At 35.6% G+C, this 72089-nt stretch overlaps 1 protein-coding gene and 1 pseudogene across 1 annotated transcript; one reads left to right on the plus strand and one right to left on the minus strand.

Moving 5' to 3' along the window:
* Positions 1-25026: 25026 nt before the first annotated feature.
* LOC146888760 (uncharacterized) lies at positions 25027-26049 on the plus strand (annotated as a pseudogene).
* A 15179-nt stretch (positions 26050-41228) lies between these two features.
* LOC114178975 (cystinosin homolog) lies at positions 41229-43930 on the minus strand. Its single transcript, XM_028065147.2, has 8 exons — positions 43619-43930; positions 43387-43519; positions 42898-42987; positions 42688-42812; positions 42444-42486; positions 42059-42176; positions 41747-41796; positions 41229-41645 (listed from the first exon to the last, which is right to left on the minus strand). The coding sequence occupies exons 1-8, from the start codon at positions 43735-43737 to the stop codon at positions 41514-41516; spliced, it is 810 nt and encodes a 269-aa protein (XP_027920948.1). The 5' UTR covers positions 43738-43930; the 3' UTR covers positions 41229-41513.
* Positions 43931-72089: the final 28159 nt, after the last annotated feature.

The raw sequence follows: 72089 nt of genomic DNA on the forward strand, positions 1-72089 counted from the left end.
AAATTCTAAATTAATTGAATAGTTCCAAATATTCAAAGAGTATATTATGAGAGTGTACCTTCTTATTGGATTATTGGAAAGTAGGTGAAAGATTGGTACCTAAAGATCATCTCTCATTCTTAAACTAAGATCATCTCTTATTCTAAAACCTATCTTATAAAAAGTTTTTACGTCGTCTAATGAAACTAACTAATGAGGTACCAGTTTTATATCCTTAGCAACAAAGACAAGGACCTCCCAACAAGGTTACTGAATATTCAAGTTCATCATAAATCATTCACTGAACAATCCAACCCATCACGGATTGTTCATCAGAAAATCAAGATTACGTATTATCAATAAAATTAATAACCATGTACTATATAATTGATACTAACAAATAATATAACTTATTGATTAATATTAATTCACAATAATAACAAAATAGAGAATAATAATTTTATATAATATAATTTTATTGATGCAAAGGAGGAAGGGATCTAATGCCATGTGGCAATCACACTCTCCTTGCATACACAAAGGTGCACCAATCCTTGCCTCCAAGCACATTCTCGGCCAAAAGGTTTAATTGGGCTTGCATTAGCCCAATTTGAAGACTAAACAATAAAGTACTTTAGTATTTTTATTCTAGAACATGGCCTAACATGTGGCCTAAAATAAAAGCTACTCTAATGCTCCAATAATGTGTGCTCTCATATTTTGACGTCTTCTTTAGCCCATGAGAATAGCATTGGAAGCCCATGATGAATTTGATCCTCTTGAGGCAATCCCATTTGGATCCTTCTAAGCATGCCTCTTGTTATTGGGCTTCTTGGTGGGCTTTGGGCTTGAGATGCATGCAGGCCTAAGGATTTGTCCTCAAATCTTGATGTTCATCATCCATGGATCCTACAAAAGGAATTAAATCAGATATATTGAAAGTGGAATGAACACCATACTCATAAGGAAGATCTAATTGATAAGCAAGAATATATCTATAGTAGAGGACAAAAGAATAAGGTCTTGTTGTATTGTTGAAAGTTACTTGAAAATGAATAAGGCCTACTTCACCAAAATAATTTGGTGTACTTCGAGTTGTCTCAAACCTAGTAGGCAACATTAACTCAAAGTATGATTTTGCAAAATCTTTTGAGGAGTTTAAAACAATAGGAAGGGAAATTGGCTTAAAAAACTCAGTAAAAGTACAGATTGGGTTGAAAAAATGAGAATGATTGATGAAATGAGAAGAGTTAAAAGATTTGAGCACTCCCTTTAAAATTCTTGATTCAATGAGAATTGTGGGGGTGAGAGGTGCCTTTAGTAGCACTCCTTTCTTGAGTAGGATTTCTTCTTCCTCTTTCTCTATCTTCTCAAACTCTACTTTTTCTCTCTTTTTGTCAGATTCTTTCCTTTCCTCTTCTTCTCTATCTCTTCTTTCCTTCTCCTCTTTCTCTTTTTAGTCTCTTTCCCTATTGATTTTCATTTGTACTTGATTCGTAGCCACCTGAGTTGGGGTAAGAGGATGAAAGATAAATTATTTTTCTTTTGATAAAGGGTGATTTTGTTAGGAAGACCATTATGGATAGCTTGTCTTTCAAAATGCCACGGTCTTCCTAATAAAATATGACAATTATTCATGGGAACAATATCACATAAAACTTCATCTTTATAGTTCCCTATGGAAAATTGTATCTTCACTTGAGTTTTAACTATGATATCCCCATCTTCATTTAGGCAATGAAGTTTGTAAGGTTTAGGATGGGGTAACATAGCTACATTCAACTTTTCAACCACTCTAGTACTACAAAAATTAGAACAAGATTCATTGTCCATGATGAGAAAACATGTACTTTCCAAAATGTTACATCTTGTACAAAAGATGTTCTCTTTTAATAGATCATGGTCCTCTTTTTATGAGAGATGTCCACTATGGCGAGTAGCTCTCTTTCTTGGTGGAGATTTGGTACTCATGGTGATCTTGACAAGTTAAGAACATGGACAAAGAGTGGAGTAAGAAAAAACTTTCACAATTTCACCTCCAGGTAAGCGAGGTGAGTCACTTGGACTACTTAAGTACCAAAGCTTGTCCTTGCCAAGGTTACTTTTGCTACTTACTTAAATGCTCACTCAATTACACAAGCAATAAATGGAGAAGATAACTTGAGACTAGATCACTAACACACACAAACAAGCACAAAGCAAAACAAGAAAAAAATTACACTAAAACGGACCCTAAATTGGGAAAATTTTAGAGACTTGTGATGAAGCTTGGTGGAGACATGAAGCTCCAAGTGCAGCGGAGATGATGGAGGAAGCATGGAAGAGTGGAAGGCAAGTTTGTAGGCTCTTGCTTGCAATGGATAGGTGAAAGGATGAATGATTTAGAGGTGGTTCTAGTCTAGGAAGGGGGCTAGAGGTAAAAAGAGTAAGCTCTTTAAAAGATGACTCTCAAGTGGCAATAGTGAGGAGTGTTCTCAACTCAAAGTGTCTATTGCACAAAAATTCAAGAGTGAGTACAATGCTGAAAAATTAAGGCTTTTATACTCAAGCCAATTACACATGAGGAATCTTGACCCTTGGATGAGAAGGAGAAAGCATCTTGGCCTTTGATGCTAGCTTGGAGAAGAAGGCTTGATCTTGGCCATTGGATGATGCCTTGGAAAAGGAGGAAGCATTCCTAACCCTTGGATGCTTTGGATCCATGAGGTGTAAGAAGAAGTGTTGACTTCCACTTAGTCCACCTTGGCTCTTTTGATAGCTTATGGCCAAATCTCCTATTGGGCTTAGTCAAGCCCAATTTTATCAATTCAACTACTCATTGTTTGACTTATTATTCTAGAAAGCAAAGCCTAAAAAATGGGCCAATATTTTTGCTGTTCTATTGCTCTTTGAGACACCTCTTCAAATCTTCACATCTTCTTTGGCCCATGTGAAGAGTGTGAGAAGCCCATGTAGGTTTGGGCCATCTTGAATGAACCCCAATTGGATCTTTTTGAGCATGCTCTTTGTTATTGGGCCTCTTGATGGGCTTGGGCTTGAAGGTGCATGATGGCCATGGATTGGGCCTTGAGCATGATTTGGGCCTAGGCGTTGCCCAAGCTATAAGCCTTGTTGGGATCACATCATCCCCTCTGATGAAGGCATGACCACCTCCTTAGAAGCTCCCTCAAGAAGGATCACTAGAAGCATGTCTAGAGGGGAGTCTTCTATTCCATCACCTTTATCTTTGTTTTGCATTACTTTAGTTTGAATTCCCTAAGTTGGTTTCTAGTTGATTTATTTTGGTTGACTTGTTGACTTTGATCCAAAGTTGACCTTTGACCAAGATTAGATTAACTTAAGCCAACATGCTAATCCTTGTTTGTCTTGTTTTGTAGGTAATTAAGAGAAAGTAGAGCATGGCTAGGTGGCACTTGGTGATTGGAGCACTTAGATGAAGTGGAAGAGAGAGGAAAGCAAAAAACATAAAGCAAAAGCAAAAGTAGACATGTACCTTGTGTCCTTTTGCCTTTGTGGTTTATGCCTTAGAAGGTCACTTGGTCTCCTTCCTCTTTTGGCCTAGAATCCTCATGGGAATGCCTTTACCAATCATCTCCCTTCACTTGGCCAAGACTCACTCTCACATTAGGTTTAGGGTTTGCTAGTTAATCATCTTTCATGTTTTTGTATTTGCTAAAGGACCCCTATGAACTCCTATTTAAAGGGTGCTCCTTGTCTTGTAAAAGGGTTGATCATTTTGTTATACACTTTGTGCATTCAACCACCAATTTTTGTGAGCTCTCCTTCCTAGAAGTGAACTCACCTTTGCCTTATCTTGCTTGCAAGTGGCGGCACTATCACTCATCTCTAGGGCTTGGTTGGCTTAGATCCCCCTATGAGTGGCGTGCTTCTTCCATTCTTCATCTTCTATGCTTTCCATTTTTATTGTTTCTTCTTTCATTTTGCTCTTTAGTGTTGTTATTGCCGTGTGTGTTTAAGCTTGAATCCAACTCTCTTCTTCCTTTCATGAGCTTGAGAAATGAACCTTCACATCTAGATAACATTCTATCTTAATGTCTAGTGGGAATTTTTAAAAAGATTTCTTAAACAACTTCACCATATTCATAACTCTAAAAGGAAACAAGATAATCCTTCATCACCCTCCCTCTTGAAGAGGATCTGTCCTCAGATCAAGAGGGTTGTTTAAGGTTCACAACAACCAAATTTGAGGTTCCACCAGGATCAAACACATATATGCAATAGTCATCAAAGAAAATGGCATTAAAATCATGGAGACCATGCAACATACAAGAATGTGGAATTTGTGAAAATGGGCTTATAAAATGGAAAAAGGTTGATAATAGGCCCACTTCACACACAAAATGTCTTATACTTTGACTTAGATGATTTTTGAAAAGAGTTTTAAAGTCAAAGTGTGTTTTGGTACAATATGATGAGTAGTATGAAATAAGTGAATGAGATGGAGAACAAAATGTTTGAGATGGAAACAAAACAAAAGATTTAATGACAAAGTGAGAAGAGTTTAAAGATGGGAGAACTCCCTTTGTAAATTTGATCCTCATGGAAGGAATTGGTGAAGGATGGTACACCAAATCCCTAACAATGAGTTCCCCTTTTACTTTTGAAATGCTTTTTAACTCTACCACTTGTAATTGTATTTCAAGCTCACGCTCTTGTCTTATTTTCTCTCTTTCTTCTAATTCTTTTCTCTCATTCTCTTCTTTGGCTTTTCTAAGACTTTCCTTATCTCTTTTCTTCTTCTCATTTTTCTCATATTCCTCTTGCTCTCTTTTCTTTTTCTCAGCACGAAGCTTCTCAAGCTTTTCTTTTACTCTTTGCATATCAAGCTCTCGAAACTTTTCAAGCTTCTCTCGTGCTCGCTTTTATTTTTCTCTCTCTCTTTTTTCACTCAAGAGCAAGTCCAAATTGTTCTTAAAATCTTTTTCTAGTCTAGAAAACTTAGCAAGATTTTGGATGAATGCATCACCTATGTCAATAAAGTCTTCTATCATAGACTGTTGCTCTTTAGTGATCCTAAATGAAGGGGGAATGAAATGTTTCCACATGCATGCTTTTAATTCAGAAAATGTGTTAATGCATGATTTTCTCCCCTTTTTCACTCTATACTGCCTCTCTTGCCACCACTCGGATGCACATCCTATAAACTTAGAAATTATATGCCTAAGAATGTTAAGTTAACTATATTTACTAAACAATGGTTGCACCAACTTCTCTGTATCCCACATCCAATCTCTAAATGATATTGGTCCTATATCCTCTCCAAAGAATGGAATGTCACTATGAAATGTATGATGCAACTCATGACTACCATGCTTATGCAACCTAGGACTATATGTAGAATATGTACTCATGGTGATTGAATGAACTTATGCAACTTGAATAAAGTGTAGTAGAGGAAATCAATCACAAGTGGACCTCCAAGTTAGGCGAGGTGAGTCTTTAAGACTTCTTAAATACCAAGGCCAATCCTTGCCAAGATACACTTGTAAAAGGTTTCAAATATCACACAATTGCCTAAGTGCTAAGTAAATAGAATCACTTGAGTCACTAAGCACAAAACAAGCAAACAAGACTCAAAGAAATTTAATACTAAAAACGGACCCCTAAATGGAAAAAGATTAGAGACTTTGGTCGCACACTTAAGCCTCTATGCAACATGAAAACATGAATATAGCTATGCGGCCAAAAGTAAGGTGAAAAAGCACTTAGAACTTTCAACACACTTACAACTAAAAAAGAATCACTAATGGAGGGTGAAGGTTCTACTTAGGAGATGGGATTGGACACCTTGTGGTTCCCCAAGACACCTAAGTAGTCCAAATTACAAAGCAAAGAATAAGCTACAAAGTGGTAACAATTTGCATGCAATAATGTGCAGCAAAAGCACTCCAATTGTTGTTTCCAAGAGAGCAATCGAGAGCACCATTTTTTGTGAATTTGAAGGCCTTAGTTGATGGCCAAAGGTAAGCACCAATTAGGGACTTTGTGAGGCAGCAAACACCTCTTGAAATGGCTTTGAATTGGCACCAAATGACCACAATATAGTTGCAAAAAAAAAATACAATAAAACAATACACAAAAACTATGCCAAGGCAAATGTTAGTACTCAACACTCATGCCAAGAAAATTAAGGCTCAAACTCTCCAAATTTGGTGAAGGGAAGGGTAAAAAAAAAATGAGCACAACCTTTAGAGATTTACTCCTCAACCACCCCCTAAGATGCTACCTATGCTAGCAACCAAATCAAAATAAAACACTTAATTCATATCCATAAGCATTGGAACCAACATTACTTGCCAAATGAAAGAAAAAAATACACAAGAAAAGCGAATTAGGAAATGCTAAACCAAATGAAATTATAGTGACAAGACAAAATTGAAATGCCAAGAATGGACAACCAAAAAAATTAAAGGCACACAAGGAGGGAAGCACAACAAAGAGAATCCTAGAAGGGAACTAGAATGGATCTACAAAAACAAAATAGAAACTGCAGTACTTGTACGAAGACCTATAGTCCTTTATGCATTGATGCCAATGGGAGGGTGTACACCGCTCCAAATTAAAGGCATTTGATAGCAATAAAGGAGACACACTTAAGCCAAGACATTGATGGACAAAAAGCACTAAAAATAGAGCTGAAAACACACCAAAGCACATAAACAGAGAAAGCTGGAAAAAATACTGCACCATTAAAAATGTTGACAATTGCCTCAACTTTGAGGATATATCATATTTTTTGTATTGCACATTTTTTGTCACAATATTTTTTTTAAATTTTCGTCCAGATGTTCTTTAAGTCAGAGAAAATTAGCAAGGGAATTGGTGCAGTGGATCGTTCCAGTTAAATCAAACAAAAACAGTGTGCGTTTGGAAAACAAAGTGAAAAAAAAGGCACAACAAGCCTGAAAACGCTGATTGTTGGCCAAACTTTGATGAATTATTGCAAATTCATATCTCAATGGTTTTGAGTGATTCTTGTTGCAAAAATTTCGTTTATATCTTATATTTTAGGCACAACAAACAATTAAAATTAACAGGCACTGTATCACTCAAGAGAATTAACAAACAGAAGGTGTGCGCTCTGGAAAACAGAGAAACTGGAGCAGATTGCTCTCTAAAATTTTTTGGAGATGTTCAAACGAAAATCCAGTGGATTGGAACATGATTATGAACTAAAATCATACATGAATAAAAGATGAACATCTCAAGACCCTAAGGTACCACAACCAACGATGAAAATGGTTTAATCTTGGCAAGAAAACTGTCCAGCCATCCACACGCATAGTGTAAGCATCATTTGCGTAGTTGTGAAATGGTGGCACTGTTTCAAGCTAGTAAAATAGAAAAATGAAAGAAATAAACGGTGGAAATGAAACAAAAGTGAAAAAGAAGACCATAGACAAAACTTAAACGGTAAAAAAATGAAAAACAAGCAAGATTCACCAATTAAAATGCAAGAAACTCAATAGCAAGGAAGAAAAGAACAAGTGCTGGAAAACGAAAATGGAACCTAAAACAGATTTGCATCAATGAAGCAAGGAGTACTACAAGATGAATCAATGGAGATTCATGTAGCCTCAATGTCAAACGGTGGAGAGCAACAAGAGCATGAGAAAACAACAAAAAAATTAAAGAAAACTGTGGAGAAGAAGAGACAAAACGAAAATTGAAACAAGACACAAGTATGACCAAGAACCTTACCTAAACCAAGAGGATGGATGCACCAAAGGCTTAGATGGCTCTAGATACCACTATGATGGAGCTTGGTGGAGACATGAAGCTCCAAGTGCAGCGGAAATGATGGAGGAAGCATGGAAGAGTGGAAGGCAAGTTTGTAGGCTCTTGCTTGCAATGGATAGGTGAAAGGATGAATGATTTAGAGGTGGTTCTAGCCTAAGAAGGGGGCTATAGGTAAAGAGAGTAAGCTCTCTAAAAGATGACTCTCAAGTGGCAATAGTGAGGAGTGTTCTCAACTCAAAGTGTCTATTGCACAAAAATTCAAGAGTGAGTACAATGCTGAAAAATTAAGGCATCTTGGCCTTTGATGCTAGCTTGGAGAAGAAGGCTTGATCTTGGCCATTGGATGATGCCTTGGAAAAGGAGGAAGCATTCCTAACCCTTGGATGCTTTGGATCCATGAGGTGTAGGAAGAAGTGTTGACTTCCACTTAGTCCACCTTGGCTCTTTTGATAGCTCATGGCCAAATCTCCTATTGGGCTTAGTCAAGCCCAATTTTATCAATTCAACTACTCATTGTTTGACTTATTATTCTAGAAAGCAAAGCCTAAACAATGGGCCAATATTTTTTCTATTCTATTGCTCTTTGAGACACCTCTTCAAATCATCACATCTTCTTTGGCCTATGTGAAGAGTGTGAGAAGCCCATGTGGGTTTGGGCCATCTTGAATGAAGCCCAATTGGATCTTTTTGAGCATGCTCTTTGTTATTGGGCCTCTTGATGGGCTTGGGCTTGAAGGTTCATGATGACCATGGATTGGGCCTTGAGCATGATTTGGGCCTAGGCGTTGCCCAAGCTATAAGCCTTGTTGGGATCACATCACTTTGGTCTCATAAATTAAGCTACTATGCAAAGGAAAAACATGAATATAAACTATGCGGCCTAAGGCAAGGTGAAAAAGCACTTCGAACTTTCAGCACACTTACCACTAAAAGCGTTTGAACTATATGGGAGAAAGGTTCTACTTAGGAGATGAGATTGAACACCTTGTGGTTCCCCAAGACACCTAAGTAGGCCAAAATTACAAGGAACAACTTTTAAAGAAAGTTTGGTGCACTATTTTGGTACTCAAAATGAAGCTAACCAATACCATTTAATGTGTCAGATTTTTATGCCAAAAGAAGCAATTTTAGCAAACAAAGGGAGCTTAAAAAAGGTACCAAATATGGTGTCCAAAAGATACAAAAAGATAAACAAAAGAAAGCTAAACAAGAAACAATTAAATGTCCAAAAGGTGGTGCTAATGAGTTGCCAATAATGCACAATGCCGAGAGCAAAACTAGGCTCTTCTTTAATGCACAAAGTTCATCACTAAATAAGGCACTTGTAAAGCACCTTAAGACCACCAAATTGAAGTGCAAAACAACAACAAAATAGTCACGGTTGGAGGAAAAACAACCACACAAACCTGCACCAAAAAACAATAAAGAAAAACTATGCCAATCCAAAATATTAACACTCACACTCACAATATTTGGAAGCAAAAGGAGGAAGCACTCAAGAATCAAGTAAACTAATGTTTACCTTAAACTCCACCTCCTAAAATGCTACCACTAGAATAGAAATCATTCATAGAGTTTAATCCCCACAATACCATAGAAAGCATAAGGCCAACAAACTTGAATTTAGCCAAGAAAGAAAGCAAGAAAAGCTAATTAAAGAAGCTAACCAAATGAAAGTAAAATGAAACATGACTGAAAGGAAAGCCAAGAAATGACAAGCAAGAAATTAAGGCAAGAAATAAAGGCTAGCACAATAAATATGAACCTAGAATAACACTAGAATTGAAGAAGAAAGCTGAAAAATGGAGAAGGAAAAGTCCTCATAAAACAGCCACTGTACTCATTGCAAATTTGTGCCAAATTGAGGGAATAAAATCCACTTCTATTGAAGGAAAACTCAAAGCAATATGGAGTACACAATTAAGCAATCAATTATAACAACTAAGAGAACTTTAGAAGCTGCCAACACACTAGAAACTGCAAGAAATTTGGAAAATCCTAAAGTTGTAAGGCCAGAAAACGAGATTTTATGCCTCTAATTCAAAGATTTATCATATTTTTTGTACTCAACATTTTTGAGTGATTTTTTTTCGTCTATCTCTTAGCTTCAAGAGGCAAAAATCAGAAAAAATTTTGGTCAATCCATGCGTTCAGAATAAATCACAAACAGTAGGTGTGCGTGTAGTGAAAACTGAAAATCAGACTAGAGCAGACTTGCTCACGGAAATTTTAAGATGTTTTATGAAATTCAAGATAAATGAACTTGGTTATGATCTAGAATCAAACATGAATCACAAAAGAACATCTACGACACTAAAAAGCATAATCCAATCGGTGAAATGGAAGAAAAATAGTGAGACATTTGCCTTACACATCCACAAGCATCAATTAAAGTTCATAGCTCAAATGTGTGATATAGGACTTGGTTCTCATCAAGCAAATGCATAATTTAACAATATGAATGAAAATGAAGATGAAACAAAGGGCTTAAACATGACTTAAGACAAAATACAACATAATGAACTGAAAATTAAAAGATGCACCGATTAAAATGAAGAAAAACAACAACAATCAAAGAACACACTAACACAAAAAAGCCTTTTAACGTCTGATATTTTTGACCTTTGACGTCTGCCTAAACATCGACATCATACTGGGTGACATCAAAATAACATCGAAAAACAGAACAGACGTCACTTAACGTCGGGGCAGTAGGGGTCCGACGTTATCCAACGTTGGGGCGAAAAGCAACAAACGTCAGGTGCATAATGAGAGTTAGAGTTTTACATGACTTGTGACTAATTTCTTTGGAGGTGTGTGGTCTACGAGGCTTTGGGTGATACCTTAAGGATGAACTTTGTTGTGACATTCCTTTAGTTGTGGCTCAGAATGATATCCCTTGGGTTGTGGCTTGGGATAGAGGGTAAACACGTGACATTCCTTGACTTGTGGCTCAAAATGACATCCCTTAAGTTGTGGCTCGAGATGGTGAATGGACACGAGCATTTCTTGAGTTGTGGCTGAGATTGATGAGTGGATCCGGTGTGAGTGTGCGAGTTGTGGCTTGTACGGGTGGGTCCAAGGAGATTTCCCTCTTCGGTGTTAGCCAGTGAGTTTCGTAGTCTTGGGATAATTATGAACTATGGTTCGTATTGGGAACTCCACCTGGCGTTATGGAGTGTGGTCCATAGCAGGTTTCCCACACGTGTTCTTCTACAAGTTGTGGCTTGTAGGTGGAGGCAGCAAATGGTATCTTGAGGTTATCATCTAAAGACGTATAACATGGATAACATGATGGTCGTCGTGTGGTATGGAAACAAAGGATAGAGTTCCTTTGATGAGTGTATGCATATATATTTGAATTGTATATATAATTTGATATTATTAACTCACCCTATCTGCTTATGTTTGGCGATGATCGTGTAATGCGTTACACGGGAGCAGATGATGTTACAGGTGGTTCTGGTGAGGCATAACATCGAAGAGAGGGCTAGCTGGGAAAAGCTTTTACCGAGCTTTTATTATTTGTGGATTTACGATATTTTGTAAACATTTACTTTTATCAGACTTGGAACTTGTAGTTGATATTTAAATTCTCTGGATTTTAAATTAATAAAGATTTAATAAAGGTTTTCATTTTCCCTTGTTTTGAAAAAAGGCAGTTTAAATTAATGCGTATATATTATCAATTTTATTTATTTTATTTTAAATTAGTAATATTCGACCGAGATGTTACAACTACTAGCAAGAAGAATATTATCAACATAATATAAGAATGATGAATTGACTCTCACTAGTCTTCAAGTATATGCACTGATTTGAGACATTTTCCTTAACACTAAAAGAAGTGACCACCAAGTCAAATTTTAAATACCATTATCTAGAAGCTTGTGTTAGCCCATAAATAGATATTTTTCAACCTGCAAACCAAATGCTCTTTGCCTTACTACAAGAAATATCGTATTTAGCGACGGATTAATATCGAAAAATATATATATCCGTCGGTAATTGCCATTTACCGACGAAATTACCGACGGACACCCATGATTACCATTACCGACGGATTGATTCGTCGATAATGACTGTATGGAATTTTGAACTCAGTTTCTGACGGATTCATCCGTCGGTAATGTCTATGCGAAATTAGCCCCAACGGAGTCGCGTACTTACCGACGGATTATATCCTTTGGTAAAGTTCGCGGTATTATGAAATCACAGCTCACTTTCTTTTTCCCCAAATTGAGAAACTTCCTCTAAAATCACCACGCCACTGCCGCTCTCACCATCGCCATTGCTCTGCCATTACCTCGCCGGTGCCGTCGCCTCGCCGCTGTCGTCGCCTCGCCGCTGCCACCGTGGGTCGGAGTTCCACCATCACCTCTCTCCCCCAAATTCACCACGCCAATTGCGCTGCTACTGCTCACCAACGTCGCCATTGCGCTACCGTCGCCTCGCCGCTGCTGTCGCCTCTTTGCTGCCATCGTGGGTCTGAGTTCCACGTTCGAAGATCGGCTGGGTTCGACGTCGAAGTGGCTCTGTCTTCTCACCGGCCACCGCGTTCGTCGACCTTGACCTTGGTTTTGGTGAGTTTAATTCATTCTTCTTCTTGCCATTGTTATCGCTGCTAGGTTTTCTCATTGGTTTTTGATTGGTAAGGAATTGTATTCTGGATTGCCGGTGCTGTCACTCTCGCTGGCTAGCCACTGCACTGTTCCACAAAGCGCTGATTTTGGTCCCAGAGCACTGATCTTGTGGTGTGTTTGCGAGATAGGAGCCATTGTAAGGTGTGTTTGCCGATTAGTTCTGTTTTTGGTTTAATTATTGTTGATTGATGCTTAGTCCAAATTGAGATTGGTTGAATTGTTATATGCATTTGGATTGGTTCTGTTTTTGGTTTGATTGCTAATTGATGCTTAGTCTAAATTGAAATTGTCTGACTTGTTATTGGTTCTATTTTTGGTTTCATTTCAACAATCTATACCACCTCATTTATTTTGATAATAGCAGTGTAATTCTAAATGAAAAGCTTGTACCTGTAATGGGATTTGATTGCTAATTTTTTTAAACTCTTATATTGCATTGTGATGCCTCCATGAATAGATATCATGAATTTGATGATGGTATTTTGGTCTAGACACATTAACTTTTCACAATTTTGCATTGTTTCATTAACCCATATCCTTTTTACATTACTTTCATGTAACCCAAACTTTTGCTTAAAATTTCCCATATATTGATCTTGAGACTTCTTTTTTCTTTGGGTCAATTGAATATGAAAAAGTCAACTCATGGTCAACTTACCAAATTTTCAGCCAATTTAGTGCATCTTTTGCCATTCTTTTTGTAAGTTTTTTGCCCTTCGTTCACTATTTTTGCATCAATAAATGCCACATAAGTTAATCACTCTAAGTAGACTAGTTATGCATAAACTAAGTCACACAAGTTTGGGTCTCCACACATCAATTTTCGTGCAGCATGTTATTCCAGTCTTTTACATCAGTTTTCATCATTCATTTACCAATTAGAAGGTGTTTGTTCCATTGCTTCATATTTCCTTTGCTGATTTGGGATGTCTTAGCTCATTTTCACCATTTCTAGTTCATTTTTTCGGTTTTTACTAGGCAAATTCGAATTAGCTTTTTAATTCTGAGTTCTCATCTGTTCTCAGCCTTTCTTTTGGTAATTGGAAGTTGTCCAAGTAGTTCTATAAGAGTTATGTGCACTAGTTTACTTAATTTCTAAATTTTTGGAGTTTTAGCATAGTTTAGTGGTAGTTTTAGGTCTTAGGTAGCTAGATTTTGAGTTGTAGTCAGTTTTAGCAGTTTGAGCTGTTTTCTATTCATATTTTGCCATTAGAAACATGTTAGGATAGTTAGATTAGACTTCCATAGGTTAGCTTAGTACATGCATACACAAAAGGGTCAATTTTGTAGACTAGTCTTGGTTTTAGGTAGTGAATTTTGGTAAATCATTTAGGAGATAGTTTGTGACTTAGGATTAAGTTTTCTTACGTCATTTTAACCTTGTCTAGGTACTTTAGTGGTAGTTCTACCTATGCTTTAGCATAAACTTAGTTTTAGCCTACTTTTAGGGTGCTTTTAGAGGTTTTAGGTAGTGAAATTTTGAGTTTTAGGTAGGATTTGAGTTATGAGTTGTTCCTTAGGCTCCTTTAGTCATTTTAACTTTGTTGAGTAGGTGCTTGGTGCTGTTTATACCAATTTTATTGTAATGCTTGTTTGATGCACATTTTTTATGTGGAATTATTAAAGTTTGGGTCTCCACACATCAATTTTCGTGCAGCATGTTTTCCAGTCTTTTACATCAATTTTCATCATTCATTTACCAATGAGAAGGTGTTTGTTCCATTGCTTCATATTTCCTTTGCTGATTTGGGATGTCTTAGCTCATTTTCACCATTTCTAGTTCATTTTTTGGGTTTTTACTAGGCAAATTCGAATTAGCTTTTTAATTCTGAGTTCTCATATGTTCTCAGCCTTTCTTTTGGTAATTGGAAGTTGTCCAAGTAGTTCTATAAGAGTTATGTGCACTAGTTTACTTAATTTCTAAATTTTTGGAGTTTTAGCATAGTTTAGTGGTAGTTTTAGGTCTTAGGTAGCTAGATTTTGAGTTGTAGTCAGTTTTAGCAGTTTGAGCTGTTTTCTATTCATATTTTGCCATTAGAAACATGTTAGGATAGTTAGATTAGACTTCCATAGGTTAGCTTAGTACATGCATACACAAAAGGGTCAATTTTGTAGACTAGTCTTGGTTTTAGGCAATGAATTTTGGTAAATCATTTAGGAGATAGTTTGTGACTTAGGATTAAGTTTTCTTACGTCATTTTAACCTTGTCTAGGTACTTTAGTGGTAGTTCTACCCATGCTGTAGCATAAACTTAGTTTTAGCCTACTTTTAAGGTGTTTTTAGAGGTTTTAGGTAGTGAAATTTTGAGTTCTAGGTAGGATTTCCGTTATGAGTTGTTCCTTAGGCTCCTTTAGTCATTTTAACTTTGTTGAGTAGGTGCTCGGTGCTGTTTATATCAATTTTATTGTAATGCTTGTTTGATGCACATTTTTTATGTGGAATTATTAAAGTTTGGGTCTCCACACATCAATTTTCGTGCAACATGTTTTCCAGTCTTTTACATCAGTTTTCATCATTCATTTACCAATTAGAAGGTGTTTGTTCCATTGCTTCATATTTCCTTTGCTGATTTGGGATGTCTTAGCTCATTTTCACCATTTCTAGTTCATTTTTTCGGTTTTTACTAGGCAAATTCGAATTAGCTTTTTAATTATGAGTTCTCATCTGTTCTCAGCCTTTCTTTTGGTAATTGAAAGTTGTCCAAGTAGTTCTATAAGAGTTATGTGCACTAGTTTACTTAATTTCTAAATTTTTGGAGTTTTAGCATAGTTTAGTGGTAGTTTTAGGTCTTAGGTAGCTAGATTTTGAGTTGTAGTCAGTTTTAGCAATTTGAGCTGTTTTCTATTCATATTTTGCCATTAGAAACATGTTAGGATGGTTAGATTAGACTTCTATAGGTTAGCTTAGTACTGCATACACAAAAGGGTCAATTTTGAAGACTAGTACATGCATTCTTTCTTTGTGTTTGTTATTTTTTCTGTCCTTGGTTTACTTTTTCTGCATAAAAATAGGCCACACAATTTAGTCACACTAATTAAATGAAAAAATAATGAAGTTAGGTATTTAACTAGAGTAGAGATTCATAAACTAGCCATACAAGTTAGTCTCTACCTCAATTTTCGTTTTCCTTGATAATACAATGATGTTTATTTGAATTTCAGATTGTAAACTGTACTAAACCGAAGTTTATTTGCAAATTGTATAACAGATTCAACCAACCATTGCTTATGCTTGTTTATTTGGGTAGATGTTATGTTTGTTTTGATATATTCATTTGCATGAAGACTAATATTTATTTATGCACTATGATAGGGGAGGAAAGGGTGAGGGTGGATCTGGAGGTAAAGCACAGTAGCAAGGAAGGATTTCCCTAAAAGGTAGCCTAGTACCTTTTGTGAGGTATAATTTATTTTCACCTGATGTGATTCTTGCTAAGTATTATCATGCTGCTGGTTTAAGTAGTCAATGAACTATATTAATGTAGTCAATGAAAATGTAAAGTAAGTGTCTAACAAAGTTTTAAATGGTAAAATGTTCCTTAAAATAAAGTCAATTACTCAAAAAAACAAAGAAATCAAAATTTGACTGTAAAACTTAAAAATAGACTACTAAAGACAAGAATAAAGAGAATTTTAGCTAAATTGGTCTGCATAGTCATAGGACTTGCATTCCAATTAGGACATTGTATCTTGGTTAGTATTTGGATATCTTACTTAATCAGTGAGATATATCCCGATAATGTCATGATCTTAAGCAATACATGGGGACATATATGTCTCTACTTTATTTCAATTCTCCCCATTAGAATCTAATTTAAACCATTTATTGTGGTATAGAACATGGGTGAACCTCCTTTGAATCTTGCATGGATGTATGATCGTTGTTATAGTGGTAGAAGGGGATTGAAGGAGTCTTTTGTCTTAGGCGTTGAAGAGTTTGTTCAAGTAGCAAGACAGTCTAGATATTTTAAACTTGAAGGTGTGATTAGATGCCCTTGCATTAAGTGTGACTGTACAAGGATTTTGACATATGAGATTGTAAAAGTTCACCTTTATAAAAAAAGGTTCATACCAAATTACTGGATTTGGACATTACATGGTGAAGATATGCCAGTTGTTGATTTAAATGAAGGTGATAATTTTCTCCTTAGACAGGGTGTACATACTGCTGAAATGGAGCAATTGTGTGACATGGAAGAGATGGTCAATAACGCTTTATGTCAATTTCAATCAAACCAACAACCCAACGACACTAACTTAGAAGAGTGTCCTAATGAATCCACACAAAGGTTTTATAATTTGTTGGCGGAGGCAAATCAACCTTTATTTGAAGGGGCAAGAGACTCTAAATTGTCAGTATGTGTTAGACTTCTATCTTATAAGTCTAATTGGAATATTCCCAACCAATGCTTAGAGGCTTTCACCAAACTTTTGTTAGATCTCACACCACCAAATATGAGCTCGCCAAAGAGTTTTTATGACTCTAAGAGGTTAGTATCAAAGTTGGGATTGAAGGCTAAGAAGATTGATTGTTGTGTGAGTGGTTGTATGCTCTTTTATGACAATGATAGTGGAAAAAGAGATGCAGCATTACTTGAATGTAAATTTTGTCACAAACCAAGATATCATCCACTTCATCAGGGATTAAGGCGCAAAAAACCAATTGTAGTTAAGTCAATGTTCTATTTGCCTATAATCCCAAGATTACAAAGAATGTTTGCTTCTATGCAAACCGCACCACATATGACTTGACATCATGAAAACCAAAGCCAAGGCATGTTACGCCACCCATCTGATGGTGAAGCCTGGAAGCACTTTGATCGTAAACATCCTACCTTTGCGTCTGATCCACGCAATGCGCGACTTGGTCTATGTTCAGATGGATTTAACCCTTACATTCAGGCTTCATCTTCATCATATTCTTGTTGGCCCGTGATTGTTACTCCATACAATCTTCCTCCTGAAATGTGCATGTCAAAGCCTTATATGTTTTTGAATTGTCTTATACCAGGGCCATCCAATCCAAAGGCCTCTATTGATGTTTACTTGGAGCCTTTAATTGATGATTTGAAGAAGTTGTGGGTTGATATCTTGACCTATGATGTTTCAAGGAAACAAAATTTTATGATGAGGGCATGTTTGATGTGGACTATTAATGACTTCCCTGCTTATGGGATGTTATCTGGTTGGGGCACACATGGTAGATTAACTTGTCCGCATTGCATGGTGCACAATAAGTCATTCACGTTAAATTATGGTCGCAAAAGTTGTTGGTTTGACTCACATCGTAGGTTCTTACCTAATGACCATCCCTTTAGGAGAAATATTAAAGCCTTTCGAAAAGGGCAAGTTGAAACAGATGGGAAGTTGAAACAGATGGGTCACCTCCTAGGTTGACACCATTACAAGTTTGGAGAAAAGTGAAACATTTTCCAAAAGTCACTGAAAACGGTGTAATACGGATAGATGGATATGGAGAGTGGCATAATTGGACAAAAAGAAGCATTTTTTGGGATCTTCCATATTGGAAAGATAATGTTATGACAAGATGAAAAGAAACAGATTAAGAGAAAAAGAAGACACACAAATTTACGTGGTTCAGTCAATGTGACCTACGTCCACGGGGCAGTTCAAGAGTTTCTTATTTCTGAATAATGATAGAGAGATACATGATACAGATGCCTTCTAATCTTATAAAAGAGTAAAAAATAACAGCCCCTTTAAACCTCATTACAACCCATAACTATATCATAAATATATGAAGTAAGGAAGATGAAGGGACAACATAATATTCAGGGCATCTTAACAATTCTCCACCTTGACTTGAATTTTCCCAAGTCACCAGTAACCAAGAGCAACTCTCCTGCCTCTTCACCCCAAAGGGTCTCAAGCTATGCGAACATTCACCAAGTCCAAGCTATGCTTAAACTTGGCAGAAGACAAAGGCTTAGTTAACATATCTGCGGGATTGTCTACGGTGGATATCTTCTCTATCGAGAACGATTTGTTTTCAATTACATCGCGTATGAAATTCAACCTGACATCAATATGCTTTGATCTTTCGTGATAAACTGGATTTTTAGCCAAGCACAATGCACTTTGACTATCACAATAAAGTATACGCCTTTGCACATGCAAACCCAAGCTATCAATAAGACCTTGCAGCCATATACCTTCTTTGACTCCTTCTGTCAAAGACATGTATTCCGCTTCAGTGGTAGACAAAGCAACAGTAGGCTGAAGTGTTGCTTTCCAACTAATAGCACAACCATAAAGAGTGAAGATATAACATGTCAAAGATCTTCTTTTCACAAGATCTCCACCATAATCAGAATCTGCATAACCAATAAGACCACACTCAATATCATTGGAACCATAAACCAAGCATATATTACTAGTACCTTTTAAATATCGCATAATCCACTTCACAGCTTCCCAGTGAGCTTTCCCAGGATTACCCATAAATCTACTAACCACACTCACAGCATAAGCCAAATCTGGTCTTGTACAAACCATTGCATACATCAAGCTCCCAACAACACTCGAGTAAGGAACCTTATTCATATAATCCTTCTCTTCATCAGTACTAGGAAGAGTGCTAGCATCAAGTTTAAAATGTGATGCCAAAGGAGTACTAACAGGCTTAGAATTCTCCATTTGAAAAGACTGCAACAACTTTTCAATGTATTTCTTCTGAGATACATAAAGTAGACCTGCATTCCTGTCTCTCCAAATCTCCATTCCTAAAATCTTCTTGACTGCACCCAAATCCTTCATCTCAAACTCACTGTTTAACATAGCTTTAAGAGCATCAATATCAGTCTTGCTCTTAGCTGCAATTAACATGTCATCCACATATAGTAACAAATATATATAAGAACCATCTTGCAACTTCCTACTATAAACACAATTATCAAACTCATTTCCAACAAAATTATAGGAAACCATAAAAGCATCAAACCTCTTGTACCACTGCCTCGGGCTCTGTTTTAAACCATACAAGGACTTTTTTAGCAAACACACATGGTTCTCTTTTCCAGCCTCAAAGAATCCATCTGGCTGCGACATATAAATTTGCTCCTCTAAATTCCCATGCAAGAATGCAGTTTTCACATCAAGTTGCTCTAACTCCATATCCAAAGCGCTCACCATGGCCAACAAAACTCGAATAGTCTTATGTTTTACCACAGGTGAAAACACTTCATGGTAGTCAATTCCCTCTTTTTGTGAAAAACCTTTTGCCACAAGTCTTGCCTTGAATCTAGATGGTTCAACATCAAGAATCCCTTCTTTCTTCTTGAACACCCATTTGTATCCTACTGGCTTTACACCTTTAGGCAATGGTACTAACTCCCAGGTCTGATTTTTCTTAAGTGATTGCATCTCCTCATTCATGGCAATTAACCATTCTGATGCTTCTTTACTCTGGATTGCATTCTTATAGGATTTAGGCTCATCATAATAGAGATTTTCACCAACTGCCAAGGCATATGAAACAGAGTTAGTATCAGCAACACATGTAGCATCTGCATACCTTGCAGGTTTTCTGATTTCCCTTTTTGTTCTCCTTGTTGCTATACTTTGAGGTTCTTCTTGGACATTACTAGATTGATCTATCGAATCCAAATTTTCTTTATTTGAATCTTCAACCTCAAGCTCCACCTTTTGATGAACTCCCTTATTCCCTGCAATATTTTCAACCTCCTCTTTTTGGCCAAACATAGCAGACTCATTAAAGGTAACATCTCTGCTAATAATAAACCTTTTATTTCTATTATTTTCAGTACACCATAATCTATATCCTTTGACACCCGTAGGATACCCAAGAAATATACATTTCATTGCCCTAGGCTCTAATTTACCATCATTCACATGAGCATAAGCAGGACAACCAAATATACGTAAACCAGAATAATTAGAAGGTTTACCAGACCATACCTCTTGAGGAGTCTTTAAATCAATAGCAGTAGATGGAGACCTGTTCACCAAATAGACAACAATATTAACTGCTTCAGCCCAAAATTCTTTTGAGAGACCAGCATTTAAATGCATGCACCGAGCACGCTGAAGTAGTGTTTGATTCATCCGTTCAGCGACACCATTATGTTGTGGTGTATGTCGTACTGTAAGGTGCCTGACTATACCTACTTCTTTGTAGTAATCATCAAACTCTGTATTGCAGAACTCCAGTCCATTATCTGTTCTTAGAGTCTTGACTTGTTTCCCAGTCTGTTTCTCAACCATAGTCTTCCACTCCTTGAACCGTCCAAACACTTCATCCTTGGTCTTAAAAAAATACACCCAAACCTTTCTAGAGTAGTCATCAATAAAGGTCACAAAATACCTGCATCTTCCATGAGACAAGACAGGGGAAGGACCCCATAAATCAGAATGAACATATTGTAATTTTTCAGTTGAAGTGTGCTTACCGTGACAAAATTTCAGCCTGCGTTTTTTACCCATAACACAAGATTCACAAAATTTCAATTTCCCTGTCACCGCTCCACCCAACAATCCTTGTTTACTTAACACAACAAGACCATGTTCACTCATATGACCCAATCTACGATGCCATAATTCTGTATTATCAACATGTTGCTCTAAGGAATGGGATACAGACACCGTTCCCTGAAAGGAATGGCCAAGCATAACATAAATTACATGTTGTAGCTTTCCTTTCATGACAACTAGAACACCTTTGGAAACTGTAATTTGTCCATCTTTTCCTGAAAAATTGTACCCTTGTTTGTCTAAGGTACCAACAGAGATCAGGTTCTTTCGCAAGCCAGGAACATACCAAGCATCAAACGTTCTAACAATGCCATCATACATTTTTATCTGCACAACGCCACTTCCTTTCACACCAAGCTCCTTATCATCACCCAACTTTACACTGCCATTCTATTCTTTAAATGAACTAAACAACTCCTTGTTAAAAGTCATGTGATTAGAAGCACCGGTATCCATGACCCATGTATCAGTAGAACCAATAGTGCTGACCGTCAAAACATCTCCGCCATCTCCTTCATCTGAGCTCTCACCTGAGACAACTGCACTAGAACGGGCAACAATTGCTCTGACATTATTATTTCCTTCTTTCTTCAGTTGTGGAAAATTCTTCCTTATGTGCCCCACCTCTTTGCACTTGTAACATCTCACTTTCTTTGACTTTGAAAGTGAATTACTGCGCGTATGACCCTTGCTACTATTTCCTCTTTCCATGCTTCTGCCTCTGCTAACTATCAAGCCTGCATCATCCCCATTAGAACTAGAGACTCTTCTCTTCAGTTCTTTAGATTGCAAACTGTCTTTCACGTTGTTGACAGTAATACTATCCCTGCCATACAACATAGTATCAATAAAATTTTCATATGATTTCGGCAGAGAACATAACAAAATAATAGCTTGATCCTCATCATCAATTTTAACTCCAATACTCTGTAGATCCAAGATAACTCGATTAAAGTTATCAAGATGATCTCTCACAGATATATTCTCAGACATCTGCAACGTATAGAGACGTTGTTTCTGATACAACCGATTGGTTAGAGATTTTTTCTGGAATTTATCTTCCAACATCGTCCACATCCCTGCAGCTGTTGTCTCTTCACCCACCTCTCTTAGAACTTCATCAGTCAAACTCAAGAGAATCAAACTGTGTGCTTTTTCCAACATCAAGTTCTTCGCATCATCTGTCATAGTCGCTGGTAATTGATATGCACCCTCTAGTGCTGCAACGCACCCCTAATGCACCAGAACCGCCTTCATCTTCAATTTCCACAAAGTGAAATCATTCGATCCATTGAATTTATCAATATCGAATTTGTACGAAGACATTGCGTTTCTCCAGAGTAGGTCCCTACTGTAACCTAGAGCTCTTGATACCACTTGTTATGACAAGATGAAAAGAAACAGATTAAGAGAAAAAGAAGACACACAAATTTACGTGGTTCAGTCAATGTGACCTACGTCCACGGGGCAGTTCAAGAGTTTCTTATCTTATAAAAGAGTAAAAAATAACAGCCCCTTTAAACCTCATTACAACCCATAACTATATCATAAATATATGAAGTAAGGAAGATGAAGGGACAACATAATATTCAAGGCATCTTAACAGATAATTTGTTAAGACATAATCTTGATGTAATGCACATAGAAAAAAAATTTCTTTGAGAACATATTCAATACTGTTATGAAAGTGACGGGAAAAACAAAAGACAATGAGAAGGCAAGCGAAAAGACTTGGAGTTGAAGGTTCAAGATAATGGGAAAATATTAAAGCCTAAAGCGAATTACACTTTAACTCCAGATGAAGCTAAATCGGTTTGTCGGTGGATAAAGGAACTTAAGATGCCAGATGGTTATTGTTCCAACTTGGCTAGATGTGCTGATGTTGAAAAGGGAAGAATCTATGGAATGAAAAGTCATGATTGCCATGTATTCATGGAGTCATTACTTCCTATTGCATTTAGTGCTTTGCCCATTCATGTTTTAAATCCTCTTACTGAAATTAGCCACTTTTTCAAAGATTTGTGCTCTGCAACATTAAAAGAGGAATCCCTAAGAAGAATGGAGGAAAATATTCCAATTATTCTCTGAAAATTAGAGAGAATATTCCCTCCTGGATTATTTGATTCCATGGAACATCTCCCTGTTCATCTCCCCCATGAAGCATTGTTGGGTGGACCAGTGCAATACAGATGGATGTATCCTTTTGAAAGGTACTAAAGGACCTCCCTATTCATATTTATAATTAATTTTGTCACCAATTTTTTTCATCATGATGTATTTTTTTATTTGTATAGATTCATGGGTGATTCAAAATGATCAATAAAAAATAAAGCAAGAGTTGAAGGTTCTATTTGTGCATCTTATTTACACCGTGAGACAACATACTTTTGTTCTCATTACTTCAACAACTTCATGTTGTCACCACGCAATTGGAGGAATGAAGTTGAATGTTAAAGAGATGTGTCAACGTTGTCTGTTTTTCAGCAACAAAGTCGATATGCAGGGAGAGAATCGATTCATTGGCTAACTGATGCCGAGTTAAAATCTGCTCATGTTCATGTGTTAATCAATTGCACTGAAGTCAAACCATATCTTGAGTAAGTTATATCCTCCTTTGTTAACAAATTTGTGGTCAATTATATGTAAGCCTATAATTAATTTACCATTGCAATCTATTTTCACCAACTCATTCCTTACGGGCTTGCAAATACCTGAGACCTAAGGGATTTGTCAAATTGGCCAATGAAATGTGTCAAAGAATGGCACACGTACTTCGTGAATAGGTACAAGTTCCATACTAACACATGGAGCAAAGGGAAAAAGACTATAAATAGCGGTGTTCATGTGAAGGGCCTTACCGAAGGAGGTGAAAATGATTTTTATGGGATCATTCATAGAATATATGAACTAGAGTACAATACTTCTAATAAACCGAATAAAGTTGCACTTTTTTTTTGTGAATGGTTTGATCCCTCAAGAAAAGGTACAAGAGTAGATCCTAAATATAACATTGTGGACATTCACATGACTTCAAGGTACCAACCATTTTATCCATTTATTTTAGCATACAATGTTAGACAAGTATATTATGTACAATATCCACCATCTCGAAAAGACAATCGTGGTTGGTGTGTTGCAATTAAAACAAAGCTGAGAGGTCGCATTGAATCAAATGAGGTGGAAGATGATGTCCCTTACCAAGTTGATGAAATGTCCCATGTGAACGAAGTAATTGAAGTAGAACGTGTATCGGGATTTCATCACATAGAAGGTCATGATGAAGAGTTGGAACAACAAGAGGAGGAAGAAGAAGATGATGAAGAAGAAGAAGAAGAAGAACAAGAAGAAGAACAAGAAGAAGAAGAAGAAGAAAAGGAGGAGGAATATCTAGATGAAGAGAAGATGAAACTGAAAAAGAAGAAGTGGAGGAAGAGGAGGATGACGATGAGGGTGAAAGTGATGATAATGACTAACTTTGTCTTTTTTGTTTTAGTACTTAACTTTTTAATATGTTTGTTTTTTTTTTTCATTTCATTAGAACTTTTTGTTGTTGTACTTCAAGTTGTGTAATATGTCTAATGAATAGTTATTAAGTTGGTATATTTGTTTGTTATTATACACCATCTTAATTTGTTTGACACTTAGATCCTATACTCCATACACCATGTCATCGGGAGATCCACCTCGACCACCCCCAGTTGACAAGGGGAAAGGTATTGCAAAAACAAGAAAGAGACGTAATAATTATGTGCTTCGGATTCCAGTCAGACCCATCACCCCTACCCCGGGCTTACATATGCCATCCTTATCTTCCCCACCTCCACCCACAGGGTTACATAACCCAACATCTATCCCGACGATTCATATGCCGTCCTCCTCTTCTCAACCTCCACCCACAAGGTTGCATACCCCTATTGTTGCTCCCAGGCCCCCTTCTGTACCACCCTCCCATATACCATCCTCATCTTCCTCAGCTCCACACACTGGGTTACATACCCCTTCTACAAACATTGGAGCATCCCCATCACCTCATATTGTACCATCCCCAGTCTCCATTGGTGGCCCATCTTCTGCCGTTGGTCAGCAGTCTGCACCATCCCAATTGCAGGTGATATAGTTGCCCCCACAGCCTATGGTTGATGCTGATTTAGATGTAGAACCTGAGCTGTTTAGAGATGCTAGAACGGCTAGAGAAAGGCCATAATGGATTCCTAATGATGTGTGGACAAGGCTGCTAGAACATTGGAATTCTCCAAGTTATCGGAGCAAATGTATTGCAGCAAAAAAGAATAGGGCTTCTGAAACAGGTGGGACCCTACACACAGGTGGATCCATTACCACTTACGAGCATGCCCTTCGTATGGTAAACACATTAACTGTTTGTATTTGTCACATTTTCACTACATTTTTAAAGTTTGAAATCAAATCAAATCTAACTCTATAACATTTTGTTGCAGGCACGTGAGTTGGGACGCCATGTCTTTCTTGATGAAGTCTTTCAGCAGACACATATCCGAAAGGGTATTGGCGAGTATGTGGATGAGAGGTCTAGGAAGACAAATGTAAGTCTCTTTTACTGTTCAATATTATTTACTCTTAAATGTATCCCACCACAGAATAATAATTGTTCATTGTTTACTTACAGGAAGAATTTCAGACTAGGCTTTCTCAAGTTAGATCTGAGGTTTCCTCATGTGCTGATGGAACACAAGAGCAGTCCTCTGTTGATCCTACACAGGACGAGAATATCAGGACTAGGTGTTGGATTGAGACAGTAGGAGGGAAAAAGAAAGGAATACTTTATGGGGCTGGTCAACTTGTTTCAAAATATACAGGTCTAAATGAAAGCTTGAACCAAGTACCAGCTTCTTCCTCTTCTAATACTGAGGACCTCACTAATATTAGGCAGCAACTATCACGCAGCCTAGAGGAAAATGAGCATTTGAGGTCTGAGTTTCGATCCTTTCAGTCACTAGTCCTGCAATATCTCCCTCCTGATGCTAAGGCTCGTCTTCAGCAGCCACAGCCACAGCCACAACAACCAAACCCTACTCAACCAAACTCTGAAATCCCTCCACCCCATTCTCAGCAACAAAATAATGAAGAGGACGATAACCTAAATGAAGAATCTTCTCCTAATTATGAAGATTATTAGCTTTTCATGTTCTTAAAATAAAATTTGTTCAAAATTTACTTAATAAACTTATGTACTATTAGTCCTTCTTGGTATTGGTCGTGCTTATGTAATATTTGACAAACTTTCCTGTGATACATATTATTTTCTCTGTTTTATGAACAATTTAGTGTGTCATTTGATATATATTGTCATAGAGTTTGATAATGATACAATATTTGATATACTAGAATGCTGGACTGCTGGATTTGTCTGTATTGAAATTTTCTATATGCAGGTATTTTGGAATGTCTAAAAAACAAACCAACCCAGACCAAATTTTTTATCTTACCGACGAAATTATCGACGGACATATCCTCGGTAATTACCGACGGACATATCCATCAGTAATGACATGGACTCCATGAATGGATTTACTGACGGATATGTCCGTCGGTAATTCCTGATGGACATATCCGTCGGAAATAACCGACGGAAAGGACAACGAATATTTCTGTCGGTAATTACCGGCGGATTTCAATAATCCGTCGGTAAATGATTACCGACGAGCAGTTTATCGACAAATATTTTGCCGTCGAAAGTCCGTCGGTAAAACATCATTACCGACGAATTATGGCTATTACCGACAGATTCTGACCGTCGATAATTAACGTTTTTCTGGTAGTTATTTAGCAAAAGCCATAAGGTTGAACCATATAGCATTCCTCATAGTATATTTCAACTAGTGTGTTTCAACACCATCAGACACATTCTATTTGAGTGTTTGAATTTCTTACAAGAAGCTCTCTAGACAGCAATGGACTCAAGAGTAAGAGTTGGAGGCTCTTCTTCTCTCAAAGAAGAGTCCTTATTGATAAGTGTCAGATACAAGTCCAAAGATTCTTTCTAGTCCTCAAAATTTGTCTCATTCAAAGTTTTGACCGAAGTCAATTACATAATCAAAGAAGCTGATATCAAAACGACAAAGAAACATCTAATATGCACAATTATTGTGCATTAAAAGTTTAATGTTTCTAAATACACAGTCAAACAAGCATGCCTATAATACCAAATTTCTCATCCAATATCTTGCCTAAGGGTACCGAATCATAATAAATAAGAAATATAATTAAGAAATAAAAGACGATGCACAACTCATGTAACAAAAAATCTAGTACCGATAGGGTACAAGACAAATAATTGGCAAAAGATAAAATTCAAAGTACATTACATAAAAAAATAAAATAAAACACATTAACAACCACATACCAATAGGACATGATTAACATTAATGTAATATAAAATTGATTAATGAGATAATTAAATTATCTTATTCACACCAAATTTCGTATAATTATACTCACGATAAGTGAGTTCACAATCATATAAAATTATATCACTCATGCTTAACAAAATATAATAAAATTATATTATGCATGAACAACCCCTTAAATAATTACATAAACATTTACAAATAAAGGTAAAAAAATTTAATGGGTTAAAAAATTTAATTCAGATATAAACATGCTAACCGAGAAAGCACAATGTGCTAACAAGTTACCAAACTAACAAAAACGTGTACAAAAATATTTCAGATCCAAAAGTCAAGAATACATTATATAAAATTAAATTTTATTCTTGAAAATAATTAAATTACTTCAGTTACACAAAATTTCATATAATTACACCCACAATCGATGAGATAAAAATCATCTGAAATTATATTACTCATCTAATTCTAATTAAACTTGAAGGCTTAATTAATTCAACGTCACTACAACATTGGTTTCTCAATATATGGCTGTGGCTTCAAATGCATAAATCAATTAGCAATTCTTTTTAAAGCTATGTAACTTGATAATTACAGCTGACAAGGTTTACATTTCATCTTTGATGCCATTCATTATTCAATATTCAATTTAAGGCAATGCAATCGCTTAACCTTTCTTGTAACTTTTCATGAATCAAATTGTGTCCCACCTTATGGGATTCGTCACAAAAGTAAGAAAAACCATTGGCACTTCTTTCATTCATAAAAGTTGGTGTTCATGTTCGTGTTGAGCGAGGCTTACGAGTTTCAAAATATTAAACCACAAATGACTTCACTAGTGGTAGTGGTTTAGGCCCTAATATGCCCTTATTCTTGTTGAATTGCCACAAACATTCCAATGACAGAGATGTATTAGCCACTTCATACATCCCAGCTAACACAAAAGTTTTTTTCACTGTCATGGACTGAAACATACACACCAACAATTAAATTCCTTTCTTTAATCAAGAAGAAAATAACTAACATATATTGTTCAAAAAGGTTTAAGCTATTAATAATTGCTTCAAAAGATTCATGACATTCAATCACTGATGTTGTCTGCCCAAGCATCACCTTTTCAAATTGCTTCATTATGCGCATACACATTCACTAAAACCAATCTTATGGCAAACACAAATCGCGAAAACAAATATTCTTCTCAACCCCATATCGTGAACCATCACCCCGAAACAACACAGCAACGCGAACAGATCCACCGCCAGTCCCCACCGTGATAGAGAAGGAGGCCATCGCAACGAACCAAACGAAGACCGCCACTGCTGCAGAACGCGCCTCATCAGGGAAGCCCTTTCAACGTCGTAAAAACAGATAAGGGAAACCATCTTCTTGCTGTTGCTGAAGAACTAGATCAGTGCTTGCAAAATCTGCAAACCAAAAACCAGATCTACAAGAGCGCCTCTCAGTAGCCATTGTAAATCGTACATCACCTATGATGACGAACTAAAACGCCGTTGTCGTGAATTAGCGCACCATCGCGAACCTTGGACAATGAAGTCAGCGGATCAACGTCGCGAGTTGTAGATCTTTCGCGCGCCACCATTGCAAGAGATTGAACCACCACTGGTGATAGGATGACAATACACTATTTTTTTTGCAGTAAATTGGTATGAGTAGAAACAGTTTGGCATCATGCAGACCAGATCTTGTCTCCTACGGTGACAGTAGCAACCTGCAATGAAAGCTACGTGTTTGGCTAGCTAGAATTTTATTTGGAGGCCTGACAGAACGTCCAAAGCTGGTTTATTGCAAGTGCATTGGTCCATTTGAGTTAGTTGCCACGTGAAGGAGTGAGAGCAGGTTGGGTAGTTGTAGTAACTGGTTCATTCCTCAAACGTGCCATTTGTACAATGGTAATAACTTCAAGTTTGATATGTGGTTATTGAATTGGTGCATTTTGTGGCCAAGTGTAGTGATATGAATTAATTTAGTCATTCCTAAAATGTTCCAACGGCGAAACTCATCTTATGGTCTCAAGCCTTCAACTAGTGATTTTTCTCATTCATCTTTATATAAGGACTCGGTCACTAGAAATCTTGAAAGTGTCAAGAGATTGGAAAATAGGGATACACCTAGTGCTTATCTAGCTATAGTGGAAGATGCCAATGGCATGGTGTCACGCATAATACTTAATAATGGTCGGATAGGTAAGCTTAGATGAAGGCACACCCATGACTGCGACTCAATGTCAGGAAATAGAACAAGTACTCTTCGATGTGCCAAAATGTGAAGGTTATGGTGAACACAAATTTTATAGGGTGAAATTGTATTTGTTATGTATAAATTATTTTTTCTAATTAATTTTTTTTTCTTCATATCATTTTTTTTACTCAAAACAAGCACTCATAATAATATATTAAAAAAAACAAAAGTTACCTTTAGTCAGAGTGCTCCTCTACGCTATTTCAATGACTTAAAATATTCATTAATTGAATCAGAACTGAAACTAGTTGTAATATCCCTTTCAATGAAAATTAACTCAATTACATGTAACATTGAAAACATCCAAGTCGGGCCGTCCACTTGGTTTTTTACAAAAAAAGATAGCATAGTAAGCAATATGCAGTATCTTTTAGTGACGAATATCCAAAGAAGAGTTTGATCAATAATTAGAGCATGATTTTATGATCTCTAATAGATAGAGATATGTTTAGAGCGTAGGAAAACCACATACAAGAGGAAAACATATTGCTTCAAAAAAAGGATAAAAAGTGAACTTACTCAAGAATAAATTATTTGGGCCAAAATGTTTCTTAACTCCTCAATTTTGTCATAGTACAATTTGATTTTGAAAATAATAAGGAATTGATCGTGAAAATTAAAATGTAAATAAGAGGAGAGAAAGAGATGGAGGCACGAAAGAGAGATAAACCAAATAAAGAAGTATAAGAAATTATAATAGAGAGGGAAAACATGATTTTTAAATTTTAAAAAAACTTTTTCAAACTAAATAAATATAAATAAAGAAATAATATATAAATATATAAAAAAATAAAATAAAAAATCGTTGAAATTAATATAAATAAAATAATAATATATAAATATTCTTTTTTAAAATATAGGTTAAATTACCCTTTTGGTCTCTCTATTTGTCATGAAATTTCATTTTGGTCCTTACGTTTTTCGTTGTGTCAATTTGGTCATCATTTTCTTAAAAATGACTCAATTTGGTCCTCACCGTTAACTTTGACCAGACGATGTTGAAGTCAATGCCACGTGTCAATTTTTGGTTTTTTTTAATTTTTATAACATTTTTTGAATTTTTTTTTTATTTTTTTTGTAATTTTTTCTTTTTGACACTTGTCACTTCACAGTTGTGCCATGTGTCAAAGTGACTCAATTTGGTCCCTATATTTGTTTTTAGTTTCAATTTAGTCCCAATTTTTGTAAAAATGAAGCAATATTGTCCTTCCTCAAATTGACACTAAATTTACTTTTTTATAAATTTTATGGTGATATTCTTACTAAAATTAACGTTTTTATTAAATATTTCTACAAATATTTTAAATTAACTTTAAATTCTACACAAAACATTAGACTTTGATTTTGTTTTGAACTTGAAATTTAGTTCCTAAATTTATGTGTGACAAGTTATTTGATTTTTAATCTTTACCAAGTTTGTATAATATGATACACTTGATGTCTTTATATATGATGACAAAATTGTTAATTTTTGAAATTAAGTTTGGGGTTTAACTTTGTTTAATAATGAAACTAAAAAAAAAGTATTTAAATTTTTTTTATAAATATTTAATAAAAATGTCAATTTTATTAAGAATATCATCATAAGTTGTATACAAAGATTAAATTGAGTCTCAATCTAAGGAGGGACAATATTGCTTCATTTTTACAAAAAATGAGACTAAATTGAAACTAAAAACAAATATAGGGACCAAATTGAGTCACTTTGACACGTGGTACAACGGCGAAATGACAAGTGTCAAAAATAAATAAAAAATTCAAAAAATAAAAATAAAAAAATTCAAAAAAAATCAAAAAATATTAAAAAAATTCAAAAAACCAGAAATTGACACGTGGCATTGACTTTAACACCGTTTGGTCAAAGTTAACGGTGAGGAACAAATTGAGTCATTTTTAAGAAAATGAGGACCAAATTGAGACAACAAAAAACGTGAGGACCAAAATGAAATTTCATGACAAATAGAGAGACCAAAAGGGTAATTTAACCTAAAATATATATAAAAAAGAAAAAGAAAAAATCGTTGAGGGAGCTGTGCTCCCCCTTGTCACACTTATGGTCCACCGTTGGTTATGGATACGAACTTCGTCAATGTCCCAATTGGGAAACAAGTCCCATCACTCATGGAGCTCTCAAGGAATACATTATATGCTTGAAAGAGGTGGAGAGGAATGCTATGTAAAAGCTAAAAGTGCTAAAAACGAGGAAAAGAGAAAAACAAGAATGAAATCTAAAGCAAAAACGAAAGAAGAAAGCCCTAGAGGAAATGAGAGAAAGGGAAGAAAAAGATAGGAAGGAGAGAGGGGAAGAAGAAAATAGAGCGAGAGAGAAATATATTAAGCCATATCTTCTTGTTTTATTTCCCAGGAAAGACTTGTACATCAGGAAGCAATGGCAGAAATAAAGAGGTGAAGAAAGGATGATAGCGAAGGAAGAAACTAACATGGAAGAACATGAACATGTTCCCAATAATCTACTTGTGTGGCTGTGTTTTTAAGAGAGCACTTAGAACATTCATAGGCACTTTTTTCTTTTGTGATTTATATGGATGTTCTTCTTTCTTATCCCAATATGGATCTTCTTCTTTCTTGTCCCAATTTGCATGGAATATTGGTGATGGAATCTTTGATGTGTTTTTCAAGTTAGTCTTTGATCCATAAGGACGATCTTCCCACACCTTGATAATAAGAGACTGGCCTATCACAGAATCCAAATCTCAATTTAGATAGCATTTTGTTTATATATTTTTTGGTTTTGTGTACTTCAACACTTATGTTTGTATGTTTGTTTATAAGTACTCAAGCGCCAGAATTCGAGGTCGAATTCTCTCCAAGAAGGGGAGGATGATGGATGCACAATAAGTCGCAAAGAACCGAGACCAGCGCAGCCCAAGCTAGGGGCTTCCTTCAAGATGCCCAACTGCCAATATAATACCTAGCAGGCGACCTAGTCACATGATTTTAGAAGACCTACACGTGTTGAAGTTTTGCTTTAATTAATGTCTTGTAATTATAAGTTGACTTTGTTTAAGTGTGAATTAATCTTTTTAGGTCAAATTACCCTCAAACTATAAATATGAGGGTACCTTATTTGTAAAGACAAATTTGATGAATTTGAGAGTTTCTCTACACCTTCGAGTGTGTCAAAAGCACGACATTGTGCGCTGCTCCTTTATTGATGGGTATAGTTCATTTCCTCGTAATGTCTCACAACGTTCTTTATCCCTTTTTGTCTTACTTTATTCTGACATTTAGGGACCCAATTGTTCAGAGTTGTTTTGTATACTTCAATCCTTTTCCAACGAAGTTAAAAATCAATTTGGGATTTCTATTCGAACTTTGGACAGTGGTAAGGGCAATGAATACCTTTCATATTATTTAAACATTTTATGGCTTAACATTCTTCATCAAACCTCATGTGCTTATACACCTCAACTATGCGGTGGTTGAGAGCAAGAATAGACATCTTATTGAAATCACTCAGTTTTAATTCATCGTGAGCTTCCTTAGTATTTTTGGGGTGATGTTCTCATTACATGTTATCTTATTAATCATATGCCATCTTTAGTTTTAGATACCAAAATCCCTCATTTTATTTTGTTTCCCCACGAACCTCTTCATCCCTTATCCCATAAATATTTTGGGTTTACATGTTTTTTTTTTCATAATTTTAGTCATTGTCTCGATAAATGTTCTCCTACGACACACATATGTGTCTTTTTAGGATTCACTAGATCACAAAAAGGATATAATTGCTTCTCTCATTCTCTTAACCATTATTTTTTTTTCAACTGATGTCACATTCGGTGAGTCTTCTCTTTGCTTTAAGTCTCATTCTTCATTATGCATGTCTCCATTTACTATAATCAATATTCTTGTTATTTATTATACTCTTGTTGTGTCTACTGCACCTCTGGATTCTCCATCTCAACCAACCCTTCACGTGCATAGTTGACAACAGTGTTCTCATCATTAACCACTAACCCTCAGGCTCCGACAATAAAATCAAAATTTCCAATTGCCCTCCATAAAGGTATACATTTTACCTATAATCCATCTCCTCATTACACTACTTTGAGTTACCATAAATTATCTCCATCTTTTCATACCTTCCTTTCGAGAATTTCTACTATGTCAATTCCAAAAATTTGTGAGTGATGCCTTAGCCTATCTTGGTTGGTGTCAAGCCATTTTCGATGAAATCAATGCTCTTCAAAATAGTGGAACTTGGGAGCTCATCCCATTATCGTATAGGAAATCCATTGTTGGTTGTAGGTGGGTCTTTACTATAAAAGTTGGTCTTGATTGTGGCAAAATATTACAGTTTTTTTTATTTGGATTATGGTGGTACTTTTTCTTTGGTGGTAAAGATGGCTTTTGTTCGCTTATTTATAGCCATGACTACTTTTCAACAATTGGATGTTAAAGATGATTTTCTTAATGGAGATGTGAAAGAAGAAATTTATATGGAGGAAGCTTCAAATTTTTTTGCTCAAGGGGAGTCTTTTGGATTAGTATGTCATCTTCGCAAATCTTTATATGGTTTGAAACAGTCTTATAGGGCTTAGTTTGGAAAATTAATAGTGTTGTTCAACAATTTGGCATGACTCATTGTGAGACAGATCGTCCATTCTTTTATCATCACTCAAGTGTTGAGTTAATCTATTTAATAGTATATGTTGATTATATTGTTCTTACAAGTAGTGATCACGATCACATATCCCAGATGAAAAAACACTTTTGTAACCACTTTCAGACCAAAGATCTTGGCAAACTCAGATATTACTTGAGGATTGAAGTAGGACAAACCAACAATGGTATTCTTAGATCTCAAAGGAAGTATGAATTAGATATTTTTGGAGGAATCTTGGTTGATGAACTCAAAACTTATTGGCACGCCCATGATCCTAACACCAAACTCCTACCTAATTTAGAGGAGCCTTTCTCAGATCCTGAGAAGTACAGAAGATTAGTTGGAAAATTGAATTATCTTATTGTTACTCATCCTGACATTTTCTTTACTATCAATGTAGTTAGTCAATTTCACAATTCCCCATGTGCAGATCATTTGATGGCATACCCCCTAGCCATGACCAAGCACATTCAAAAAGAGCTAGAGGCATCTATGCAAGTTGAAGCAAAGTTCTTTTGGTTTAGGCCATTTAGGATTATCTCTAGTAGGTTAGGAATATTTAGACCTTATATTAAGGGTTATGTAGTGTAGGATTTATTTTAGGCCTTGTATTAAGGGCCAAGGAGTGTAGAGTTTTTAAACAATCTTTCTTAAGTTGTAAGGCAATGTTTGCATCTAACTTAAGTTAATATAGGGTGATTAGTTTTGTAACCCTAGCTTTATGGAGAGGAATGGTGTCCACATGGCAAGCTCTTAGTATAGAGTTTTCTTACAAAGGTAGTGACCATGTTTCATTTTCCTAATGGATAACTTTTGCTGAAATGGCTTTCCACATGACACTCTAGGAGCAGAGAGTTTTTCAAAAATTTAGAGTGCTACACGTCATGCTTTCCATTACTAATATGAGATTTTTAGGATTTGGTGCAAGGTTGCATTTTTAGGTTTTTTGGTCTACTTTGGAGACACCTTACTCTATAAATAGAGGTGTCTCACCCATGTTTTTTTCACCTATGAATTGAGTAAAGTTATACTACCAAAATTTTGTCATACTACTCATTTAGGTCACCAAAAGGCTAGAGCATCCCATGTGGTCTCCTCTAGTCACCCTTCTCTTGAGTTAGCCCAACCTCTCTTGAGAATACATTAAACACCACCATAGCCTCTCCCTTTGCTTAAGTCATATAGCTTGGAGAAGGATCCACCATCTCTCCATTCCAAACACCATTAAACTGAGACACCCACCACCATTTTCCATAGCTTCCGGATGACCATCTTCCTTAGAGGTTGATGAAGGATTATCTTGTTTCCTTTTAAGATTATGAATATGGTGAAGAGTTGTTTAAGGAAAACTCAAGGAAATCCCCACTGGACATTAAGATAGCAAGCTATCTAGATGTGAAGGTTCCTTTCCAAGAGTTCAATAGGAGAAGAGATAGTTTAAGGTGCTTAGAAACGAAAATAGCAAGAACATAACCAAAAACGAAAATGCATTGAAAGAAGAAGAACAAATAAAATGGAAGACAAGATAATAATGGTGATGGAAGTGGAGCACGCCACTCATAGAGGGGGCAAAGCCAAACCAAGCTCTAGAGATGAGTGTATGGTGCCGCCACTTGCATAGCAAGATAAGGCAAGAGTTTTTCCTCTCCTTGGGAGGAGGGATAGCTCATAAAAAAAGAGGTTGAAAACAAGAGTGTTTAGATTCAAAGTATTCAACCCTTTTACATGTTTAGGAGCACCCCTTATATAGAAGAGTTTAGGGGTCTCTAAGCAAATAAAAGATACCTAAGGATGTCTCTACAAAAACCTAACCCTAGCTTCTAGAAACTAGGTCAAATAAGGTTACAAAAATGAGAGACAAAAGAGCCAACTATGGTGTGTGCAAGGCTAATTTCGTTCTAGCACAAAAGGAGACAAAGAATGTGTCTCATATGTCTCCAGAAAGTAGCCAAAGTGTGCTAAAAACAAAGGAGATCAAAGGTACATAGGTACACTATCTTCATGCCTTTTACTTTATGCTTTATGCCTTTGCTTTACTCTCTCCTCCACATCATTTATGCTCCCCAATCACCATGTACCACCTAGCATTGCTTTCTTACTCCTAATTAACCTACAAAGCAAATAAACATAGATTAGCATGTTGGCTTAAGTCAAGTCACTATAGTCAACAAGTCAAACCTAGTCAAAGGTCAACAAGTCAACTAAAGTTGATTCAACTAAGTCAACTTTGGGAATCAAAAATAACAAACACAAATGAAAGGGATGAAGGATTAGTGAACTTCCTTTCTAAACATTCCTAGTCTTCTTAAGTATGTGCCTCCATCCTTGGTTGGGGTCAATCCTTCATCAGAGGTCTCCATCTTAGCTTGAGCCATATAACTTGGAAGGAGCCCCTACATCATTTGGTAATCAAAGCTTAGGTTATTTTTCTTTTTCTTTTTGTTTCCCTAACCTTGGCTTGTTATAGCTATCTTGGAATAGTTCAAATCAACCTCCTTTACACACAAAACCGAGTTGGCAGTAAACATTTACGATTTTCACAATCAAACTACATCTAGCTTGGAGCTCCAAAAAATATGTTCTTATAGTCAAAAGATAGTCCTTTGAGTCTAGTTTCCAACAAAAAATAAGCAACACATTTGGAGTTTTATGGAGAGAGTTATAGGAAAAATAGTTAGCAAAGGTCAGAGCTGCCATAATCAACATTTTTCATGGTTCTATTTTCTACTACGTATTGAACCATTCAGTTTTTGTGCTTAGGATTCCATATTTTGTTTTGTTTGTGTGCTTTTATTTTTGTTGAGTCTTGTTTCATGTTACCATTTGGTCATATCATATTTGTTGGGTCATTTTTATTTTGAAATTCATCCTTATTCTCTAGATTCATGTTAGTCCTTTACCTGTAATTTTCTCTTAATGTATCTTGAAAAAAAATCATAAAAGTATATGCTCAACTTGGTTTTCAAAACCGCACTATATAAATCCATTTGAGTGCTTTTACTTTGCATTTTTAAGTTCATACTTGTCATTAGACTCTTAGCAAGTTCTTAAAGTTAAGTTTCCATTATTTCTTGCTGATTTTCATGCTTAATTTGATTCTAGTAGCTATATTTCTTCCATTTTTGTGTGTCTTGAACTTTTGAGCTTTCAAAAGAGTTTCTCAAATCAAATTTGTAGTGTGTAATGGTGTTTATGTGTGCTGAAAAGAAAAGAGAAGAGACAAAAGGTACAAAAGAAAAAACATGACATCTAAGACACTTCAAAGCTCAACCAATCGGTGAAAATGGCTTGGAATGGCTTCAAGATAGATTGCATTTCCAACAATGTTAATTCTATCACATTTTTCTTTTATGCCAAACTTCAATCCATAATAGCAAAAATTAAACGGCAAAACTCATGGAATTTGACATGAAAGGACGCACATGACTTAAGACAACAAGTATATGATGCTCAAATGAAAAATTAAACCCAAATAACAAAAGATCGCCAAAAGTAAATGAGAACTCACTTAACAAAACATAAAAATGTTGCACCATAATATTTTTAAATTCCTAATGAAAAGCACCAAATGATTCAAGGAGAAAGTGAGTTTGAATCATCATACAACCATGTGAACACAAGATAAACAATGGAAATAAGCAAGACAAGCAAAAATTAAGTGAACACAACACGAAAATAATGAAGAAACCAAGAACTTAGCTTAAACCGTGAGGTTGTGGCTTGAGTTGGCTCTAGATACCACTTGATGAGTTTCCTTGGGCATGTGGGCTGGAATGAAAAGACTCCATGGAGGATTTGTGTTGAAGCAATTGAGAGAAAAAAGGTTGAAGTGTGGCGGATTGGGTGGTGGTGGGTAAACCCTAAAGAGGTTGGACCAACTTTAAAGGAAGAGGGCTAGAGGAGCTTTTAGAAGAATGCTCCAGCTAGGTGAATATCAAAGGAATTTTTTATTGGGCCTAGGGCTAGGCCCAAGTCATCATTAAGTTAAAACTCCTTTTGTGAAGCCTTGTTTCATTTAATACCTTTTCTTGCTTTTCCCTAGGACTCTTCTCGATTTTGGCTTGTTTTTTGTGTAGAGACTTCTCTTTTGAGGTGCACCAGAAGCCTTGAGGAAGAGACAAGAAGAGAAGGAGTGAAACACCTTGGAGACAAACAAGCACCATTTTGATTGTCTTTTAATTTTGAGTTGTAAAATTGTGTTGTTTTAAAACTTGTATTCATGGAATTGTTAGGTATCTTGAGGGAGTCTTTGGTGCTCAACATCATCTCCTAACTTGAACCTTTAAACCATATCTTTGGGGGAGTCTTTGGTGAGGTTTTGAAGGTCTAAGTGCCTTTAAACTTTACCATTAGGCTGTAAAGATAGTGTAATTGTTTTCCTTAATTGCTTTCTTTTTTTGCTTATAGTTTAGTGTGTATCTACTTGTGTCTCATACCTAATTCCATTTGAGAAGTTAGGTGCAACAAGGCTTGAGGTAACTTTGGCTAGGAAAGACTTAGATTTTAAGTAATCCTTTCCTAGAAGTAAACTTGAGATCCTTAAAATCTCTTAAGGAATTTATTTTTTAAATACAAGTTTGTTTGTGCATTGCATATTTTGAAAACTTTAAGGATGTATAAGCCCACTTCTAAGGTTCCTTCTTTTCAAATTGGTAGTAATTCTAGAGAAGAGGCATAACCAAGTTTACAACATTTGGCCAAAGAACTAACTAAAAATTTGGCAAAGGCAAGAAACTCTTTTGAAAGAAAAAGAAAGAGTTGAAAGAGATCAATACTTTGCCACCTTAGAAGAGGAACTTAAAGTTCTTAATAAAAAAACAAGTAAAGGTCCAAGAAGATTTAAGAAAAAGTAGGAGTAGGAGTTCAAAAACTCCCACACAAATAACACAATTTGAGGAGAATAGTAGAATTGTTAATCGACACTATCAACCTCCTCCACCTAGAGTACTAGAAGGGAGCGTGAAAGAGAGCAACCACCATGAGAGATTAGGGTAGACTTTCCTTATTTCCATTGGAAAGAAGATGTTGAGGCATACCTAGATTGGGAGATGAAGGTAGAACAAATTTTTGAGTGCCATCAAATCATGGAAGATAGGAAAGTTTCCCTAGCCACTCTAAGCTTCCAAGGGAATGCCATGTATTGGTGGACTTACCTAGTGAGAGAAAGAAGACTCTCCAATTGCCCCCAAGTCCAATATTGGAATGACTTGAAAAGTGCTTTAAGAAGAAGACACATACCTTCCTACTACCATAGAAAGCTTATGGACAAACTCCACAGGCTCCAACAAATAAACATGAGTGTGGAAAAGTATAAACAAAAGAGGGAACTCAATATGATGAGGGCGGGAATTAGAGAGGACGAAGAGACAATTTTCTCTAGGTTTCTTAGTGGTCTCATTCTTGAAATTAGAGATAGAGTGGAATTGTTGCCCTAGCAAGACTTAAATGATTTGGTACAAATTTGTATTAAGGTAGAGTAGCAACTTTTGAGAAAATGTTTGAAAATTCTCCAGTCTAACTCTTATGTTAAGAAAGACTACAAAAGGGAGTGTAAGTAAATGGTAGAAGAAGACCCCTCTAAGAACCTAGAGAAGGAAAAGGAGAAAGAAAGACCAAGGGTGGGAACATCATTGAACACTCACACTAGAGACATTAAGTGTTTCAAGTGTCTTCGTAGAGGTTATGTTGCATCACAATGCCCCACCAAAAGAATAGTGATCTTAAGGGATGTTGACATGTATAGTAGCCAAAATGAAAAGTGTGATGGTGAGAGTGAGGATGAATGTAAGAACAAGAGTGAGGATGCCTACCCTTGCAATGGGGATCTTCTTATGATAAAAAAAAACTCTCCATAATCAACCTAGTCCCCAGAAACTAACAAAGAAAAAACATCTTTCATATAAGATGTAAACTTTTAGAAAATACATGTTATCTCATTGTGGATAGTGGTTATGTTGCAATTGTTGTAGCACTAGGATGGTTGAAAAGATAATATTAACTATCTTGTCCCATCCACAACCTTACAAACTTTGATGGATTAATAATGATGAGGACATAGTAGTATCAACAAGTGGAGGTTATGTTTTCCATAGGGAATTTTGAGGATAGGGTGCTATGTTATGAAAGTTTGTCACATCTTGTTGGGAAGGCCTTGGCTTTTTGAAAGAGAACCATATGTAGGTTTAAAATGTCTTTCTTAGCCAAGAAGAGGGATTGAATTGGTTGAATACTAAAAATTATGTTCAATTAAAACTTGTAAAAAACTTTTTAATTTGAATTCAATTAACCAACAAATCAGAGTTGTATTGCTGTAGAACCAAACATTTCAAATGATTGAAAACAAAAATAGCAGATTAATTTGTTCATGCAGTATGATTCAACAAATTCAAAAATAAAATCAACTGACTGATATTTTGGAAAATTATGCAGAAACGCGAAGCTCCTATTGCATCATAGTTGATTTGCGCAATACACCACTGATAAATCCTTAAGAACAATGGATATACAAGTGTTAGGAAGTCTTGTTTATCCGGGTTTTCATCAACTTGTACAACAAGGTTGGCATAAGTTGGTTGGGCTGAATGCCTAGATGAGCTAGCATAGGCTAAAGGTTGAGCTGAGTCAGCATAGTCGAAGGTCGAGTCAAGTTGTCATAATGTTAAGGTTGAGTCGAGTCAGTCATAACCAAAGGTCAAGACAAGTCATTCAAGGTCGAATATTGAACTAAGTCATCTTTTGCTAAAGGATTGAGTGAGTTATCCAAACATTTTTAAAAACAAAATTGAATTGCTTTATCCAAAAGAAAAATTAAAATCTAAAATATTTCAATTGCTTCATCTAAATAAATTATTTAAGATATAAAAAGAATTCAATTGTAAGTAATTTAAATATGTGTATTTCAACTTTTTTAAATTGTTGAATCCAAACACAAAGTAAATATGACCCTCTTTTTATACATAAAATTCACCCTCTGAACACCGAAAAAAGAACGCATAGTAGATTTTAATATTTAGCACGATCACATAAATACAGTTAAAGTTTTGTTGGGATAGTAGAGCAAGCTAAAGAAAATAAAGTTTATTTAGGATCTCATTTACCCGAATCAGCAACTGTAGTCAAACAAACCAGCGCTCTCATGCTAAATCTTGCAAAACAAGATCAGCTCACATAGAAGGGTGGATAATTTGGTTGGAAATTAAAGAAGAAAATGATAAGGACACTAACAACTTTTTGTTTGATACTTCTATGTTTATACACTAATAGCATTTACGGTTATTGAATTTTCCACGCAAAAGGATCAATTAGGATTGAGTTCATTACAAGAGAGATCATGAAACAAGTTCCATCTTAGATATTCTCGCATGGTCTATCAGAAGACTTGGCATTATCATGTTCAGGGGATGCCTCTAATTTGCGTTTCTTCACAGGATATAACAGATAATGTTGACACATGAAGAGGATGTCAAAGAAAATAGACACCTGCAATGGTTCATTTTATCAATAGCAATGTTAGTTAGAAATTCAATTGGGTCAGAACAACAATCTAACAAGAAAAATCTCTTGCAGAAAGAAATAAACACCAGGGATAGCAGCAGTTTCCCTATATTTCCATAGAAGTTCACCCAAGAATCTGGAAATCAAAGTTGGATATCAATTTAAACTTTAAAGAAGATAATAGCAACATACTCTCGTAATATATTATTGATTTTTAAAACTTATTAAACATTGCAGAATCATGACTGAGACTTGTTAATAAAAACTTCAGCAGCCACAATGATATGATTTTAATTGTCTTGCAAAGTAGAGTGTTTAAAAGGGTGTTGTAGAGTATGTTACTAGCATTTTTTTAACTATAAATGGAACAAAACCCTTTGGTAAAGAAGATGACTTACGTTGATCGATTGATTGCATAGACATTTGCACATAGTTAGCTACGGAGCCAGAAAAGTCAAGTAGAATGTTAACAATGCTCCAGCCGTCTGTACTTTTTCTCATAAAGTTCATCACAGCCTATATTCACATCACAACCACTACTTAAGATAAAATGGCTATCATGTTTCAACAAACAATAGTTTCACTTTATGACCAAAGAAATATGCAGCAGATTGTGTATGTTTGCATTCCAAAATATGCTTCATTGAAGACAAGACTAGCATAATCTTACTGGCTATTGTTCCGAGAGCTAAATTTTCTCACCAGCCAAATTGAATTTTCCAGGAAATAATATAAACACGAGAAAATAGAAGTAAAAGGAAATCATAATCGAATAGACCTGACCTGGGGAATGTATTTTATAACCGTCATACAAACTTGAATGTCACTGCAAGTTTATCAGTTTCAAGAAAAGTGAGAAAGAAATTTGGTAACACATTCATCATTCATGATGCATGTTATATGTAACAATGGCATGGGAAAAAACTTGGTCTTATTATGATTCTCCTATGCAAATTTGTTAATAATCCACAATAGGAAGTCAAATTAATGCCAATTGTCATGTAACGAATTAAAATAGAAAACATACGAGAAGATTGAGATTAGCCAGAGCCAGTGATGATTATGCAATGCTACAAAGAAACAGACTGCTGCCGAGGTCCATGTAACAAGGAGAATTCCATATGCGATTTTAGAGACTTTCTGACTTCCCCGCTACATGAAAACGTAACCTCTTTTAGGATAATCATAAATTCATAACAAGAACAATAAGATCAATTAGAGGGAGCATAATACTAACATCATATAGTGCAATCTGGAACAAGTTAATTGCTGTCAGCAAAACAGCATGGACTGAAAAAGCAACATCATTTGCTGCCACAGGTATCATCTGAAATAAATCAAAAAATGCTGAAGCATGACAGAATACCAACCTTAAATTTGTTTGTTTGTCATCATATTTAAAGTACTACTCAACACTTTATATATCATAAGTCTGCACAATATTTTCTATAATAGGCATTTTCATGGATTAGTGGCTTGTTGGCCCATGTGTAGCTTGGGCTTGGGTCCTCCTAATATTAAAGGTCAAAGCCCAAGCAGTTATACAAGGACAAAACTGTGCTATCCACGATAACCTAACAATGCAGTGCGAGAATTTTAAGTTGGAAGACAAGCTTATCAGATTATCAAAATATCGTGATAGGGAACTTTCCCCTTTCAATTTAGCACAAACTGAGATTAATGAATTTAACTTCAATAACAATAAAAAAAAGTGATATGAACAAACCTCTTTCTGACCATATTTGTCTCTGTACTGTTTCTGAACAGTAGAGCTGATGTACAGAGATGCATTGTATATGAGATAGGAAGAGTGTTTCGTCAAATTCAGCAACACGAAATCAAAGTTCAAGCCCACCACACTATACAACAAAAGCAAACCAGAACACTAAAATAGAAGCAAAAAGTCATAAGATAAGGAACTGGAAAAAAATTACACAAAAACCAGTAACAAATGGTACCTTTTTCTGCGAAAGTTCAAGATGACTTGCGGGTAGAAACTGATAGACCAGGAAGCAAAAGCAAACCAACCCAGAACTTCATAGGAGACATGGAGTGGAACTGAATTCCAAGCAGCCATGATTCTTTCCTCCACTTGTTCAGAAGAACAAACCACAAATCTTGCTTATAGAAATACACACTTTTCTTATGTTACAGTGTCGATTATTATTATAATTACTTTTTATATATATTTGATAATTGGTTTTAACTTATATTAAGTGTGGTTGAGTTACTCTTGAACTGAATGTTATAAATGTGGTGTTTTCCAAACAGTTGAGATAGCTTACACCACTACGTCTTCGTACATTCTTGGGGCATCATTCGTTGGCCTTTTATATATGAGGGGACTCTAATGTGCTGGCAAAAATAGTATACTTTCATGCACACACTTCAAAATGTCCATACATTAGTTAGAGATGTACACGGAACGGAACAAAAAGGAGTTTCATCCTCTCATTTCTATTATTGAAATAAAAGTTCGTTATCATACATACATATGTAACTTCTTTATTATATTCATTTTCACTGGATAATAGGTGCAAAATAGGTATATTTCTCCCGTCCTCGTTTTTTTCCTATTCTGACTAGTTTTGGACCTTGCGTACGCTCGGATTTTTTCTTTTCTTTTTCTTTTATGTTTTTTATATTATTTTATTAAATTAAAATAATATTTAAGTTTATAACATTATTAATAATTTTTTTATAATTTATCTTATATATTATTTTTATTTTATATATAAAAATATGTATATATTTATTATACAATTTTATATACATAAGAATAATTAATGTACATTAAATATGTATATATATATATATATATAATATACTAATTGTATGTTAATAATAAAAATAGTGTATATGTATATATTAATTATGCAATTAATATTATATGAAAAAGTAATATGTATAATTATCATTAATATATAAATTCTTTTATTAAAACTATTAATTGTAATGTACAATAAATCATAGGTATAATTTTATAAAATTTAACTGTACATTTTAAAAAGATAATTAAAAGTTTGATTAAAAAATTAATTTTATATATTATTTTTAAATTACATAGATATCATAGTTACATCTTTTAGAAAATTTTAATTAGTTTTTATATTTCAGTATTTCATTTACTAAATTAGTATGTGTACTGTTTGTTTATATGATATTTTAAAAGTGTATTAATGTTGTTCAGAAGTTTACCATCCGGGATCATCTCCTCAATGGTTTGATTCTATTAGGGTTAAATATGTTATTGATTTTTCAAGTTTCAGTGAATTTTGGAAGTTTAAGTGAATTTTGAAATTAATTCCTCTTCGAAACTTTATACCAATTTAGTCCTTCATTTTTAGAATTGCATGGATTTAATCCTTCTTACCAAATTTTGTTAAGTTTATTTGACATTTTAAACGCATTTTATGATAATATTTGAGTTAACGGTGTAAACATTCAAATACTATCATGAAATGCGCTTGAAACGTCAGATAAACTTAACAAAATTTGGTTAAAATGACTAAATTCATTCATTTTTAAAGATGAAGGACTAAATTGGTCAAAAGTTTTGAAAAGTGACTAATTCCAAATTTTACTAAAACTTGAGGGACCAAAAACATATTTAACTCATTCTATTATAAGTCGGATGTTTGTTCTAAGACACGAGGATGGGAGAACAAGAAGAGAAGAGACAAGTAGGTTATTTGACTAAATTAAGAATGATGGTGCCCCAATGTTGACGTCCTAGTTCAAGTAAAGATAGGTCATTATTTCTCAACATATTTATCTTGTTTCTGACCCGCCGAAAGCTGAACCTACATTCATGCATGGAGACTATAAGGAAGGGCAAATGCCATTTGGGCCTTGCTACTTGAATTATAATCCTCTATGGGTCAAGTTAGTGTTTCTAGGCGCATAAGACATCTAAAGCCCGACCTAGAAGATTGGTCCAAAAATTGAGCCTTTGTTGTTCAATAGTTAGGTTAAATTTTATAAAAAAATATTCTTGGATAGGAGGTCTAATATGTGGTTATTATCTTTGTAGCCTTCATATATTGTTATTACTTTTTGTAACTTAAATATTCTCTTATTTTTCGGAGAATAGACGACTTGTAACTATTTTGGTTATAAATAAAATTCCCAACTTTTTAAGGGGACAAAAAAATGTGCCTACCGTGGGGCTCAATAATACTCGATCCTAACCCTATTGATGAGTCATTATTTTCCATTATTCCATTGCCTTTTTGTGTCATTCTTGAGGGTTGTTTAGTGCTTAATTGTCTTTTGTTAGTGCGTTTTCCTCAATTGGGCTCCATTGTGCCATTATTCCAAATTTTGCGTAATTTGGCATTAATTGGTCTAATTATTGTTCCAAATTTTAGAGCTTCGACATTTATGATAAGGTCAAGAAAGAGTTGCCACGTGATTTCCACATCATTGCCACGTCTGCGCCATGTTAGTTAGTCTGTCCACGTCATTAGGCCAGCATTTTCAGCCCATAGTGGCTTTTTTGGAATTCTGAGTGGTAGAATGACAGTTTTGTAATTATGTAGAAATGTGGTGATGTGACCACGAGTTTTTAGGTCATCTTCTTCATGGGCAGCCACTATTCAGGAACCCAGAAATAAGCAAAAAGGGATGTGTCGCCTGGCGGCAATTCATCGTCTGCTAACCTAGAATTCCTTTGCTTAACAATTGAAAATATGATTGTTAATCACCAATGGCATCCCTTCCCCCAAGGTGCAGTACAGTGGTATCCTTCAACCAAGGTTGAACCCACAACCATGCTAATGTTAAATCAATGTTCAACCACTCAACCAATTTATATTTTATGTTGACTAATATAATTCAATGATTATATTATCCCTCAACATGATCAACATATATTTAAAAATAGTAACAAATAAATAACACATAATTGGCATACATAGGACTTGAACCCAAGTCCTCTCACACAATCAAGTACTCTCAACCATTTGAGCTAGTACTATTCCACATCATACAATTTAGAATTTAATGCCATAAAGGCTCCCACTATCCGCATTTATTAATTATTTATTTATTTAATTAATTAAATTCCACGGGTCTTACATCATCCTTATAGGCACAAAAGAATAGTGGTAACCCTAGCTTGCTCTTAGATCTAGCGCACCAAACTAGGGTTTAAACCTTAGAAAAGCATCTTTTTTTATAAAGCCCAACTCCTTCTAGGCCCAAACACCCATTCTAAGCCCAAAACCCACCAACGTCTAATTACATGGTCCAAAGAAAACCCTATACTATTAGGCCCAAAATACAAAGCCCAAAATTAAACCCTAGTCTAATATTTACAAATTATAGATTCCTAGGCTAGGTCTTCACATCATCCTTAGCCTAAATGAACTTTAACTTGAGACTCCAACTTAATTATATCCAGCACAATTCCATTACCAATTTACCATAAAGATACATGAATCATAAAAAACCCCCAATTTACCAACCCTAAAATTTGTTCATATCAAATTTTATCCAATTCATTTATAATCGCAGGTCCATTCAACTATTTTAACCTCCAATAGCCAACAACTGAACCTCTCACTCATTTCACTATTAAAAATCACTCAGAACCAACACAAATACAAGAATTGAGATATACCGCTCACGTCGCCTGGTGGTTAGATCATCCCCGCCAGGCCCTTCATGTGTCGCCGGGCGATCAGGCTCGTACCGCCAGGCGGTTCCTTGTCTAGAACTTAGAAACAAACAAACAGGGTATGAGTCGCCTGGCAGTTTTGAAGGCCCGCCAAGCAGTTTTTGGAAAATTTCCAGAAACGTGAATTTGCACAGTTTTATCACAATTCATGCATCCAATTACTCAATCAATCATGCAATATTAAAAACACAAGTAAAAATAACGGAGTCCAGCTCCCTTAACCTAGGTTCGTTGCTAAAAAGTTGAGAATTCCAAGGTTCTTCTTGATCAACAATGGTTTCCTTTAACACCTTCCGCAACAGCCCTCAATCCTCTCTAGACGCAACTCTAATGCTCTCAAAACCAATTCAAATGTTTCTCACTCTGAATTAATTTTAAAACTAAAGAAAATATATCTGAGGTACATTTAATGTAAAATGAAGGTGGTAAGGGCAATTTATCAAAAGAAAAAAGAGAAATATATATATATATATATATATATATGTATATATATATACATATATATATATATATATATATATATATATATATATATATGGCCTGTGTTGTTTTTCTGTTGTAATACAAAAACGGTCTGGTTTTTGTTGAATAGGAAATTCTTGGATGATGAGTGTAAATCTTTTACACGTGAGAGTAAACTATGCACATTGAATGTTCCATTCAACAGAGAATCTAACCTTGTGTTTGGATCAAGCATTTCAACAATGATGAGAAATTGAAATGTATTGTATTTGAATTGCTTGCAATTAAATTCCCTTCATTCTTTAAATAACTTGTTTGGATAAAGAAATTAAAATACCTTACATTTCAATTTCCTGTGAGATAAAATTTCATTTTATCAATATTTATTCTAGGCTTAATTATGTTTTGGGTTCATGATAAATTTGGAAACAGGTCGGTCATGCTTGTCGGGTCAATAGGTCGGTCGGGTCATTGGGCCTGCCCGACACGTCTGGGTCGTCAGGCCTGCCTGACACCTCTAGGTCCTCTAGTCCGCCAAACCCGTGTGGGTCGCTAAGCTCGCCTGTCCTACTTGGGCCATCAGATCCGCTGACCCGTCTTGGTTGCCAAGTCGGTTAAGCTCATCTCTGTCTTCGAGCCCACCTGGCTCGTTTGGGTCATTAGTCCTATTTGGGTCGTTGGGCCCGCCCGACCCGTTTATGTCGTAGGGCCAGTCCGGTCTGTCTGGGCCATTGGGCCAGCACGACACACCTTGGTCGTCGGGCCTACCTGGGCGGTGTGGGTTGTCGGGCCCACTCGACCCGTCTGCATCGTCGGGTCCGCTCAACCTGTCTAGGTCGTCGGGCCTGCTCGACCTATTTGTGTCGTTAGGTCAGTCCAATCCGTCTAGATCGTCTGGTCAGCCCAACCTGTCATGGTTGTCGGGTTTTGCTAGGTCTGTTTGGGGTTAAGTCTAGAGTGTGAGATTCAGTGAGAAGAATTTCAAATTTCACCTTTTTTTAGGGTATTTAAATTTCTTCTAATTTAGCTAATTGAAATACTTCAAGAAAATGCATGCATTTTAAATGCTTTTTAATTTTTCTATCCAAACAAAGCATTTCATTGCAAAGAATTTTGAATTCTTCAAATAAATGAATCACCCTCTTGAATTGCTCATCCAAACACATCTAAATTCCAAACTGAAGGAGTCATTTGTGTGCATCTTGCTTCTTGAATTGCCTCATCCAAACACACCTAAATTCCAAACTGAAGGAGTCATTTGTGCGCGTCGTGCTTATTTAGAGGATTACCTGTTTGTTTTTTTCTCTGATGTGCTATTAATCGATAGATGCGGAACCCAATAAGTATTTTTTTTATTATCTTATTTTATATTAATTTTAATTTTATATACTTATTTAAATAAAGATATATGTATTATTTAATCAAATGATTTAGATTGCACTTTCTGCTTGAAAGAAGAAAAAAAAAGCGCAATTATATTACATAACAGTTGTACGTACCATTAAATAAATAGGTGACTTATTCTTTATATTTTTATTGTTGTAAAATTATAATTTTGAAGTGTAAAATATTAAAAATTTTAAATATAATTGAAGTTCAATAATAACATAAGATTCTATAAAATAAATATATTTCATCATACATTATTGTTTATATATTATTATAGAGATCTAAATGTACGCAATAGAAAGTTACGTGAAGAATGGACATTCTAATGCGTGGAGGATGAGCATTATTTTTGTCCTGCTTTAAATTTTGGTAAACTAGAACTAAGTTTAGGATATATGGTATCGATATTTGCTTGTGTTTTTATTGTGTCACATTAGTTATTTATGGTAAAAATCTCATAATTTTCTAATATCAGTATTAGGGAATTTTGTGAACATGAGAATACTAGAAAATTGAAAAATCCGTGGATATCTTAAGGTATTCCTCCTAGTTCTTTGAAGATTTGTTTGATGAATGAAGTCTCCATGGAAGTAATGAAATGGAGAAGAAGAAGTGTTTTGGTTCGGTTTAGGTGAGGTTTCTTAGAAAGAGGTAAGGTGAACTCCTAGGGAAGGAAACTAGAGTAGTCTATAATTTAGAAAATGGAACCAAAAGAGAACATGCTTTTAGTGCAACTTGCCACCTAAGCAAGTCACACTTTCCACACCATGTAGCACACATGGAGGAGACTTGCAAGGCAAGTCTGCACTCCTCTAGGTTTAAGAAACCCTAATTTTAGTGCCTTTCCTCAAGACCCCAACCTAGGCCCATCTCCTCCTAGGCCCAAACTATAATACTAGGTCCACCCAAAACATGTCTTAAATGCAAGGTCCAAATAAAATTATACACTATTAGGCCAATAATACAAAGTCCAAATATTACTAGTCTAATATTTACAAAAGAATCCTAGATTAGGTCTTCACATCTTTCTTAGCCTAGATGAACATCAACTTAGTCCTGCTCAACTCAGGTTAAATCCAATCTTCTTGGATCCTTCTAGTCATGCACTAACACAAAAAAGGCTTTTGACGTCTTGTATTTTCTACTTTGACATTTGACCAAACTCTGACGTTGTATCGGATGACGTCAAATTGATGTTGGATAGCAAAACCCATGTCCAAGAACATCAGATGTACAGAAGACCGATGTCCCTTAACGACGAATTCTGAAAACCCCAATGTCCAATTGGCTCCAATTCAAACTAGAAAAAGTAGCTTTTGACATTTGATGTTGCATTAACAAACATTAAAGGACGTCGGCTATGGTATAGTCTGACGTCCTTTGATGTTAGTTAATGTAGTGTCAGACGTCAAAAGTTGTTTTTTCTTTTATGTTTTATTTGTATTTCAGTTTTCCCAAACTTGAACAGTAGAAAACAATCCATTATAGTTCAAAAAAATTCTAGCATAAATTGTATATCAAAACTTAATATATTAACACTAAAGGTGTCTAAACTATTACAATTAGTACAAAACTAAAAGTTTCATAATAATAATCTTTATCCTAGATAGTTTTCAAGCAAAGCCCTAAAGTTATTGTGGTCCTAACTCCATCGTTCTAGTAGATATGTTGTCATTCCTGTCTTAGTTTCTTGATAGTGTCATCCATTAGAGGTGATGAATTCTTGAACTGTTGAAAAAACAATACAACTTCATTATGTCTGGATATCGGTGTTTAAAGTTTGATGTGATTTATAATATATGAAAGGTATACACACACACACACACACACACACACACACACACACACACACACACACACACACACACACACACACACATATATATATATATATATATATATATATATATATATATATATATATATATTATTACTTCTATCCAATCATCTCTAATTCGGCTCAAATGATGGTTTTTATCCAAGACATTACGTAATAGCCACATTCCCATGAATCTTCTTGCTTGTTAGATTAAACATGACAAAGAAAATAATCACATATCAAGGTCATAAATTTACACGCGAAAATCAATAACTTTGATATGCAAAAATTAATAACTTTAACATGAATGAATTTCAACCTTTGGATATAATACTTGAATTTTTTGTGCTCTATGCTTACCTATAACTCTAATGAAATTTTGGAAAATAAAATATAGGTTAGTTTTAATATAAATAAGTAGATGATATAAAAGAAAGTAACACTTACTCTCGTAACATGTTTTTAAAATTAGGTTTAATCTTCTAATGCAATGAACAAAACCATACAACCATGCATAGTGTTGGAATGATGATCAATAGTTGACAATGGTCCACACCATCAATCACTAGTAGTTAGTCGAATAATTAAAAATACTTCATAAAATATTACCTTCAGTAACACATACCCATCAATGCAGGACGCAATATAGAACTCTCTTTTTGACTCAGCCATCCATGTTTGCAAATAAGTTTTCATGTGCTCAAGTGTGCTTCCATAAGCTTGAATGGTTTGAGGTTCAATAAATCCATACATGAAATCTTGACCTTGGTCCATAATGACTTTGTCCATGTACCAATAATAAGGCAGTTGGGTATAAATTAAGAAGTACCAATTCCTAGTTTTAAATATGGAATACAAAGAAAATCTTACTTGTACCATAATTGTATGATTGAAGTATTCAACATCTTGTCTCCCACAATGATCTCTAGTGCATCATTTATATTAATGTACAATGGGACATGATAGTAGAGGCCAAATACTCTTAACTTCCACTCTACACTACCAGTCCTCTCTTCAACTTGTATAATTTTGTTAGCAACTTTCCTAAAGGATCTTCTTAATGAAGCTCCATGGAGGAATTTGATGGTTGTAGCAAAAAGGATGATGCACTGAAAGTTAGAAGTGTAATGGCAAGTGATTTGGTGAAGGTTCCTAAGAGGTTAGGCCAACTTAGGGAGGAAGGCTAGAGGAGAAATCTAGGAGAATGCTCTAGCAATTTGAACTCTCAAAATGCAAGTCATGGAACGATCTCGACATGTATTTGCAATAACAATTCAAGAGTAACCTTACAAAGAGTGTGGAGGCTTGAATATATAGCCAAGTATTTCGGCCAACCAAACTAATTAACCATGTGCACAATTATTCTATATCTAGATCTAGATCTCCTTAATTGGTGGATCAAAGGACATGTGGCAAGTCTCACTTTACACATTGTAGCATGTTCTAAATGTGTTTAAGTCATTTGGCCAAGGCTAAATTCAAGAAGGTCGTGAGCCCATTAAAACTTAGTCTTGGTGAATTTTGATCCATGTTTATGATAATGCACACATTATTTAAAAGATGGCCCAATTACATTGGCCAAAATACAAACTAATAAAAATTATGCTATCTAAATCTTGATGTCTTCTTTAGCCCATTTGAATAACAATTGAATGGATTTGGACTCCAAGAGATTTTGAGATTCACCCGCTTCTTGAACTCTCTTAAGCATTCCTCTAGTGATTGGGCCACTTGGGCTTGGGCCTTGAGTTGGGTTTGATGGGCTTAGGCCCAAGTCGTCACATCTTTTGCTTCTGCCATTACATCATCTTCACATATAACATGTTGACGCATGACTTGCTTTTTAGGACAAGAGGACTGAAATAAAGAGTTTTAAAGGTATGGATCAATTATTTATAAATTGTAAGATTAAAATACTAAGAATATGATGTCATAATACCTTTGGTGGGCTAGAGTATAACATTATCAGTGCTTTAAGCCAAGCTATAAATGTGCCTAAGACCTTCCCCACAAATTAGATTTCAAAATTTGGCATAGGTACTTGAGCATGGGGATCTCAAGCTTCATCAATGGTCACACGCGCGTACTAGAGCAGTAAAAGAACACCATGGATAGTTTCCCAGCCTTTAAGTTATCGTCCTATAGCCACTACACACGTGGGATCTCCATCAACCAATAGCTTATACTGACTTGTGTAGTCAGTATGATCTGCAACGGAGCATTACCCTTTTGTGCTCACACGATGTCCTATTGGAGCTTTAGTGGGTAACTTTACATCCTATTGTTGCATTAACTGAAGCTTTTCTTCAAGTGCTCTTTGTATTTGTTGTTGTTGTTGAAGGTGTTCCATGAAGCGTTGCTCCATAACTAACATGCATTGGATGATTCTTTCCTCCCTTTAGAGTTCCATCTTCCTCAAGGCTTCTTGACTCAAGGATTCGTTACTTCTTTGTGGAGGACCAAAGTTGTTTCGAAGACCAATTGCACCTCCAACACCACGCACACAACATGGGTGCACTGGCTTTTCAATCGTTGTTGTGAGTATATCGTCCCGACCATAGCCAACAAACGAACCCTAAGTCTCTTGCTCAACTAACTCATTCTACATCACATAATCAAGTTTAATCATAAAACAATTAATATGAATTATGGTTTTGGTTTAGGGTTTGTACTTACTATTTTTCCATATATGATTTGAGTTGATTGTGATGTTAAATTCTAGTCAGACTTAGTCTAAGCAGCTTTCCACATCTCGCACCTAGAAATTGCAAGTACTTGGTCAGGTGGCTCAAGTCCTAATGACTTTGTGTAAGACCGGGGAATTTAAATAATTAAATAAATAAGTATTTAATAAATTCAAGTAGTGGGAGCCTTTATGGCATTAAATGCTAACTTTCATGATGTGGAAAAGTACTTGCTCAAGTGGTTGAGAGTACTTGGTTATGATTGAAAGGACTTGAGTTTGAAACATGAATTGAGAGTACTTGGTTTTAATAATAATATGCTTGATCATGGGGAGTGATATTATAATCCTAAAGTTATAGGAATTATAGCGAAACATGAATTGGTGGAATGGTTGTGCATTGACTTGACATTGGCATGGTTGTGTGTTTGATTCTTGATAGACATGAATTAAGCTTTCTTTTTGCTAAAATTTCTTTTGCACGAATGTGAAGAGCCAGAAACCCTAGTAGTCATAGGAGAGCAACCAAGAGGGCTGGAAAAACCACTAATAATGATTCTTGAAGGACAATTAAAAGTGAGAGATAATTAATTGGCTAATTAAGCGTGAGAATAAGAGTTTTTAGAGTCTACAAATGTTGAGTGTTGTGAGGAGAGGTTTACAAAGCAATCATTGTGCCTATTGTAACATCCTAAAAAAATTACTTTAATTAAAAGGTAACAATATAAAAGAAGTTTAAACGTCGCAACATTTATTATCCCAAACGCGGGAAAACAAAATTCAATAATCAATAAGACAATACTCAAAGGATATTAAATCAAAAGTTATTACAAGTTTCCATAAAACCATAAAATCAATAGTAAAAATCCCTAGCTCTAGCCCTGCTAGCCCTCATTCCGCAGTCCGAGCACCATCAGCATGATCTGCTCCCGTGTAACGAGTTACACGATCATCGCCAAACACAACCAGAAAGGGTGAGTTCAACAATATAAGAAATCACATAAATTACATAATATAAAACACCCAATCTTATTATCATAGTTAGACCTTGGTGACATTCTCAACACACCCCAAGGCTTTTCAACCTCTAACACACAACCAGGTTAGCCATGGACTCAGGATTTCATGATGCTCACACGAACCTGCCTGCTCGTGGTCCTGCCTCTACGAACCTCCCCTCTCGTAGTCCTACTCTACGGACCTACCCGCCCGTAGTCTAACACATGTGATCCTCAAGCTACGTACCTCCCCGCACGCAGCATCTCTCAACTGTGAGCACGGAACATACGAACCTACCTCGCTCATATCCCCATAGGAGAGTAATCGAGTATGAACCTCTTCGCTCATACCATGACATGTTATCCACCATCCATGAACCTACCCGATCATGGCACAGCATCTCCTGATCCACGTTTCATCAAAGAGTACAATCATTAACCACAAACTGCACTAAACTCGCCTAGGCTAGAAGCCTTAGCTTAGGCGATCAGGCCTGTCTCGCTTAAGCTAAGCTTCCTCGCCTGAGCGAGCGTGCTGCCAGGATTCACGTGCGAAGACTCGCGTAGGCGAGCTCATCTCGCCTGGGCGAGATCCCCCTTCGCTCATCTCGCCTAGGCGAGATCCCCCTTCGCTCAACACAACCACACTCGCCTAGGCGGCGAGACATTAGAACACACATGCATCAACCTCGATTTCTCGCTTAGGAGAGTACCTCTCGCCTGAGCGAGGTACTCTGTCGCTCAAAACCTGGGCTCCTCGCCTGAGCGGGATCCTCGAGCATAACCACACGTTTTCACGAATCCTCGCCTAGGCAAGCAGCTCTCGCCTGAGCAAGATATGCAGACATAACACCAGAATTTCGTTTCTACTATTCTCGCCTAGGCGAGCCTGTTTAGCTCGAGCGAGAATAGCGAATACTCTCCCTGTCATACACGTAGAAACCTTTACCCAAATACCCAAAGCCCCATTCAAATATGTCCAGCAATACACCACAGGATTCAACATTTTATGCATCATTTGAACATCAATTACTCACTCCAATTGCAAAAACAGACCCTTAACACCAACACTACAACAATTACCCCAAAATTCCCATACAGTGCATAACAAATTGACCCCAACCACTTAGCAACAATTTGACCACTGATTCATACCAGGAGAAGCACGAAAATTCATGATCAAACACAGTTTATACATGCATCTCAAGTATACGAAATTCACAATCATAAAAACAAGCAAGAGAACTCCCCTAACCTAGTTTCCCAGGCTTTAAACAAGAAAGGATGATGGTTCTTCTTGCCCAAAATTAACTTCTCTCGGTGCCCTCTAATTCCAGTCCTCTTGATTCCCTTTTTGCACTCTTCACTCCCAAACCCCTCCCAATTGCTTGATTTTGCCCTTTTATATGGTCATTCAATTATGGTAATTAGTAAAAACGAAATTCTGATTCTTTTAAGTGTCTCTAAATCCATTTTAGGGCCCATTATGGGTTGTTTTCCCAACTGCCTTAGCTGCCCATTGCCTCTAGAGTTTTCCCACTCTTTCACATTCAGACCATCATTTCATTAGCAAAAATAAAGAGAGCAATTTTGTTATGAATGGGATTTGAACACACACCCTTGAATTTCCAAAGTCCAAAGTTAGGACACAACCAATTCAACCAAGGCATGTTTGTGTTAAATCCTCTAATTATATAACTATGTTAGTACCCAACTTAACCATGCAATTTAATAAAATTAATAATCAATCAAATAACACACATATGACATACATAGGACTTGAACCCAAGTCCTTTCACACAATTAAGTACTCTCAACCACTTGAGCTAGTACTTTTCCATGTCATATCCCTCTGCATTAAATGCTTTAAAGGCTTCCATTACCTGCATTTATTAAATAATTATTTAATTAACTATTTAATTTTCCTGGGTCTTACACCTATTAAGTGTGAAGAAGGATGGATTTGAGGAAGAGCTAAGGAGGCTATTGGTGATCAAGGAAGAAGCTTTAAAGAACCATTAAGATAAGCAATGAATCCAGGTTATGGGAGCTGCATCTTGCGTTCTTTATTTTTGATAAATAATTTTGTGATGTATGTATGCTTGGGGTCCTTGAATTTCGTCAATTTCTACGTAAAATGTTCATGTTTTGGGAAATTTCCAGAAACTGCCTGGGGGTAGGATGCTGCCCGCCAGGCAACGCATGCTCTAGAACCCAGTTTCTGGGTTTCCTCTATAAACTGTCTAACGACTATGTGTTGTCCGCCAGGCGACGCAAACTGGCTTGCCTAATTGCTTTGTTTTCTCGAATTATGTGATGTTGGTAATGCGTGGTTGGAGTCTTTATATTAAATAATAACCATTTTTTTGTGTTTACACGTCAGCTATTGTATGAATTGGTGATAATTGTACGAATTATGGTATGATTGGGAAATTAGAGTTCATGTGGGGATTGAGATTTAGAGAATATGCCCTAGATATGATTGTTGTGATGTTTTTCATGAAAGTTATAAAATATTCGAACAAGCATGAGATGTGTAAGTTTGATAGAACATGAAAAATATGACAAAATGCATGCCTGAATTGATAACTAGGGTCTTGGGATTCGTACTAGTGTAGGAAAAATCTGGGGTAGAACCCAGGATTTCTATGCATTGGCGGTACATGAATTGCCGCCAGGCGATACTTCAGGTGCAGGCAGACACGTTGATTTTGCCTCGTGTTGGGTTTCTGGGGGTAATTATCTGAAATTTTGGTGCATGATATTTTGTAATTGAGTATAAGGTGTGGAAAGGAAACATTGGAATGCAATATAATTAATTATAGGTGTGAAGAGATGTAAGTTAGGATGGTATGCATGTAAAAGCCATGTTTTTTACTAACTATGATGTGGTTTATGGCTTGTTATCTACTGTGATTAAGTGTTGTTATGAATGTTAGAAATATGTGTCAAATACTGAAATGTTGGAAATATGGATGTGTGATATATGATTTGGTCATAGGGTTATGACTGGATAACTTTTGAGTGTTATGAATTGTGTGTTGTATGATTGGGGTTCAAATAGAACCTCTCCAAAATGCAAAAACTAGTAGCACTTGAGCTAATGGTATGGCGCCTGGCGACGTGGGACGAGTCGCCAGGCGATAGAGACCCAAAACAGTGGTAGTGGCCACTGGACTTGCGTGATGCCTAGCAGTAGGGGAGGCTTCGCTAGGCAGAGGTTGTTTGATAGAGGCATTAGGAGGAGCTTATTGCTTGGCGACGCAAGGAGACCACCAAGCGGCCTGGAACCAATTTCCGCCTAGCGACGCGAGTGATGCACTAGGCGGTTTGGGAGTAGAGTTGGATTGCGATGAGGATTCTACACGGCTTTGGATTGAGGTATTCATGCGATGCCTTGCTGGGGGCCCAGTTACGAGTGCAACTTGCATTGGGGTAACAAGTGGCCACTCGAGGTTGTAGCCTGGTAGTTTTAGAGGTCTAGTGGAGTGTGCGACATCGTGGCTCGTACAGACGGGTTTCGGAAGATTGCCCTCCTCGGTGTTAGCCGACAGATTTGGTAGTCTTGGGACAAATACAGACTGTGGTTCGTATTGGGGAACTCCACTGGGTGTTGTGGATCATGGTCGTAACAACTTTATTCTCGTGTGTGGACTATAGGTAGTGACCTCTAGTCAGAGGGGGGAGTAAACACTCGTGGCAACAAGGATCGATCAATTTAATCATCAAAGGGTGTAGAATTAAGAGGCGTCCAGAGGAGGATGTGAATGTTAGGTTGATAATTGGGTTTTACATTAGAGTAATGGGTTTAAAATCAATACATTATTTTATATTGTATTTCTTTTATTTGAGCTCTCTCTATTTGTGTGTGTTTGCCGATGATCATGTAACTCGTTACATGGGAGTAGATGTGATGCAGGTGAGCAGGATGGATGCTTAGAGTCGGAGTGGGGCCAACATGGGATTTTTTACATAAAGATGTTTTACGATTTTATGCGTAATTTTTTTAATCAGTCTTATAAACAGTTTATTTCTGTAATCGATAAACACCTTTATGGATTTTGGATTTGGCGCTTTGAAATAAAGACTTAAATTTTCCCGTGTTTTGAGAAAGTATTTTATTAATAAATGATGTTTATTAATATTTGTCTCATTTTAATTTTAAATAAGTAATTTCCGACTAGGACGTTACACTTTGCACGAGACTTTCTCATTCGTTTCTCCAATAATGCATAGCCACCTCGAGATAGTACGTGCGGTGCATCATTAAGCCTTTGTCTTTGCTAGGTTGATGTCCATTTTTCCTGTAACACATAACAAAATCTAATAATTGTAAATCACAGATGGAAAACTAGTGTCACTATAAAAAAATTTCAGAAACAAACCTGCAAGTCCCTAAACTCTCTAGATGCATGAAATTGCATCCACTCCTCCTCACTTATTTTGTACCTATTAGAAGGCGTGTCATGTTGCATGTCTTCAAACACATATAAACGTGTGAGTCTTGCCTTGAAGTCCCTTCCTCTAGCGGCTATGTGAGATAACACATTCTTCCTAATTCACTGAGTGTTTGGAATGTCAAAATTTTTGCTCTTAAAAGTAGAGATATGTGTTTTGGCCAACAATCTTATATAGCTACGGTACTTTTTGACCCATTCACCAAATCTAGAATCAATCTTGACCAACAACCTCTCCGAGACAATCTGTTAGTTTGTGACATTCGACAACCACATCACAAATCTACCAGGTCCACTATTTTCTAATCTAGAGCTCATCATACTTGAAAACACATCGTTAGTAAATGTTAATAAGGAAAATATAATCAATTACATATATAAGGTTAGAATATGATAAATAAAAAATTGTAAATGTAACAATATTAATAAATAAACACCTATTAACGTATTCTTTTCTCGCATATGCCTTCATTGTGATCACTTCGAATAGCATGAATGTCATTGGCTATGTCATCAACCTTGTCATGAATGGTTCTTGATGAGAAAGGCGTTGTCTCAAGTATATCTAGACAGTCTTCATCATGATTTTTGTGCATGCTTCTTCCTTCTAATGCAACTGACCATTTCTAATTGGATGGATCAATGACATAAAATATTTGTGTAGCTTGACTAGCCATACTAAATGGTTCTTCTATATAACTCATTTTGTTAAGATCAACCAAAGTGAAGCCAAGGTCATTCGTCCCATACTCGAATTGCTATCAACCCATTTACACTTGAAAGCTAACAGTACTCTAAAACTTACATAGTCAACTTCCCATATTTCTTGTATTATTCTGAAGTAACTACAACAAGTATAAACTTTTGTGACAAAAATTTAGTAACAAATATAAACTTTGTCACAATTTATATATTAATTGTGAATATAAACTTTATCACAATTTATATATTAATTGTGACTAGTTTTTAATTTATTACAAATACTAAGTATACTAATGACAAAACTAAAAAATTGTCACAATAGTTACGTTAAAAAATTAAAAATACATGTTATAAATAATTATTCAAAACCATTATATAATAAAACTATTTTTGTTATGATAATAATATATAATTAATATAAAATTTATTAAATATTTATAATTAATAATGATTTATTATTAATAACAAACTATTGATTATTACATGCTAAATTATTTTTGTCAATAATAACTAGTTACAAAATTTATTTTACACATTTAATAAAAAACTCATACACATTTGTATGTAGAAAAATAATATATAATTTTTCTTGTTTTAGATTTAAATGTATGATTTATCTTTCATATATTAAGGATATTTTTGTTATCATACAATTGCAATAATGATAAATATAAAATTTGTCACTACTTATATATTATTTATTATTTGTGACAAGTTTTTAATTTATCACAACAATTTTATTAAAAGTGATATAGTATATATGTCAAAAATAATTATTTATTAAAACACGTCATATCATAGTATTTTTAATAAAAAATTTATGGAATGTATCTATAGAAAAAGAATTTTTTTTTTATTTAAGATTTGAATATATAGTTTATTCTTCATATGTTAAGGATGTTTTTATCATCATACAATAGTGATTAATATAAAATGCACATACTTGTCCTCAACCTGTCAGAGTCTTTCTAAAAAAGAAAAGCAAATTTTTTGTCAATGTTTAAGAAGTGTGAAGGTTTCCCAATGTTACTCTTCAAATATTAGTAGCCTTGTTTCTGTTCTAAAGTTAGTTGGTTTAAATTCCCACGATTGTCATATGTTGATGCAAAAACTTTTACTGGTAGCTATTTGAGCCATCTTTTACTTGTTTTTGTTAGAATTATTCTATCATGTTTGAGTATGTTCTTTAATCCTATATGCAAGAAATTTATTGACCCTCGAGTGTTAGATGATTTGGAAAATGAGGCTATTAGACTATTGTGTTAGTTGGAAATGTGTTTTCCACACTCATTTTTCGATATCATGGTTGATTTGATATTTCATCTAGTGAAGGAAATTCAATTATGTGGGCTGATTTTCTTGAGATGTATGTACCTAGTTGAGAGATACATGAAGATCTAAAAGGGATATGTCAAGAATCATTATCAACCGGAAGCTTCAATTATAGAGCGATACTTTGCAAAAGAAGCCATTGTATTTTGCTCAAGTTATATGCCAAGTTGTGAACCAGTTAGAGTTCCTAAGAGTAGACATGAAGGTAAATATGAATGTAAGAATGTTTAAGGAGCGAAGATTGAAAGTGTTAGTAGAAAAGAAGTTGATCAAGCCCATTTGTACATCTTAAACAACACTATAGAAGTGATTCCTTACATTTCGCAACACATTGATAAAATAAAGTCTGCACACCTACGGATGAATGAAAAATGGACACTTAATGAACACAACAAAACTTTCTTATTATGGTTTAAGAAAAAAGGTTTACGCAATTCCAAATGTTTTTGAAACTCTTAAGACTAACTCGTGGACCGAACACCAGTAAAAGTCGATATTCAAAGATGGAAGATTACAAAAGTAGAGTTCAAAATAGTGTGGTTACGCTTCAAGCTAAGGTTGTATATTTTTCCAGTTCTAAGGTTCTATTGTGACAAAAATAATTTTCACTTTTAATTGTATGTAATAGTAACAATATAATAAACTGTCACAAATACATAAGATAATAGTGGCATATTAGTTGTCAGAATTGGTACTTTAATCGGTGTTGTATTTGTGACAATATTTTAAAATCTTATTGGTTTTCTTTTGTGACAAAAATAATTATCACTATTAATTCTTTGCAAGAGTGACAATGTCAATTTTTTATGATCATTATTAATTATTTTTATAATAAATTTTTTTCATTCTTATTGGAAATTGAATTGATGTGAAATTGTCACATTACTTTCGCATCATAAAAATAGACAAATTCTAAAATGTTAAAATAAATAAACATCATATATAAAAATTAAAATATAAATTATGCATTACATTTAAAATGACAAAAATACACAATTAATATCTAAAAATGAATACAAACAATTTATACAAGAGACCTATTTCCACCTCAAAACATTTAAATTAAATACGTATTTTAAATGCAATAATAAAATGTAGTATCTTCGAACATTTTGATTTGGCAAATAAATATAAGAAACAATTAATATTTTAAAATGTAAAGATATAATGATAAAGATATTAATGACAACAAATTTTATATAGGAAAAATACTTACTTTATTCGATGAAATACTAGATCTTCCAATAACGAGCAAACCTTTAATGAAGTAGTCATGTGACATTTGATCTACCTTTCAAAATGTTATTGGACCAAGATAAAAGCTCTATAAATACAATTAAACCAAATAAAGGTTCCAACACATAAAACAAATTTAATACTATGGTACTAAATATATAAATTAAAATTAAGTACATTTAAAGTAATTGAGTTATACTAACATTTTATACTTTTTCATCATAGTGTCTTTTGCAGGCACGCCCTCCACCCCTTTGGTTCGATAGCTGAAGACGAGATATTCCTGAAGTGAAGATCGTGGACACTAGAAGCCCCTTTTGGAGACTTTGTAGAGTATAAATCGTCCTTGTAAGAACAATTGGTGTCTATCGTGGAGCAGATAAATATTCTGTAAAGAGCAAGCAAAAATGCCTACAACCTAAAATTGCCTACTATAACACCCTAATTTAGGATGTCACAAAAAGATACAAATCATGCACATTTAGCGTAAAACGATTATTGTCGAAAACGTACTTCAGAAAAACTTTATAATTTAATTTTAAATGCATAGTTCAAAACATCAATTATCTAAAATTTTCATCTAACAACAATAGATAAAAGAAGTTATATTGTCTTTAACATTTTAAAACCTAATTCAATAGAATAAAATCTCGAGTTCATCCCACACTTTTGTCAATCTATTCTACGCCAGAAACATTTGCATTATCACCAACTCCCGGATTTACACACGTCATATGATCATCGCACATACAACAAACACACAAAACAAACAAAGGTAAGCTAAGCATAGAAAATGATATAAAAAAAGAAATTTAGCCAAACAAGACATTACAAGTAATATTAAAGATGACATCCAACCAAGTAAAATACTCTAGCATGATAATCACAACCACGCTCTTGTTTTCCTTTCATAGGCTCCCTACCACATGACCTAGTTCCTTAGAACATGATGGTTCGAGTTGTCCTGCCTTCGCAGCACCAGACCTACCTCCCTTGCTCCCCAAGGACTTACGAGTAACAACTTCGATGAATCACACACCAAACACTATATTCAGTAACGAGTCGAAACTCAGGGCAAAACATCTTTTCTCTTTCCACTGTCTAGCTCAACGAGAAAGTACAACATTCAAACTCATCATTTTCCACTACCTTGCACAAGCGAAGAGGATCCCTTGCACTGCCTCACACAGGCGAAAGAATCATCCTTGATTCTCTAGGTATGACGAAAAACCTCACAATAGCCTATCCTTCAGTTCTTAGCGTTCACTGATGGGTCATTAAAAGCACAAATGCTACCCTTAACAAAGTGCTACAACGAAATAACAAAACACGAAAACAAAAGCCTGCACCAAAACTTGGCATGCTGATGAGTTCAAATTTTTGCCCTCATTTAATATTTAAATTTGAGGATTTAATTGAATTTTCTGTGCTTAAAGATTGATTTAATTAAGATTTGTGATTATTGGATTTATTGAGAAAGTTTAGTAAAAGTGGCGTAAAAATTGATTTTAGTTGCATAAAATATTATTGGATATTCTAACGTTTGTTAATGCAGTTGAAATTTATTTTTGGTCATTGATAGTGTGGATTTGAAATATTCAAAGTTACAAAATAAATCCAAAATCAGGAAATTCTGGAAAAAAATAAATCAGGAGCTAAATGCACCCCCAGATTTTAATTGCACACTCCTTCTAAAGTGGACCACCAAAAACATGTTCTGCACCCCCAGTTTTCACTAAGTTGCACCCCTCCTACCACTTAAACTCCACTCAACCAGATCATGCCACGTGTCGTAATCCTCCACTCACCAAATTGACCGCTCAGATCTTGCCACATCATCATCTCCTTCATCTCACTCATGAAACCCTAACCCTAATTTTCTTCTCTCCTTCCACCTCCACGGCAGTCGCCACCGCCAATCTCGCCGGCCACCGCAGTTACACCATCTTCAACCTCCATCTTGTTCCAAGCATCACCACCATCCCTGCACTACGCCGTCACCAACCTACAGCGCACATCCACCGCCTCGCCACCATCAACCACCGCGCCGGAGACCACACAACAACCAACCTGTAACAGATCCAACAACTTTGTCCGCAACAGCAGCGAACACTGCCACGCAACAGCAACGAGCGCGCCACTTCATCACGCACCTGTAACAGCGGCGGCGTGACCATCTTCCATTGACGAACCAGATTCGCAACCACCATTGCAGCCTCCGCGAACACCAGAACAGCACCACCTCCATTGCATATCTGCATCTGCAAACATCAACGACAACACCAGAATCCGTTCGCGCCATTGCCACCCTCGCTGGCAGCCACCGCGCAACGCGCACACCCTCGTTGGAACCAACCGCGCAACGCGCACAACCACCATGGCAGCAGCTTCACGCCATTCCTGCAATCTTCAGAACTAGTCACGGCCACGCCGGAAAACGCTGCTGGAGCAAAGCCACCATGAACCACCATGCTGTGAGCATCGCCGGAGAAGAAGTCGCGCCGTCAGTCGCGTCGTCACGCATAGCCAAGGGAGGGAGAAGAGTGTGAGAGTGAAACCCTAATTCTAGAGAGAGAGTCTGCACTGCCATGTGTCAACATCTGATAGGACAGTCAAACTGGTCAACTGGTCAACATTGGTCAACTGATCAAAGTCAGCAAGCAGTCAACTCTGGTCAAAACTGCAAAAATGGTTAAATAAGAGGGGCAGAATTGGAAATTGGACAGGAATTGAGTTGCTAATTAATTAAATAAAAATAAAAGATTTTAGCAACTGACAGATAAAGCCCAAAGTCCAGTTGAAGCCTATATAAAGAGACTTAAGGGAGCAGAAACAGGGGAACTTACGACAACTTAGACACTGAGAACTCTCTGGTTTTGGCAGATACCGTCTCCACCACATCTCTCATTCTTTCTTTTATTTTCTTTCCTTCATATCATCATGTATTCCATCAAAGCCATGGAGGGCTAAGCTTTTAGGGTTGATTCCATTGTAATTTCTTAACTGGATTCTGAGGTTAGATGAATTTATGTGTTTGTTATTTTGATTATTATTGTGGTTTTTGTTTATCTATGTCCTTTGCTTCTTAATCGAATAGAAAATGATGATTTTAAATCTACATGCATGCTAATCATATGAGTTAAAAGGTTTTTAAATTAAATTGAGACTTTACTTTGATTTTATTTAGAAACTTTCATTTGATTAAATAAGTTTTTGCCAATAATTGAGACTTTACTTTGATTAGTGGTAATTACTTTAACTAAAATTAGTCAAGACTTTACTTTGATTAATTAAGTTTTCTATTTGGTGAAGAAACAAAGGAATAGACATGATTAGGCATAGTAAAATTAATTGAGATTGTACTTTGATTGAATTTACTATGGATAATCTAACAATTCTCACTTTTAATTGAGACTGTACTTTGATTAAAAGTGAGGATGTCAACAAATGAATTGAGTCTTTACATTGATTGATTTGTAAATCAACGACAATAATTAATTTAACAATAATCTCTAGATAACCAATGAAGAATCTTATTTAGAAAAAGCAGTGGAATTGACCTATTTACTATTACTGTGTTTACAATCTTCCGTGTCATTTTCTTTGCATATCAAAACCCCCTATTTTTATAGTTGCTAGTTTTAATTGCATTTTTAAGAATCAAATATTTGAGATCAATTCCGTATTCGTTGTGAGACGACTCAGGGTTATCTTAACCCTAACTATTTTGTTCACTACTAACTTGGCAATACTGAAGTTGCTAAAGTTGAGTATGGTAATTTGATCGCCTAACGACAGTGATATCAAATGCACTATTGTTAACAATACTAAAACAACATATATTCATGGTACGGGAAACCATACACTCACAGACCATTTATATGTCTCTACTCAACCCTCAATCCACTACACCAACGAAAATATTCTCATGCAATGCCATCCAATAGAGGGTCCAAGGACATACATTAAAAGCACAAAGGAGGTTAACTCGTAAATGGCTACAAGGAAGAGACCCGCAATATGACCAGGGCAAGCAATAAAATAACTTCGAATAACCCCCTACAATGACATGCACCCTAGTCCCACGAAAACAAAACTAAGGTTCTGAAGCAAGGTTCACCAAGGAAAGATAAAAGAAAACAAGTCGACCCACCACATGTAATGTCCCATCATGTATACAAGCTTTTAATACCTTATATGATTGGCAAAACAATTGAACCCATGTACTGCACCGTGAACCATGAATAAGACAAAATAAAAATTACATGGATTATATGATTGAAGGTAAGAGAAACTGCACCAAACAAAAAGAATGGAACAAACTTTTCATATAGGCCCAAACTCCTACAAACACCTAAATCATAATGTGAAAAGGAAGCAACCAACAGCTACACGTAAACCATGAGTGTCTTTTCCACAACCATCACAACAAGACAAAATAATCTACTCTAATGTGGTTGTATTGAGACCTTGAAAACAAACCTTGAATGCCCATGCAGGTCATGCACAAAACCATTCAATATCAAAAGGAAAGAAAACAAGGCTACATGTTAACGCATAAAGTTGCACCGCCCACGAAAAAGTGATTCAATGTGATTTACATCTTGTGGCCCTTTCCCAAGTACCTCTACATATGATCTGATGTATTATAGTATGGAATAAAAGGGACCGCACCACACCTCCACTCCAACCACTACACCACATGATAAGTGGAACCAATCAACGACCTCCAAAACCTTTGGCAGCACCATACGCGTTGACTTAGGGCCAACTACAAGACTCATGCACGCATAAACTACACCCAACAGTCAAAACTTCATGTAAGGTTGGAAAGGTTTAAACACCATGCAGGAAATAAAACCTCGTTCGTGAACATGAAACCATTACAACAAGATATAAACAAATAGGTTTTGAAACCAAAACGATGCTCACACCCCCCAAATTAACACATAAGTTATGCCCCAAACGTGAAACAAAGCAGGTTTTCAACACGAATGAAGGGTCTTCCACAAGTTCCCAAAATGAATTAAAGCCCAGACAAAGAAAATGAGTCTGCAGCATGCTCATAAAGGTTCAAGAAGAACCAACCACCCCACACGTATGAGTTTATGTACCCAATAGATAATAAAGGAAACATAGCAATATAAAGAATTAAAAGGCACTCAAGCATCGTAGTATGTACATACATTAGAGCAGAACAACAAGAACCATGCATCAAACCACAAAAGATTGGCTTCCCCTACCTAGACAGTTTTTCCAAGATGTTCCCATTGCAGCCTCAAGGTCCTTCTTCCTTCTATTTTCTCCCCTCTTTACTAGGCTCTTTAAGAACTAGTTAACCTGTAGGGTTTTCCCTAGTTAACCTGTAGGGTTTTCCCTAAGTCGTTGTCCACACTCTCCCCTAAAAACCATATTATTCCAAATTGGTTTATCTCCTTTTAAGTCAATAAAAACTGAAAGTCAAAAAAAAAATCTCACATTGGCTATTTCTATTTCGGAAATGATACTTCATCAAATAAATTTTTGACAAACTTGACAAAGGATACATGTCAGAACAGGAATAAATGGTTTTGCAACATGAAAGAAAGAGGAGACAGGGGTGTTTTTGGAAGTTCACCGTTATTTTTCAAGCTTTGCAGTTTCATGCATTCACTCTTCTTCTTCTTCTTCTTCTTCTTCTTCTTCTTCCTTCCAATTCTCTCTTCCACTCTTCTTCTTCGTCCCTTTGTCCCACTTATCTTAATCAACCACTTCTCTCTCTCACTTCCTTCTAGGTTTGTTATCCATCATTTTTTCCGATAAAGATAGGAAGTCTCTGTTGCACTGATCTTCTTCATTTTCTTTGACAAAAATAGTAACATTGTCTGCCAACGCCTCTATCCAAGCCTTTAAAAATAAAAAAGGTGTGCATATTCTCTTTCCTTTTTTTTGGGTGTAATCAGTCTCTGTTTTGTGTTAATTGGTTAGTGTTTTAGGTTATCTAATATGAGTAAGGACTATGAAGATGGAAATTGCTCCATCAATAATAAGGTATGCATGGTCAATTTCACACATTTGATTTGTGTTTGAGAATTGTATAAGTCTCCTTACTGTAGTTGTTCATTGGATTTTGCAGATACATTTGAGCCATTCTTGTGGAACAAAATATGTTGGCGCTATCAATAAGCAATTAATCGCAGAGGAGAACTTATATATTCAAGGAACGTGTTTTGGGTGGTTTACACTAATGAAGGAGTTTACGCAGATACCTAAGAACCTTCTTAGTAAATTATGTATGTTATCAGAGAAGGAAGTTTAAGAAATAGTTTTTGTGCAATTCTTTAATTCTAATTTCATAAGACAATTTATGACGTTTTGTATTTGTAAGTAAGAGAACACAATGTCATGAAAGATGATTTAATCTTCTTACAAGTTTATTACTTTGAACAAGTTACTTTGCATATAAGATTAAGTGATATGTTTTTGAAATTATCTTAATTTATCAGTTTTGATTTGGGTGAATTATTGATAAGTTATATAATACTTATTCTAGGTGAAATGCAATTTGAAATAAATTGGTCATGTTCATGTCGTTGACGTGGTGTACAAAAACATGAAATGTGTTTGCCATTTAGTCACATTTTGTTTGGCAGTTACATACAATGTATAATGTTTTTACCCCACCTTGAATATTTCAATCCATAGGGAAACCCATAACAGATTGTACTTTTTTTGAGTTCCACATTAACATGTGACCCATGGCTAAACGTAGTTTGAAATAAATTTTTCATCTTGATGTGGTTAATGTGGTGTCCAAAATCATAACATTCGTTTGCCACTTAATGTGAATGTGTTTCGTATTTTTACTTTGAAACTATTTTGTACTATTTATTCCACATAATTTGTATTTCACAGCATGGGAAAACCAAGAACACTTTGAATTTTTGGACTTGGAGGTGGGCATGCCACCTAGGTCAATCAAATTGGGCATCCTTATGTGGTTGACGTGGAGTGCAAAATAATGGTTGACCTTTGCCACTTAACCAAAAGATGTTTCATACTTAAAATTTTAAAAAAATTTGTACTTAGGAGGTTGACATGGTGTACAAAAGCTTGAATTACATTTTCCACTTAATGGCAAGGTGTTTTGTAGTTAAATATTTGAAATATGATGTGTTGATTTCTGCATCTGATTTGAATTTGACACCAAAGGGCAAACCAAGAACACTCTGAATTTTGAGAGCTGAACTTGCATATCTAACGCATGTGAATTAAATTGGGTGTCCTTATATGGTTGACGTGTTGTGCAAAACCTTGAATTACGATCGCCACTTAATGGCAAGGTGTTTGGTAGTTAAGTATTTGAAATATAATGTGCTTATTTTTACACCTGATTTGTATTTAACACCAAAGAGCAAACCAAGAACACTCTCAATTTTTAGAGTTAGACGTGTAGATTTGATCTAGGTGAATTAAATTGGGCATCCTTATGTGGTTGACGTGGTGTGCAAAACCTTGATTTTTGTTTGCCACTTAATTGCAAGGTGTTTGGTAGTTAAATATTTGAAATATGATGTGCTTATTTTTGCATCTTATTTGTATTTGAAACGAAAGGGCAAACCAAGAACACTCTCAATTTTGAGAGTTGGACGTGTAGATCAGACCCAGGTGAATTAAATTGGACACCCTTAGGTGGTTGACGTGGTGTGCTGATGAAGGATTATCTTGTTTCCTTTTAAGAGTATGAATATGGTGAAGAGTTGTTTAAGGAAAACTCAAAGAAAATCCCCACTGGACATTAAGATAGCAAGCTATCTAGATGTAAAGGTTCCATCCCAAGAGTTCAATAGGAGAAGAGATAGTTTAAGGTGCTTAGAAACGAAAATAGCAAGAACATAACCAAAAACGAAAATGCATTGAAAGAAGAAGAACAAATAAAATGGAAGAGAAGATAGTAGTGGTGATGGAAGTGGAGCACGCCACTCATAGAGGGGTTAAAGCCAAACCAAGCTCTAGAGATGAGTGTATGGTGCCGCCACTTGCATAGCAAGATAAGGCAAGAGTTTTTCCTCTCCTTGGGAGGAGGGATAGCTCACAAAAAAAGAGGTTGAAAACAAAAGTGTTTAGATTCAAATACATGTCTAGGCGTACCCCTTATATAGAAGAGTTTAGAGGCCTCTAAGCAAATAAAAGATACCTAAGGATGTCTCTACAAAAACCTAACCCTAGCTTCTAGAAACTAGGTCAAATAAGGTTACAAAAATGAGAGATCAAAGAGCTAACTATGGTGTGTGCAAGGCTAATTTCGTTCTAGCACAAAAGGAGACAAAGAATGTATCTTATATGTCTCTAAAAAGTGGCTAAAGTGTGCTAAAAACAAAGGAGACCAAAGGTACATAAGTACACTTGTTTTATGCCTTTTACTTTGTTCTTTATGCCTTTGCTTTACTCTCTCATCCACACCATTTATGCTCCCCAATCACCATGCACCACATAGCATTGCTTTCTTACTCTTAATTAACCTACAAAGTAAATAAACATTGATTAGCATTTTGGCTTAAGTTAAGTCAACTATAGTCAACAAGTCAAACCTAGTCAAAGGTCAACAAGTCAACTAAAGTTGATTCAACTAAGTCAACTTAGGGAATCAAAAATAACAAACACAAATGAAAGGAATGAAGGATTAGTGAACTTCCTTTCTAAACATGCTTAGTCTTCTTAAGCATGTGCCTCCATCCTTGGTTGGGTCAATCCTTCATCATGTGCAAAATCTTGAATTACGTTTGCCACTTAATGGAAAGGTATTTGGTAGTTAAATATTTGAAATATGATGTGCTTATTTTTGCACCTGATTTGTATTTAACACTAAAGGGCAAACCAAGAACACTCTGAATTTTTAAAGTTGGACGTGCAAATCTTATCCAAGTGAATTAAAGTGGGCATCCTTATGTGGTTGACATGGTGTGCAAAACCTTGAATTTTGTTTGTCACTTAATGGCAAGGTGTTTGGTAGTTAAATATTTAAAATATGATGTGCATATTTTTGCATCTAATTTGTATTTCAAACCAAAGGACAAACCAAGAACACTTTTGAGAGTTGGATGTGTAGATCATACCCAGGTGAATTAAATTGGACACCCTTAGCTGGTTGACATGGTGTGCAAAACCTTGAATTACATTTGCCACTTAATGACAAAGTGTTTGGTAGTTAAATATTTGAAATATAATGTGATTATTTTTGCACCTGATTTCTATTTAACACTAAAGGGCAAACCAAGAACACTTTGAATTTTGAGAGTTGGAAATGTAGATCTGATCCAGGTGAATTAAATTGGGCATCCTTATGTGGTTGATGTAAGACCCGAGAAATTTAAATAATTAAATTAATAATTATTTAATAAATGTGGGTAGTAGGAGCCTTTTGGCATTTAATGTTAATTGTTGTGACGTGGAAAAGTACTAGCTCATGTGGTTGAGAGTACTTTGATTGTGTGAGAGGACTTGGGTTTGAGTCCTATGTATGCTATTTGTGTGTGGTTTGAGTTATATTAATTTTAATATGGATGATTATGTTGGGTGATAACATAATTATAGAATTAGAGGAATTAACACAAATGTGACTTGGTTGAATTGGTTGTGCCTTGACATTGGAATTGTAAGGGTTTGTGTTCAAATCCTGTTTAGAATGAAAT

The sequence above is a fragment of the Vigna unguiculata genome, chromosome 1 (assembly GCF_037176805.1).
Source record: "Vigna unguiculata cultivar grain cowpea cultivar isolate G323 ecotype 2 chromosome 1, ASM3717680v1, whole genome shotgun sequence".
In the NCBI taxonomy this organism is placed as follows: Eukaryota; Viridiplantae; Streptophyta; class Magnoliopsida; order Fabales; family Fabaceae; genus Vigna; species Vigna unguiculata.

Coding starts and splice junctions, on each gene's coding strand:
- LOC114178975 (XM_028065147.2), bottom strand. CDS start 43,737: ATGGCTGCTTGGAATTCAGTTCCACTCCATGTCTCCTATGAAGTTCTG. Junction 42,988..43,386: donor ACAAATATGGTCAGAAAGAG/GTTTGTTCATAT, acceptor GATTTATTTCAG/ATGATACCTGTGGCAGCAAA. Junction 42,177..42,443: donor TTATAAAATACATTCCCCAG/GTCAGGTCTATT, acceptor ATGTGAATATAG/GCTGTGATGAACTTTATGAG.